Below are 71,577 nucleotides of genomic sequence, written 5' to 3'. Positions count from 1 at the left end.
AGCACTTACAGTTGACCAGGGCAGAAATTTGACAAACTGACTTGTTGGAAAGGTGGCATCCTATGACGGTGCCACGTTGAAAGTCACTGAGCTCTTCAATAAGGCCATTCTACTGCTAATGTTTGTCTATGGCGATTGCATGGCTGTGTGCTTGATTTTATACCTGTCAGCAAGGGGTGTGGCTGAAATAGCAGAATCCACTAACTTGAAGGGGTGTCCACATTCTTTTAGTGTATTTCACAGCGATTTAGATGGTACAATGATTCTCTTGCTTGTTTGTCACATAAACTGAAATTAAGCGCACTATTAGAATTTTAGCCACCAGGGAATGGCAGAGCGATTTCTGCATATTGAACCTTTAATAATAAGGTAACACCAGAGAGGCAGAGTGGGATGAGCCTGGGTGTTACAATCTAAGATGATTATCTACGATGGTTGACTCTTGGCACATACAGTATGTAGTTTTGCATTGTAAAAAATGATGGTTTTGTCTTCCAGATCCTTCGTCAGTTTGAGGCTCTGATGGGCGGGCCAATCACTGGTGCCGGTCGTGATGCAGCAGCAGCCAATGGTGTTCCTCCCTCCTCCTCGGACCAGCCCCCCACTCCCAAAAGTCCCGCACTTCTACTGCCAACACGCCCAGGTGACATCACTGTCTTTAACCATCACAGAGGGAGAGACCCTGAGACTGAGCACTCACCACAACCCCCTCCCCTGCCTGACCTGGGCTGGGCCCAAAGGGGTACACCTGAGAGGTTACTAAATCTCGACCTTGATGATGAGGAGAGAGGGTCTGCTAGTCAGGATGAAGAGTTTGTGGACAGTCAGACTGGGTTCAGGACTGGTGAGACCCAGCTCACCTCAGATGTTACAGTTAAAGACCCAGAGCTCCAGACAGAGAGGGACCCCATCCGAGTCACGGACCCCCAGATCGAGCAGCCCTGTGGGGGTAGACTCTCTTTGTTCAGTGGCATGGAGCTGGTGACCAGAGGGAGGTCTGTGTGTCCATCAACCCTTACAGAGAGGAACGGAGACCTGCAGCCTCAGGCGGAAAAGAGAGACAGGAGGGAGCGTCTGATCCTTGAAACGGAGAGCTTTACCCCTACAAACACACCGCTACTCTGTCTCGATGACATCAGCGATACAACGCCTACATACGACCTCACGCCCACCAGCAGCCAATCAGCCTCAGCCTTCTCTTTCCTTAACCTCTGACCTTCAACACAAAACAGTAATGGTTAGGATAATACTGGCACCATACAGTGAGGGAAAAAAGTATTTGATCCCCTGCTGATTTTGTACGTTTGCCCACTGACAAAGAAATGATCAGTCTATAATTTTAATGGTAGGTTTATTTGAACAGTGAGAGACAAAATAACAACAACAAAATCCAGAAAAACGCATGTCAAAAATGTTATAAATTGATTTGCATTTTAATGAGGGAAATAAGTATTTGACCCCCTCTCAATCAGAAAGATTTCTGGCTCCCAGGTGTCTTTTATACAGGTAACGAGCTGAGATTAGGAGCACACTCTTAAAGGGAGTGCTCCTAATCTCAGCTTGTTACCTGTATAAAAGATACCTGTCCACAGAAGCAATCAATCAATCAGATTCCAAACTCTCCACCATGGCCAAGACCAAAGAGCTCTCCAAGGATGTCAGGGACAAGACTGTAGACCTACACAAGGCTGGAATGGGCTACAAGACCATCGCCAAGCAACTTGGTGAGAAGGTGACAACAGTTGGTGCGATTATTCGCAAATGGAAGAAACACAAAATAACTGTCAAATCTCCCTCGGCCTGGGGCTCCATGCAAGATCTCACCTTGTGGAGTTGCAATGATCATGAGAACGGTGAGGAATCAGCCCAGAACTACACGGGAGGATCTTGTCAATGATTTCAAGGCAGCTGGGACCATAGTCACCAAGAAAACAATTGGTAACACACTACGCCGTGAAGGACTGAAATCCTGCAGCGCCCGCAAGGTCCCCCTGCTCAAGAAAGCACATATACAGGCCCGTCTGAAGTTTGCCAATGAACATCTGAATGATTCAGAGGAGAACTGGGTGAAAGTGTTGTGGTCAGATGAGACCAAAATCGAGCTCTTTGGCATCAACTCAACTCGCCGTGTTTGGAGGAGGAGGAATGCTGCCTATGACCCCAAGAACACCATCCCCACCGTCAAACATGGAGGTGGAAACATTATGCTTTGGGGGTGTTTTTCTGCTAAGGGGACAGGACAACTTCACCGCATCAAAGGCACGATGAACGGGGCCAAATCTTGGGTGAGAATCTCCTTCCCTCAGCCAGGGCATTGAAAATGGGTCGTGGATGGGTATTCTAGCATGACAATGACCCAAAACACACGGCCAAGGCAACAAAGGAGTGGCTCAAGAAGAAGCACATTAAGGTCCTGGAGTGGCCTAGCCAGTCTCCAGACCTTAATCCCATAGAAAATCTGTGGAGGGAGCTGAAGGTTCGAGTTGCCAAACGTCAGCCCCGAAACCTTAATGACTTGGAGAAGATCTGCAAAGAGGAGTGGGACAAAATCCCTCCTGAGATGTGTGCAAACCTGGTGGCCAACTACAAGAAACGTCTGACCTCTGTGATTGCCAATAAGGGTTTTGCCACCAAGTACTAAGTCATGTTTTGCAGAGGGGTCAAATACTTATTTCCCTCATTAAAATACAAATCAATTTATAACATTTTTTACATGCGTTTTTCTGGATTTTTGTTGTTGTTGTTCTGTCTGTCACTGTTCAAATAAACCAACCATTAAAATTATAGACTGATCATGTCTTTGTCAGTGGGCAAACGTACAAAATCAGCAGGGGATCAAATACTTTTTTCCCTCACTGTATGTATCTCTGCTCTAAAACCATGACTATACAGTTTGTCAGGTGTGCCCAGTCCTGAAGGTATGCAGTGTTCGCTGTGATCTGTGAGTCATAGTATTAACTTCATTTCCACAATAATCCCCAGAGGTAAAACCTCTACATGGTATGCCTGGAGAATGTTCAGTTTGCAGAGTTATGTTTAACAAAGGTGAGGTAATTTTCATGAGCTAGTTCGGGTTATTAAGAGTTAACAGTTACTTGATTTTATGTTAGAGTAATCCCACTGGGCACACACTGATTGAATTAACATTGTTTCCACGTCATTTCAATGAAATGACGTTGAGCCAACGTGGAATAGATGTTGAATTGACGTCTGTTCCCAGCGGGATGTGTTGTCCGCTCTGGCACTAGGTACCATTCTTACTACCTTAAATATTAACATTGAGTGTTATTTCACAAGTGTGTTTTATTTCTCCTGTTTATTCACATTCAATAGGAATGGGACTGGTTGTAGATTGCATGTAGTATTTGCCAAAACCTCAGTGAAATATAACAAAGTAATGAATGAACGAGTAGTTCTCCCCCTCTATGTCCTCTAAACCATGCCTGTCTGCCGGTCAGAACGCTACAGTATATGATGGTTTGAAAGCATATTGGGACATTCAGTGGTGATACTGTGTATTTCAACTAAAGCCATGCAGTTGCACCACTGTGTGTGACTATAATAAAACCTGCTGTAGTAGGAAGGCCTTGTATGGTGGGGCATTACATTAGCTGCACCCCGCCCTTCAGGCGTTAAATAAATGGATCTGATTCACTGGCATTCCTCCCTTGTCAGAAATGTGTTATCTGTTCAGTTTTTTTGGGTCTCTGGATATGCCACTAGGGCTGCGTTTACACAGGCAGCCCAATTATGATATTTTTTCACTAATTGGTCTTTTGACCAATCACGTCAGCTCTGAAAAAGAGCTGATGTGATTGGTCAAAAGAACAATTTGAGGAAAAGAGATCAGATTTGGGCTGCCTGTATAAACGCAGCCTAATATTCTCAACTCCCTGTGGGACCATGGGACTTGCTTACTCTCAGAACTGCAATGTTTTGAATCAAATGTTCCCCTCTCCAGTGTGGGCTGACTAATCTACCAGCTCACGTTTGTTGCGTGTGTTTTAAATTTGATTGAAAACATTGGGTGCAGGGAGAAGTCAGGTAATCTAGTGGGTCTGTCAGTCAGCAGGGAGTTGTCTCATATGTGGTTCAGATTTGCTATGTGCCCGGAGGGGGCCCGAGTTAGGACAAAAAAACATTCCTACACTACAAGAATAACAGGTATGTCACTATGGAAAAGGATCCTTGGGACATCTGCCCCCTTTATTCTATGTACCCAACGCACTAGAAGACCAGTTCTTAAAGCCTTTAGCCGTATCCTTATTCTAGTCCTCCTCTGTTCCTCTGGTGATGTAGAGGCTAACCCAGGCCCTGCAGCCCTCAGTATCACTCCTACTCCCCAGGCGCTATCATTTGCTGACTTCTGTAATCGCAAAAGTATTGGTTTCTTGCACGTAAATATCAGAAGTCTACTTCCTAAGTTTGAGTTATTCACTGCGTTAGCACACTCCGCCAACCCTGATGTTCTAGCAGTGTCTGAATCCTGGCTCAGGAAGGCCACCAAAAATTCTGAAATTTCCATCCCCAACTATAACATTTTCCGTCTAGATAGAACTGCCAAAGGGGGTGGAGTTGCAATCTACTGCCCAAACAGTTTGAGCTTCTACTTCTAAAAATCCACCTTTCCAGAAATAAGTCTCTCACTGTTGCCGCTTGCTACAGACCCCCCTCAGCCCCCAGCTGTGCCCTGGACACCATATGTGAATTGATTGCCCCCCATTTATCCTCAGAGTTCGTACTGCTTGGTGACCTAAATTGGGATATGCTTAATACCCCGGCCATCCTACAATCCAAACTAGATGCCCTCAACCTCACGCAAATTATCAACGAACCTACCAGGTACAACCCTAAATCCGTAAACATGGGTACCCTCATAGATATCATCCTGACTAACACACCCTCTAAATACACCTCAGCTGTCTTCAACCAGGATCTCAGCGATCACTGCCTTATTGCCTGCGTCCGTAACGGGTCCGCAGTCAAACGACCACCCCTCATCACTGTCAAACGCTCCCTAAAACACTTTAGCGAGCAGGCCTTCCTAATTGACCTGGCCCAGGTATCCTGGATGGATATAGATCTCATTCCGTCAGTAGAGGATGCCTGGTTGTTCCTTAAAAGTAATTTCCTCTCAATCTTAAATAAACATGGCCCATTCAAAAAATACAGAACTAAGAACCGCTATAGCCCCTGGTTCTCCTCAGACTTGACTGCCATTGACCAGCACAAAAACATCCTGTGGCGTACTGCATTAGCATCAAATAGCCCCCACGATATGCAACTTTTCAGGGAAGTTAGGAACCAATATACACAAGCAGTCAGGAAAGCAAAGGCTAACTTTTTCAAAAAGAAATTTGCATCCTGTAGCACTAACTCCAAAAAGTTTTGGGACACTGTAAAGTCCATGGAGAATAAGAGCACTTCCTCCCAGTTGCCCACTGCACTGAGGCTAGGAAACACTATCACCACCGATAAATCTACAATAATCGAGAATTTCAACAAGCATTTTGCTACGGCTGGCCATGCTTTCCATCTGGCTACCACTACCCCGGCCACCAACTCTGCACCCTCCGCTGCAACTTGCCCATGCTCCCCCCGCTTCTCCTTCACACAAATTCAGACAGCTGATGTTTTGAAAGCGCTGCAAAATCTGGACCCCTACAAACCAGCTGGGCTAGACAATCTGGACCCTTTCTTTCTAAAACTAGCCGCCGAAATTGTCGCAACCCCTATTACTAGTCTGTTCAACCTCTCTTTCTTATCGTCTGAGATCCCCAGAGATTGGAAAGCTGCCGCGGTCATCCCCCTCTTCAAAGGGGGTGACACTCTAGATCCAAACTGCTACAGACCTATATCCATCCTGCCCTGCCTTTCGAAAGTATTTGAAAGCCAAGTTAACAAACAGATCACCGACCATTTCGAATACCACCGTACCTTCTCCGCTATGCAATCCGGTTTCCGAGCTGGTCATGGGTGCACTTCAGCCACGCTCAAGGTCCTAAACGATATTATAACCGCGATTGATAATAGACAGTACTGTGCAGCCGTCTTCATCGACCTGGCCAAGGCTTTCGACTCTGTCATATAGCCTTGGTTAGCCTTGGTTTCTCAAATGACTGCCTCGCCTGGTTCACCAACTACTTCTCAGAGTTCAGTGTGTCAAATCGGAGGGCCTGTTGTCTGGACCTATGGCAGTCTCTATAGGGGTGCCACAGGGTTCAATTCTTGGGCCAACACTTTTCTCCGTGTATATCAATGATGTCGCTCTTGCTGCTGGTGACTCTCAGATCCACCTCTACGCAGACGACACCATTTTGTATACATCTGGCCCTTCATTGGACACTGTTAACAAACCTCCAAACGAGCTTCAATGCCATACAACACTCATTCAGTAGCCTCCAACTGCTCTTAAACACTAGTAAAACTAAATGCATGCTTTTCAATCGAACGCTGCTGGCACCCGCCCACCCGACTAGAATCACCACTCTCGACGGGTCTGACCTAGAGTATGTGGACAACTACAAATACCTAGGTGTCTGGTTAGACTGTAAACTCTCCTTCCAGACTCACATAAAGAATCTCCAATCCAAAGTTAAATCTAGAATCGGCTTCCTATTTCGCAACAAAGCCTCCTTCACTCATGCTGCCAAACATGCCCTCGTAAAACTGACTATCCTACCGATCCTTGACTTCGGCGATGTCATTTACAAAATAGCCTCCAACACTCTACTCAGCAAATTGGATGTAGTCTATCACAGTGCCATCCGTTTTGTCTCCAAAGCCCCATACACTACCCACCACTGTGACCTGTACGCTCTTGTTGGCTGGTCCTCACTACATGTTCGTCGTCAAACCCACTGGCTCCAGGCCATTTATAAATCACTGCTAGGCAAATCCCCGCCTTATCTTAGCTCATTGGTCACCATAGCAGCACCCACCCGTAGTCTGCGCTCCAGCAGGTATATCTCACTGGTCATTCCCAAAGCCAACACCTCCTTTGGCCGCCATTCCTTCCAGTTCTCTGCTGCCAATGACTGGAACGAATTGCAAAAATCTCTGAAGCTGGAGACTCTTATCTCCCTCACTAACTTTAAGCATCAGTTGTCAGAGCACCTTACCGATCACTGCACCTGTACACAGCCCATCTGAATGTAGCCCACCCAACTACCTCATCCCTATATTGTTATTTATTTTGCTCTTTTGCACCCCAGTATCTCTATTTGCACATAATCTCTTGCACATCTAGCATTCCAGTGTTAATACTATTGTAATTATTTTGCACTATAGCCTATTTATTGCCTTACCTCTATAACTTGCTACATTTGCACACACTGTATATATATTTTCTGTTGTATTTTTGACTTTATGTTTTTTACCCCATATGTAACTCTGTGTTGTTTTTATCGCACTGCTTTGCTTTATCTTGGCCAGGTCGCAGTTGTAAATGAGAACCTGTTCTCAACTGTCTTACCTGGTTAAATAAAGGTTAAATAAAAAAATAATAATAATAAAACATCCCAACTCTGACGTCACCCCATTGAAGTTGACATTTAAAAAGTTTAGGGTAGGTATGTCCCAAGGATCCTGTATAGCACTAACCATGTCACTATAGGGAAGGGGGGTTAAACTCCATGACACCTGTGATATCGCACCATTTCAGATGCAGATATTCTTTGCCGATGGACCGACCTGTCAGAGTTGTCTTTATCTAGGTACTCAGACCCCGCTGGGCAGTGATTTAGTCAAGTCACTAAACCTCGAGTCCCAAGTCCCATCATTCGAGTCCAACTCCAAGTCCTTTATACTTGAGTCCCAAGTCTCTTGGCAGTGCTAAAAGCTGCGGTCCAACAATCTTTGAAGCAATATTTTGTCAGGTAGAAGGCTAAGTAAGGCTAGACTGCTGGTACAGTAGCTATGTAACTTTGCTGTTGTAGCTAGCATGTTGAATCATGCAAGGGAGAGAGACTGACAAAGTAATCACTGGTCGAGTCAGAGTTGAGTCACGAGTTAGGAAAATCGTGACTTAAGTCCAAGTCAAAATGCCTCAGTTTAAAAGAGTATTTCCATAAGGGAAAAAATTACTTTAGTAAAATGTTATATTTATCCACTCATCTTAGATACATGCCATAGTAGTTTTTATAGGGAGCAAACCAACTGAAATAAGACAGGGTAAATATCCATCAAGTCAAATTTATTGTAACCTCAAAGGGCAGAATACCACAACAGATGTTCTCAAAAGGCAACCATTAAGAGTATTCAGAGGTTGTTGATTATGCGCTTCACAAGTCCTTAGTGTCACTCAGCCATAGCTATGGAAACACAATTTCCCCAGAATAACACTAGTGCTTTCGCCCCAAAAAAGGCTGGGAGTGGGACCCAGTCCTGATGAAAAAACAGCAAGACTGGACTTCACTGTAAACACAGCAGGTTGTGGTTCTAGAGGGGGATGGAGACGATGGTGGGTAGCTCCCCAACAGGTGGAGGGTTGTACTTCTCCACCCTCATCAGTCGACGTAGGATGTCGTCTCTGTCCTTTGGCCAGGTGTAGACTAGAGTGTTCTGGAGCCAGGCAGGAACATGGCACTGAGACAGAGACAGAAGCCCTGTTTATACCTGGTTCTAACATGCAGCCTTTGTCCTGATCATGTCCACATTCTGATTGTGCCCACATTTTTAGATAGGTGTAGACGATTAAAAGAAGCATTGTGATCTGATTGTGATCTTCCTGCCCACCTCTGGAGGTAGTCAGGCACGCATTGTGTCTGGATATCGTACAAGTGTAAACGGAGCTGGACAGTGAAACCATTTCAATCATTATTTCCCGCCCTCTAAAACCATTGACAGGTGACACCATTGACTTGTGGCATCAATAGGTGTCTTAAAATAAATACATATTCATTTGAAAGAATATCTGTCATATACTTTGCATACAGGGAGGGACCAGAAAATCTGGTCACAATGCAGACACAGTTTAATACCACATCTGAAAACGTGGGCACAATCGTTCTGCTGAGGGGAGGACGGCTCATAAAAATGGCTGGAATGGAGTGAATGGAATAGTATCAAACACATGGAAACCATGGAAACCATGTGTTTGATACCATTTATTCCATTCCAGCCATTACTATGAGCCCGTCCTCCCCAATGAAGGTGCCACCAACCTAAAGTGGTGTTAGCGCAAGGTATAAACAGGCTAGAGGGAGAGGCTGCTAGAAATTCAGTAAATAAAAGCTATTCTCTTTCAGTTTCCTAGTGAAGTGTTTTAGTGCTTAAAAAAACATATATTAACTACTTTTTCCTACATTTTTTTTCTTCTTCATTTAAAAAAACGTGCCACATAAATCCCATACCCTTTTAGCTCCTGGAAACAGTATGGGAATGAATCTGAAGTTCTGGCATCCATTCTGAATGAACTCATTCTGGAGCTGTAACATAGTCACAGTTTCATATCACTTTCTAGAAGTGAAGCATTTAATAGATGAAAACATTATTTTTGATAGATTATTAGGTTTCTATTTGGAGTGCCATAAGCTCACCTGCTTATGGATATAGACTGTGTGTAACATCCTCTCGTCTTTCTCCATGTAGATATTAGCCCCCGTTACGGTCTCATGATACTTGGGACTGATAACAATGATGATAAGGTAATATTTCTGAGAAGATGGAGATAGAAAGCCTCAGCCCAGGCCACTTCATGTTGACACATGCTAACTTGACTTCATTTGTGACGTAACATAGCGTTGATAAAAAAAGGTTAAGAAGCATTTCTACCATCTTGTCAAAGTCGTCCGAGGTTGAATCAGCCATTTTACCTCGTTGATGTATTTTTCCATGAAGTCAATGGCGCTGATGCTTCTGAGCTGTTGCTCAAATACATCCACCTGAAAACATACAGGAAGAGAAACATCACTAATATACTACTTGACATCAGTAAAAGTCAAGCGAAATTCTTTAATTCTGAACTCTTAAAAAGGAAATGAGGATATAAAAGGAAACTTACACTGGTGTCAAAGCCGTTGTGTCGCAGCAGGGAAACAAAGTTCATGGTCTCTTTAAAATGGTTGTCGCTGTCTCTCTCATAGGTGACAAACACCTTTCCTAAAAGAAACAAATAATATGTTACTCAATAGCACTGTCTGCTGTTAAATAGCACACAGCATGGACCAATGGAAACAAGTGAGTAATCACTCCTATTTGTATAATATCACAAACATTTTACATTTTTGTAATTTAGCAGATGCTCTTATCCACAGTGACTTAGTCACATTCATCTTAAGATAGCTAGGTGAGACAACCACATATCACAGTTACCGTAATTTTCGGACTATAAGACGCACCTTTTTCCCCATTTTTCGACCCTGCGGCTTATATAACGGTGCGGCTAATCTATGGATTTTTACAGCTAACGGCCACTAGAATACCTCCTAAATCTATGGATTTTACAGGTTACAGTCCACCAACTTTAACTCTATGGGCTCTATGACCGATCCGCGCCCCCCACCTTTAAGCGGCGGGCTCCAGCAGGAAAAGCTGGAGGCCGGAAAAGAGTGAGACAGGTAGCGCGCAAAAGTAAAAGTGGAACCGAGAGTGGTACGAGAGACAGAACGAGAGACAGAACGAGAGCAAGACAGACAGACATTACGAGAGCGAGACAGTTTGTCTCTTTCCCGACAATCCCCTCTGTGCACGAACCCTTACATATGGTAATTAAACATTAAAACACCTGCGGCTTATAGTCCAGTGCGGCTTATATATGTACACATCATTCAATATCATTCAATTTAGCTGCTGCGGCTTATACTCCGGTGCGCCTTATAGTGCGGAAAATACGGTAGTTCATTCGTCTTAAGATAGCTACAGTGAGGGAAAAAAGTATTTGATCCCCTGCTGATTTTGTACGTTTGCCCACTGACAAAGAAATGATCAGTCTATAATTTAAATGGTAGGTTTATTTGAACAGTGAGAGACAGAATAACAACAAAGAAATCCAGAAAAACACATGTCAAAAATGTTATAAATTGAATTGCATTTTAATGAGGGAAATAAGTATTTGCCCCCCTCTCAATCAGAAACATTTCTGGCTCCCAAAGACACCTGTCCATAGAACCAATCAATCAATCAGATTCCAAACTCTCCACCATGGCCAAGACCAAAGAGCTCTCCAAGGATGTCAGGGACAAGATTGTAGACCTACACAAGGCTGGAATGGGCTACAAGACCATCGCCAAGCAGCTTGGTGAGAAGGTGACAACAGTTGGTGCGATTATTCGCAAATGGAAGAAACACAAAATAACTGTCAATCTCCCTCGGCCTGGGGCTCCATGCAAGATCTCACCTTGTGGAGTTGCAATGATCATGAGAACGGTGAGGAATCAGCCCAAAACTACACGGGAGGATCTTGTCAATGATCTCAAGGCAGCTGGGACCATAGTCACCAAGAAAACAATTGGTAACACACTATGCCGTGAAGGACTGAAATCCTGCAGCGCCGGCAAGGTCCCCCTGCTCAAGAAAGCACATATACAGGGCCGTCTGAAGTTTGCCAATGAACATCTGAATGATTCAGAGGAGAACTGGGTGAAAGTGTTGTGGTCAGATGAGACCAAAATCGAGCTCTTTGGCATCAACTCAACTCGCCGTGTTTGGAGGAGGAGGAATGCTGCCTATGACCCCAAGAACACCATCCCCACCGTCAAACATGGAGGTGGAAACATTATGCTTTGGGGGTGTTTTTCTGCTAAGGGGACAGGACAACTTCACCGCATCAAAGGGACGATGAACGGGGCCAAATCTTGGGTGAGAACCTCCTTCCCTCAGCCAGGGCATTGAAAATGGGTCGTGGATGGGTATTCTAGCATGACAATGACCCAAAACACACGGCCAAGGCAACAAAGGAGTGGCTCAAGAAGAAGCACATTAAGGTCCTGGAGTGGCCTAGCCAGTCTCCAGACCTTAATCCCATAGAAAATCTGTGGAGGGAGCTGAAGGTTCGAGTTGCCAAACGTCAGCCCCGAAACCTTAATGACTTGGAGAAGATCTGCAAAGAGGAGTGGGACAAAATCCCTCCTGAGATGTATGCAAACCTGGTGGCCAACTACAAGAAATGTCTGACCTCTGTAATTGCCAACAAGGGTTTTGCCACCAAGTACTAAGTCATGTTTTGCAGAGGGGTCAAATACTTATTTCCCCTCATTAAAATGGAAATCAATGTATATATATTTTTTACATGCGTTTTACTGGATTTTTTTGTTGTTGTTCTGTCTCTCACTGTTCAAATAAACCTACCATTAAAATTATAGACTGATCATGTCTTTGTCAGTGGGCAAACGTACAACATCAGCAGGGGATCAAATACTTTTTTCCCTCACTGTAGGTGAGACAACCAGATATCACAGTTAATTCATTCATCTTAAGATAGCTAGGTGGGACAACCACATATCACAGTTAGTTCATTCATCTTAAGATAGCTAGGTGAGACAACCACATATCACAGTTAGTTCATTCATCTTAAGATAGCTAGGTGAGACAACCACATATCACATTCATATTAAGTAAAACTTTTCCTTAATGTCCCCTGTAGCTCAGTTGGTAGAGCATGGCGCTTGCAACGCCAGGGTTGTGGGTTCGTTTCCCACGGGGAGCCAGTATGAAAATGTATGCACTCACTAACTGTAAGTCGCTCTGGATAAGAGCGTCTGCTAAATGACTAAAATGTCAATGTTAATAAAGCAACTGTCTGCAAAGTCAGTGTTAGTAGAAAAATACAACAGATTCCATGTTGATACTATTGGCAGTTTTGGTCTACCTCCAACTACCATACTCTGATCCAACTGCCATACTCTGGGATCCCGAGTGGCGCAGCGGTCTAAGGCACTGCATCTCAGTGCTTGAGGCGTCACTACAGACCCCCTGGTTCGATTCCAGGCTGTATCACAACCGGCCGTGATTGGGAGTCCCATAGGGCGGTGCACAATTGGCCCAGGTTTGGCCGGTGTAGGCAGTCATTGTAAATAAGAATTTGTTCTTAATTGACTTGCCTAGTTAAATACAAAAGTAAAATAAAAACAGCACTTACTTTGCTCCAATGACAGCTGTGTACTACTCCCAGGTCTGTCACTCTGTCTGTGTTGGGGGACAAAGCTCTCACTGTGATGGGAGAGACAAATCATGGTGCCAGTCAAGAACTTAACTTACAATGTACAGCTAGCACAAAGTGTAATTCAATTCAAAATACTTTATTTATCCCTCAAGGGGAAATTGTGCAGGCAGTTATTGGCCTTTTAGATGTTTGAGTTCCCACTGTCTGTTTGGTAGCTTAGAACCCTTGTCTATTGGTCTGTACTAACCCATTACCTATGATGTGTGTCCACCAGTGGAGGCTGGTGAGAGGAGATATAGGAGAACGGTCTTATTGTAATGGATGGAATGGAGTCAAATGTGTGGTTTCCATATGTTTGATGTGTTTGATACCGCTCCATTAATTCCATTCCATTCATTACAATGAGCATGTCCTCCTACAGCTCCTCCCACCAGCCTCCTCTGGTGTCCACCTTATAGCTAATGCTGTGTTATGGCCTGTACTGTTTGTGCACGACTTCAGTGGCATGCAGAGTCCGGAACCGAAAACACATTATTATTAGCACATGCCTGTTCCAATGGAAAAAAAGAGTATGTCGCATGTAATTGGCATAATTAGCTTGTCAGAACTATTCTCTGTCAAAATAATTTACGGTATGCATTCCTCATATCATCCTCTTCAAATGGGCTTGATATTGTCACAGATGCCATCGTTTACACTATTAGACAGTTTTTAAAATGTAAAATCAGGGAAGTAAAACATTGAGCGGAAATTGTAACATCAGAGATGAAGGTGGGTTACAATTTAGTCATTTAGCAGACGCTCTTATCCAGAGCGACTTACAGTTAGTGAGTGCATACATTTTTCATAGGTTAGTTAGACAACTCACCTTTGAGTGGTGGCAGCTGCATCTTGATGTCTGCAGTGGTCTGGACCTGATATGACAGACAGACAGACACATACATACAGTACCAGTCAAAAGTTTTAGAACACCTACTCATTCCAGGGTTTCTCTTTATTTTTACTATTTTCTACATTGTAGAATAATAGTGAAGAAATCAAAACTATGAAATAACACATATGGAATCATGTGGTAACCAAAAACATGTTAAACAAATTTAAATATATTTTATATTTGAGACTCTTCAAATAGCCACCCGTTGCCTTGATGACAGCTTTGCACACTCTTGGCATTCTCTCAACCAGCTTCATGAGGTAGTCACCTGGAATGCATTTAAATTAACAGGTGTGTTCATTTGTGGAATTTCCTTCCTTCTTAATGCGTTTGAGCCAATCAGTTGTGTTGTGACAAGGTAGGAGGGGGTATTCAGAAGATAGCCCTATTTGGTAAAAGACCAAGTCTGTATTATGGCAAGAACAGCTCAAATAAGCAAAGAGAAACGACAGTCCATCATTCCTTTAAGACATGAAGGTCAGTCAATACGGAACATTTCAAGAACTTTGAAAGTTTCTTCAAGTGCAGTCGCAAAAACCATCAAGCGCTATGATGAAACTGGCTCTCGTGAAGACTGACACAGGAATGGAAGACCCAGAGTTACCTCTGCTGCAGAGGATAAGTTCATTAGTGTTATCAGCCTCAGAAATTGCAGCCCAAATAAATGCTTCACAGAGTTCAAGAAACAGACACATCTCAACATCAACTGTTCAGAGGGGACTGTGTGAATCAGGCCTTCATGGTCGAAATGCTGCAAAGAAACCAGTACTATAGGACACCAATAAGAAGAAGAGACTTGCTTGGGCCAAGAAACGACTTGCAATGGACATTAGACCAGTGGAAATCTGTCCTTCGGTCTGATGAGTCCAAATTTGAGATTTTTGGTTCCAACCGCCGTGTCTTTGTGAGACGCAGAGTAGGTGAACGGATTATCTCCGCATGTGTGGTTCCCACCGTTAAGCATGGAGGAGGTGGTGTGATGGTGCTTTGTTGGTGACATTGTCTGTGATTTATTTAGAATTCAAGGCACACTTAACCAGCATGGCTACCACAGCATTCTGCAGCGATACGCCATCCCATCTGGTTTGCGCTTAGTGGGACTATCATTTCTTTTTCAACAGGACAATGACCCAACACACCTCCAGGCTGTGTAAGGGCTTTTTGACCAAGAAGGAGAGTGATGGAGTGCTGCATCAGATGACCTGGCCTCCACATTCACCCGACCTCAACCCAATTTTTTATTTTTATTTTATTTTATTAGGATCCCCATTAGCTGTTGCAAAAGCAGCAGCTACTCTTCCTGGGGTCCACACAAAACATGAAACATGACATAACACAGAACATTATTAGACAAGTACAGAACTACATCAATAAAAATACATACACAAACTATCTAGGTCAAATAGGGGAGAGGTGTTGTGCCGTGAGGTGTTGCTTTATCTGTTTTTTGAAACCAGGTTTTCTGTTCATTTGAGCAATATGAGATGGAACAGAGTTCCATGCAATAATGTCTATATAATATCGTACGCTTTCTTGAATTGTTCTGGATTTGGGGACTGTGAAATATCTGGTGGTGTAAGTTTGTGTGTCAGAGCTGTGTGTAAGTTGACTATGCAAACAATTTGGTATATTCAACATGTTTCCAAGAGAGACTGGCATGCATAGTATTTATATCAGCCCTCCGATTACAGTTATTGGCTCTTTCCAGAACAGCTACCTTGTCCTTGAACCTCAGGAACTTGACCACTATCAGCCTGGGCCTGTCACATGGGCCGGTGGTGGGTTTTCCAGTCCTGTGGGCGCGCTCCACCTCAATCTTCTGGTGGTCCATCTTCAATTTCTCAGAGATAATTTCCCTCACTTTGTCCTCAGACTCCGTCCAGGTCTCATATGGGGATTCTGCAATTCCGTCCACAACCATGTTGAGGGACAACCGTCATTGTTATCATGGATTCACACAGAGAACTGATGTCCTCTCTCAATGACTTCTTCTGTTTCACCTCATCGAGCTGACCCTGGGAGAACTGCAAACTGTTCTTCAGGTCCTGGACCTCTCTGGTCAGGTCGTCCATTATTTTATTAGTTGAATCCACCAGTATTTGGACACAACACTTGAAGCTATTTTCTTCTTGTTGTAACAACTGCTTGTAGAACTATTTTTGTTCGTTTAAAAGATCCTTCACCTGTGATAGACACCACTGTCCTCAACAGTACTCCCGCCGGCTTTGGTCTTTGTCATGGTAGCTAGCAACGTAGGTTACGCTGTTACTCCTCGCAATTCCAGACAGGGCAGGTCACAGGGAAGATTGAACACAACAAACAGCTGCGTTCAAGCCCTCAAGAATCCCTGCTAGCTTGATAGGCAGCTACCTAGCAGCTAGGCTAGATCCAAACTAAAAAGTTAGCTAGCTACTAAGAAACTTTCCAATACACTTTCAAAACACAAAACTTTTCAAAACAACAAACCAAGGTCTCCTTCATTCAACAGGACGCGGAACCCTCTTCCGTGAAAAACAGAGGAGCTCAGACACTGAGATGGTTTGGGATGAGTTGGACTGCAGAGTGAAGGAAAAGCAGCCAACAAGTGCTCAGCATATGTGGGAACTCCTTCAAGACTGTTGGAAAAGCATTCCAGTTGAAGCTGATTGAGAGAATGCCAAGAGTGTGCAAAGCTGTCATCAAGGCAAAGGGTGGCTACTTTGAAGAATCTCAAATATAGGATATATTTGATTTGTTTAACACTTTTTTGGTTACTACATGATTCCATATGTGTTATTTCATAGTTGAGGTCATCACTATTATTCTACAATGTAGAAAATAGTAAAAATAAAGAAAAACCCTTGAATGAGTAGGTGTGTCCAAACTTTTGACTGGTACTGTATATTAACATAAATACAGAAAGAGTATAATTTTGATTGTCACTAGCTAGGTTTCCATCCAATTGAAGACAGATTTCATGGGAATATTCTCAAATCTATATAAAAACAATAACAGCATTTTCCCACCAGAGATGTGTTTCCATCAAATTGACTTGTTGCGGATAAAAGGCTGTGCGTGATGATGTAGTGCACATAAAAATAACCGTTGCAGTTAAATTCCCATGTACCAAATAAAAAATACAAGTGAAATGGGTTTCCATCGCATTTTCAACTCTACTGATGGTTTTGTCACAAAAACATTGCGTTATATATCGAATGTGCGCACTCTGGTTTTGGCGCTAATGCCAATAACTTGCAGATACAGTGCAGGATAGCCTACATGATGAGATTTTTATGGACAAAAGAGCGAGATTGTTATTTGTCAAACGGCAGCCAAGCATCAATGATCATGTCACCAGAAAAATATTTAATGGAAAGGAGCATCAAGCTCATCACCTTGAACTTTCACCACCCTGTGAAGTTCATCATAACTTATTTAATCTGTAGCGACATGTCAACGCGTGACTCCAAGTTTACTTCGATATGATGGCCATTATATCAATATTTGCGCATAAGGCATCTCCATCCCCATTTCTCACAAAAAAACGTTTAACTGACTCAAAAAGATCCCACCTTGTCTAGCGTATTTTGTTTTGTTGACATTTGGAAAGTTTACTGTCAAATTTGCTGTTTCCATCAGACCTGTCGTCACATGTTTCTTCTGACACTTTACTGGCATAAAAAAGGTTGGATGGAAACCTGTTTATAAACAGAATATGTTGCTGCATGCACTGTGGATGATTTAACACTCTTTAGGGTGTGGGATGACAAAGTACATACAAAATGTAAGTGCCTCTGAGGAATAGGCCTAGGAATAGGCCACATATGGCCTGGGATGTGTGTGACATACACTGACCGTACAAAACATTAAGAACACCTGCTCTTTCCATGTCATAGACGGACCAGGTGAATCCAGGTGAAAGCTATGATCCCTTATTGATGTCACTTGTTAAATCCACTTCAATCAGTGTAGATCAGGGTTCTTCAATTCCGGTCCTGGAGGGCCGAAACACTTCTGTTTTTTATTTCTACCTGGTAGTTAATTGCACTCACCTGGTGTCACAGGTCTGAATTAGCCCCTGATTAGGAGGAGAGGATGAAAAACAGAGGTATTTCGGCCCTCCAGGACCGGAATTGAAGAACCCTGGTGTAGATGAAGGGGAGGAGACAGGTTAAAGGATTTTTAAGCCTAGAGACAATTGAGACAAAAGACAAAAGTGCCTTTGAACGGGGTATGGTAGTAGGTGCCAGGCACATTGGTTTGAGTGTGTCAAGAACTGCAACGCTGCTGGGGTTTTTCACGCTCAACAGTTTCCTGTGTGTATCAAGAATGGTCCACCACCCAAAGGACATCCAGCCAACTTGACACAATTGTGGGACGTATTGGAGTCAACATGGGCCAGCATCCCTGTGGAATGCTTTCGACACCTTGCAGAGTCCGACGAATTGAGGCTGTTCTGAGGGCGAAAGGGGGGTGCAACTCAATATTAGGAAGGTGATCTTAATGTTTTGTCCGCTCAGTGTATAAGTGCATGTGTAACTCCCCTTGAGGGATTCACAAAGTACACACATACTGTGCCAACTTGCCTTGGTCATAGTCAGTGCCTCTCACCTGGTTAATACATATATATACACCTACATGACTGGAACAGGAACTCACCATAGTAGGGTGGACGGTACCTTGGCCTTGGAACGAGCTGTAGGACAGGGCCCATTCCGAGCCCCTGTGCAGGGCACTGTGCACAGCAGACCGGGCCCTGGGTAGGGTAGGGGTACGGGGGAAGGAAAGGGTAGCGGAGGACAGCCTCTGGTGGGCAGGAGAGCAGAGAGTATGGCTGCTCCAGGCTACTGATGCTTGGGCTGTATCGCCCAGGGAGTGGGTGGTGGGATTTACCCTGGCGATGATAGCCATCCTCTACTGGGCAACTGGCAAAGTCTGCACAGTGCGGGTATGGGTAGGATGGCAGGCTGTCTGGGTATGTCCCTCCAGTGCTTCCGTCGCTGCTGTTGGCAAAGCTGGATTTCAGCCAGGCGTACCTCTGGTGGTCCAGGGCACTCAGACACATCTCTTCCTGTCCGGGGTAGGGTGTCTGGGGGCTGTAGCCAGTACATAATCCCTGGGGTGGCCAGTTTGGGCTGGAGCTTGATGGTGCTTCTTCTTGGCTGCCGTGTGGCTCTCTATTGGCCATCCTGCTCTGGCTGAGGACTTCTGGGTAATTGAGTTGACTATGGGGTGTTAAGTGTAGGGCACTAGATATGGATATGTCACTCATTGTCTCGTCATTCTCTTCACACTGCTGACTGTGGCTGTCCAGCAGGGGAGGGAGTCTACAGAGAGTGAAGAGACAAGTCACCCAACAGTGAATAATCTAGAACAGGGATGAGACACTTTGATTTGGGTGGGGGCCACAAAAGATCTGAACTCATCATGAGGGGCCGAAGTGGTTCACAGGTCTATGTTCCCACATTAATACAGAGCCGACCCTAAGTTAAATGTTTGGATTAAATTGATTGAGTCAATACTTATGATTTAGGCTTGCCATAATAAAAGGGGTTAAATATACTGAACAAAAATGTTCCACTTTTGGAAGGCAGAGAGTTTTGTGATCTTCATCATCAACCAAGTAACTGCCACACATAACTATTCAAAGCCTTTGTTTGCACTGTAATTAATAGAGGCCATTTTGCTACAGTAAGCAAAGTGTCGTGCGAGCCTGTGAGGCGATTACCTTGGAGATGCACTCTGCAGAGAGGGTAACATCACTGATTATTCCTGGAACACCAAAGGATTTCACAAACCTGTCATTAAAAATATTACTGAGGTACAGTTGAAGTCGGAAGTTTACATACACCTTAGCTAAATACATTTAAACTCAGTTTCACAATTCCTGACATTTAATCCTAGTAAAAATTACCTGTCTTAGGTCAGTTAGGATCACCACTTTATTTTAAGAATGTGAAATGTCAGAATAATAGTGGAGAAAATGATTTATTTCAGCTTTTATTTCTTTCGTCACATTCCCAGTGGGTCAGAAGATTACATACACTCAATTAGTATTTGGTAGCATTGCCTTTAAATTGTTTAACTTGGGTCAAACGTCTCAGGTAGCCTTCCACAAGCTTCCCACAATACGTTGGGTGAATTTTGGCCCATTCCTCCTGACAGAGCTGGTATAACTGAGTCAGGTTTGTAGGCCTCCTTGCTCGCACACGCTTTTTCAGTTCTGCCCACAAAATGTCTATAGGATTGAGGTCAGGGCTTTATGATGGCCACTCCAATACCTTGACTTTGTTGTCCTTAAGCCATTTTGCCACAACTTTGGAAGTATGCTTGGGGTCATTGTCCATTTGGAAGACCCATTTGCGACCAAGCTTTAACTTCCTGACTGATATCTTGAGATGTTGCTTCAATATATGCACATAATTTTCCTTCCTCATGATGCCATTTATTTTGTGAAGTGCACCAGTCCCTCCTGCAGCAAAGCACCGCCACAGCATGATGCTTCCACCCCCGTGCTTCACGGTTGGGATGGTGTTCTTCGGCTTGCATAATTTTTTTATTTATTTATTTATTTCACCTTTATTTAACCAGGTAAACCAGTTGAGAACAGGTTCTCATTTACAACTGCGACCTGGCCAAGATAAAGCAAAGCAGTGCAATAAAAACAACCCAGAGTTACATATGGGGTAAAAAAAACATAAAGTCAAAAATACAACAGAAAATATATATACAGTGTGTGCAAATGTAGCAAGTTATGGAGGTAAGGCAATAAATAGGCTATAGTGCAGAATAATTACAATAGTATTAACACTGGAATGCTAGATGTGCAAGAGAGTATGTGCAAATAGAGATACTGGGGTGCAAAAGAGCAAAATAAATAACAATATAGGGATGAGGTAGTTGGGTGGGCTAATTTCAGATGGGCTGTGTACAGGTGCAGTGATCGGTAAGGTGCTCTGACAACTGATGCTTAAAGTTATTGAGGGAGATAAGAGTCTCCAGCTTCAGAGATTTTTGCAATTCGTTCCAGTCATTGGCAGCAGAGAACTGGAAGGAATGGCGGCCAAAGGAGGTGTTGGCTTTGGGAATGACCAGTGAGATATACCTGCTGGAGCGCAGACTACGGGTGGTGCTGCTATGGTGAGCAATGAGCTAAGATAAGGCGGGGATTTGCCTAGCAGTGATTTATAGATGGCCTGGAGCCAGTGGGTTTGACGAAGAACATGTAGTGAGGACCAGCCAACAAGAGCGTACAGGTCACAGTGGTGGGTAGTGTATGGGGCTTTGGAGACAAAACGGATGGCACTGTGATAGACTACATCCAATTTGCTGAGTAGAGTGTTGGAGGCTATTTTGTAAATGACATCGCTGAAGTCAAGGATCGGTAGGATAGTCAGTTTTACGAGGGCATGTTTGGCAGCATGAGTGAAGGAGGCTTTGTTGCGAAATAGGAAGCCGATTCTAGATTTAACTTTGGATTGGAGATTCTTTATGTGAGTCTGGAAGTTAAGTTTACAGTCTAACCAGACACCTAGGTATTTGTAGTTGTCCACATACTCTAGGTCAGACCCGTCGAGAGTGGTGATTCTAGTCGGGTGGGCGTGTGCCAGCAGCGTTCGATTGAAAAGCATGCATTTAGTTTTACTAGTGTTTAAGAGCAGTTGGAGGCTACTGAAGGATTGTTGTATGGCATTGAAGCTCGTTTGGAGGTTTGTTAACACAGTGTCCAATGAAGGGCCAGATGTATACAAAATGGTGTCGTCTGCGTAGAGGTGGATCTGAGAGTCACCAGCAGCAAGAGCGACATCATTGATATACACGGAGAAAAGTGTCGGCCCAAGAATTGAACCCTGTGGCACCCCCATAGAGACTGCCATAGGTCCAGACAACAGGCCCTCCGATTTGACACACTGAACTCTATCTGAGAAGTAGTTGGTGAACCAGGCGAGGCAGTCATTTGAGAAACCAAGGCTATTTAGTCTGCCAATAAGAATGCGGTGGTTGACAGAGTCGAAAGCCTTGGCCAGGTCGATGAAGACGGCTGCACAGTACTGTCTATTATCAATCGCGGTTATAATATCGTTTATGACCTTGAGCGTGGCTGAAGTGCACCCGTGACCAGCTCGGAAACCGGATTGGCCATAATGATGGTCATTATGGCCAAACAGTTCTATTTTTGTTTCATCAGACCAGAGGACATTTCTCAAAAAGGACAATCTTTGTCCCTATGTGCAGTTGCAAACCGTAGTCTGACTTTTCTATGGCGGTTTTGGAGCAGTGGCTTCTTCCTTTCTGAGTGGCATTTCAGGTTATGTCGATATAGGACTCGTTTTACTGTGGATATAGATACTTTTGTACCTGTTTCCTCCAGCATCTTCACAAGGTCCTTTGCTGTTGTTCTGGGATTGATTTGCACTTTTTGCACCAAAGTACGTTCATCTCTAGGAGACAGAACGCGTCTCCTTCCTGAGCGGTATGACGGCTGCATGGTCCCATGGTGTTTATAGTTGCGTACTATTGTTTGTACAGATGAATGTGGTACCTTCAGGCGTTTGGAAATTGCTCCCAAGGATGAACCAGACTTGTGGAGGTCTACAATTATCTGAGGTCTTGGCTGATTTCTTTTGATTTTCCCATGATGTCAAGCAAAGAGGCACTGAGTTTGAAGGTAGGCCTTGAAATACATCCACAGGTACACCTCCAATTGACTCAAATGATGTCAATTTGTTAGATTAATTTGGATTTTAAGAATAATTACTAAAGGGTTTCACCCCAAACACAGTATAAATGTTAGAATTATCATGTAGTGTCAACCCACTAACAGAGGGGGCGGTACTAACCATTCAAGGGGGAAGGCGGAAACTGTTTAGAAAAGTCACCTAAAGGTGGGAGGAGTCAAGTCCAGGAGGTATAAAATCGTCTGTTTGTGTCATTTGCAGGAGAGCTCTCGCCATGAATAAAAATACAGATAAGACTTGTGAGTTGTGGACCTTGAATCATTGATGATTAAAACCAGAGCCTTACAACCTCTGGTAATGATTCAAGCTTAGGGTGAATTAGAGATAGAAATTCACATGACACAATTAGCCTATCAGAAGCTTCTAAAGCCATGACATCATTTTCTGGAATTTCCAAGCTGTTTAAAGGCATAGTCAACTTAGTGTATGTAAAATTCTGACCCACTGAAATTGTAATACAGTGAATTATAAGTGAAATAATCTGTCTGTAAACAATTGTTGGAAACATTACTTGTGTCATGCACAAAGTAGATGTCCTAACCGACTTGCCAAAACTATAGTTTGTTAACAATACATTTGTGGAGTGGTTGAAAAACGAGTTTTAATGACTCCAACCTAAGTGTATGTAAACTTCCGACTTCAACTGTACATATGAGACACCAGCGCAAGAGTAACAGGTCAAACCACAAACAGACTAAAAACAAAAGTGTCTAGGCAACAGGTTTCACAATGCCTGCTTGAATATGCAGAACAATATCTTCAGGCTACTGGTGTATCTGGTAAGGTACACAAAGACGTACTTTTCACATCTAGCTTTGTAGCTCAGGAAGAAGAATAGTTAAGAAAGAAAGTTCAAGTGTGAAGTGAATTCTACCTAGGAATATGCTTAGGATTGACTATGAGTATGAATGTTGCATAAATATGATTTGTTTTCTCTGATGTATTAACTTTGACTATATCAGCCTAAAACTGACACAACAAAGGCAATGTAAAGGAGAAAAACAACAAGATGGACTGCAGTCAAAGAAAGCGAACTTACCTTAGGAAGGGTTCAAGGTAGGAAGGAGAGATTGTGACGCTGTCATGAAAAATGCACGTTTAGTTCTCTTTTTACTTCCAAATATTTACCAAACTCTACATAACAATTTACATTCCTACCCGGATGAAATCAGTAGCGGCGAGGCTGATTCGACTTTTGAAGTTTCAACGAGGGCACTGTCCCTTTAGAGACTCTGGAGTAATTTACACACTAACAGCCCCGTCTGAGCTACAGAGGTAGACCTTCCTATCTTCCAAGCCCCGCCCATCCCGGGTGGGATGTCAAATAAGATTGTGAAAACTATTTGAAATACAAAACAACACACAAGCAACATTGTAGTGTCACGATCGTCGAAGGAGGAGGACCAAGGCGCAGCGTTGAAGGCAAACATACTCTTTTTATTAATAGTGATAACACAAAACAAAACAACAAACGATACGTGCAGTCCTACGGTACAAACCAAAAGGAACAAGATCCCACCACTACTGTGGGAAAACAGCCTGTCTAAATGTGGTTCCCAATCAGAGACAACCAGCAACAGCTGACACTCGTTGCCTCTGATTGAGAACCACTCTGGCCAACATAGAAATTCTACAACTAGAATCTACAACACAGAACACCAACACATATAATCTACACACCCTGGCTCAAATCAAATTTTTTATTGGTCACATGCGCCGAATACAACAGGTGTAGACATTACAGTGAAATGCTTACTTACAGCCCTTAACCAACAGTGCATTTATTTTAAACAAAAAAGTAAGAATAAAACAACAACAAAAAAGTGTTGAGAAAAAAAGAGCAGAAGTAAAAAATAAAGTGACAGTAGGGAGGCTATATATACAATAGAATAAAGTGACAGTAGGGAGGCTATATATACAGGGGGGTACCGTTGCATAGTCAATGTGCGGGGGCACCGGCCAGTTGAGGCAATATGTACATGTGGGTAGAGTTAAAGTGACTATGCATAAATACTTAACAGAGTAGCAGCAGCGTAAAAAGGATGGGGTGGGGGGGCAGTGCAAATAGTCCGGGTAGCCATGATTAGCTGTTCAGGAGTCTTATGGCTTGGGGGTAGAAGCTGTTGAGAAGTCTTTTGGACCTAGACTTGGCACTCCGGTACCGCTTGCCGTGCGGTAGCAGAGAGAACAGTCTATGACTAGGGTGACTGGAGTCTTTGACAATTTTGAGGGCCTTCCTCTGACACCGCCTGGTATAGAGGTCCTGGATGGCAGGGAGCTTTGCCCCAGTGATGTACTGGGCCGTACGCACTACCCTCTGTAGTGCCTTGCGGTCAGAGGCCAAGCAGTTGCCATACCAGGCGGTGATGCAACCAGTCAGGATGCTCTCGATGGTGCAGCTGTAGAATTTTTTGAGGATCTGAGGACCCATGCCAAATCTTTTTAGTCTCCTGAGGGGGAATAGGCTTTGTCGTGCCCTCTTCACGACTGTCTTGGTGTGTTTGGACCATGATAGTTCGTTGGTGATGTGGACACCAAGGAACTTGAAGCTCTCAACCTGTTCCACTACAGCCCCGTCGATGAGAATGGGGGCGTGCTCAGTCCTCTTTTTTTTCCTGTAGTCCACAATCATCTCCTTTGTCTTGGTCACGTTGAGGGAGAGGTTGTTGTCCTGGCACCACACGGCCAGATCTCTGACCTCCTCCCTATAGGCTGTCTCATCGTTGTCGGTGATCAGGCCTACCACTGTTGACTCAACATATAGAGTCCCCAGAGCCAGGGTGTGACAGTACCCCCCCCCAAAGGCGCGGACTGCGGTTCCGGCTCCGGGCATGACCACCACCCCTCAACAATCCCCCCGTAGCGCCCCTGGTCCGGTCTAGCCCCGCTGGCTGGACTTGAACTGGACGTCGGTGGAGCGGATTGCTTGGGCTCCGATGTGGAGCTGATGACCGGTACCTGACACGGTACCGGTGACCCAGGCACAGGTTGTGCCGGACTGACGACGCACACCACAGGCTTGGTGCGTGGAGCAGGAACGGGCCGGACCGGGCTGACGACGCACACCCCTGGCTTGGTGCGTGGACCAGGAACAGGCCGGACCGGGCTGACGACGCGCACCCCTGGCTTGGTGAGTGGAGCAGGAACAGGCCGGACCGGGCTGACGATGCGCACCCCTGGCTTGGTGCGGGGAGCAGGAACGGGCCATACCGGGCTGACGCCGCGCACCGTAGGCTTGGTGCGTGGAGCAGGAATGGGCCGGACCGGGCTGACGACGCGCACCGTAGGCTTGGTGCGAGGGGCAGGAACAGGCCGGGCTGGGCTGGGCTGGCGACGCGCACCGTAGGCTTGGTGCGTGGAGCAGGAATGGGCCGGACCGGGCTGACGACGCGCACCGTAGGCTTGGTGCGAGGGGCAGGAACAGGCCGGGCCGGGCTGGCGACGCGCACCGTAGGCTTGGTGCGAGGGGCAGGAACAGGCCGGGCCGGGCTGGCGACGCGCACCGTAGGCTTGGTGCGAGGGGAAGGAACAGGCCGGGACGGGCTGGCGACGCGCACCGTAGGCTTGGTGCGAGGGGCAGGAACAGGCCGGGCCGGGCTGTGGAGACGGATTGGAGGCCTGGAGTGAAGAGCTGACACAACCCGTCCTGGCTGAATGCCTACCTTCACACACTCTGTGTGAGGCATCAGCACAGGACATACAGGGCTGTGTACACGTACTGGCATAACAGCACGTGACACTGGTGCAGGATATCCGGGACCGAGGAGGGGCACTGGAGGCCACGAGCGCTGAGCCGGCACACTCCGTCCTGGCTGCATGCCCACCTTCGCACGACACGTGCGGGGTGCTCGCACAGGACGTACCGGATTATGCCAGACCACTCGTGGCACAGTACGCAGCTCCGCATACCCCGGAACCTGCCCAGTCTCACGCTGCCATGCCTGAGTACGAGGAGTTGGCTCTGCTCTACATCCAGGCTCCGCCAACCTGCCTTCCGGCCCCCCAAACCCGGTGGCCTCCTCTCCTAATCCCCAAACTCGACCTGTAGCTGCCTACAGCAGCCCCGTCGTCCATGCAGTGTGCCCCCCCCCCTAAAAATTTATTGGGGGTGCCTCTCGCCTGTCCGACCACGGCCCGGTTGGCGCCGCTTCTCCTCTCCTGCCTGGGTCTCCCCCTTCATAGCCCTCCGGTACCGGACGGCCTCCTCCTCCGTAATCTGCCCCCAACCGAGGAGGACATCCACTAGAGTTACCTCCTGCGTGTGCTCCTGGACACGCTGCTTGGTCCTGTTGTGGTGGGATCTTCTGTCACGATCGTCGAAGGAGGAGGACCAAGGCGCAGCGTTGAAGGCAAACATACTATTTTTATTAATAGTGATAACACGAACAAAACAACAAACGATACGTGCAGTCCTACGGTACAAACCAAAAGGAACAAGATCCCACCACTACTGTGGGAAAACAGCCTGTCTAAATGTGGTTCCCAATCAGAGACAACCAGCAACAGCTGACACTCGTTGCCTCTGATTGAGAACCACTCTGGCCAACATAGAAATTCAACAACTAGAATCTACAACACAGAACACGAACACATAGAATCTACACACCCTGGCTCAACATATAGAGTCCCCAGAGCCAGGGTGTGACATGTAGGAGCTATTTATCATGTTTTGTGTTCTATTTATTTAATTCCCTATATTTGCAATGAATACAAACAATGTAGAGTTCAGTTTATATGTCTATAGACATACATATAAGATATTGAGGTGTACACAGCCCATTTAAAATCAAAGAACCCTTTACTTTTCTGGTAATAGCCTACAAACAGTCATTTTAAGTGTTACACCAAGAACCTGGGTGTTACATATTCGTATTAGCCATTATCCACCATAAAGCCATTGATGTATGCTACAATATCTGACAGTAATTTATAGATATGGAAGGGGGATTATCTTTGTCTTGAGCATGGTTCCACTGCATGTGCCTTTGCTAAATTGCGTTTGTAGCTGGCTTAATGAATGTTTTTTTAATTAGTCTGAATGTACAATCACATCTTTTTCAGTGCAGCAGAGGAGGCCTCTGACTCAGCACACATGCTACAAATGGACTTTACTGCAGGGTACATTCAGCACTCTGCCATGGCTTGGATGGGCAGTCGGGGAAAAGGTGTGTTTCTATGACTAAGTGGTTTTATGTAACATTGACAAACTTGAAAGATGCACTATGAAGAAATCGCTCTGCCATTTCCTGATTGCTAAAATTGTAAAAGTTCGCCTAATTTCAGTTTATGTTACCAAACAAGCAATAAGGAAATGTAAAGAATTATTGTAACATCTAAACCGCTGTGAAATGTATTTTCAATAACCAAAAATATTGTATTTTCAACCTTTTGAAGCTGGTGTAAAAAAAACGAAAGTAAAAGACGCAAAAACTAAACTTAAGAACCGGAAGCATAGAAATAGTGCACATACAACCGATCTACCGCTTCATAGACTTGCTTTCAATGATAATGAAAGATCTGTAACTCATGTTTATGTGCATTTGGTCAGGCCGCCCAAAAAGTTACATATTGCAGCTATTACAGTGATGTTGAACTGTAAAGATCTTTGACTGAAGCTCATTGTGGCATTATACTCAGCTCATTACATAATGAGACTTGTTGTAAGCGCTCTAACGCTGGTTGCAACCTGGACTCAGTGGTAGACGTAACACAGTAAACGAATTTCCGGGACAGTCAATGTAGTATGTAATGTTATGTTTGGTATGGTACATTCACTATATATACAAAAGTATGTGGATACCCCTTCAAATTAGTGGATTTGGCTATTTCAGCCACACCCGTTGCTGAAAGGTGTATAAAATTGAGCACACAGCTATGCAATCTCCATAGACAAACGTTGACAGTAGAATGGCGTTACTGAAGAGCTCAGTAACTTTCAACGTGGCACCTTTCAAACGAGTCAGTTCGTCAAATTCTTCCCTGCTAGAGAAGTCCCGGTCAACTGTAAGTGATGTTGTTGTGAAGTGGAAACATCTAGGAGCAACAACGGCTCAGCAGCGAAGTGGTAGGCCACACAAGCTCACAGAACGGGACCGCCGAGTGCTGAAGCACTTAGCGCTGTCCTCGGTTGCAACACTCACTACCAAGTTCCAAACTGCCTCTGGAAACAACGTCAGCACAATAACTGTCTTCTGGAACTTCATGAAATGGGTTTCCATGGCCAAGCAGCCGCACACAAGCCTAAGATCACCATGCGCAATGCCAAGCGTCGGCTGGAGTGGTGTAAAGCTCACCGCCATTGGACTCTGGAGCAGTGGAAACGCGTTCTCTGGAATGATGAATCACGCTTCACCATCTGGCAGTCCGACGGACTAATCTGGGTTTGGCGGATGCCAGGAGACCTGTACCTGCCCGAATGCATAGTGCCAACTGTAAAGTTTGGTGGAGGAGGAATAATGGTCTGGGGCTGTTTTTCATGGTTCGGGTAGGCCCCTTAGTTCCAGTGAAGGGAAAAATGCTACAGCATACAATGACATTCTAGAGGATTCTGTGCTTCCAACTTTGTGGCAACAGTTTGGGGAAGGCCCTTTCCTGTTTCAGCATGAAAATGTCCCTGTACACAAAACAAGGTCCATACAGAAATGGTTTGTCAAGACAGAGCCCTGACCTCAACCCCATCGGACATCTTTGGGATGAATTGGAACGCCGACTGTGAGCCAGGCCAAATCGCCCAACATCAGTGCCCGTCCTCACTAATGCTCTTGTGGCTGAATTGAAGCAAGTCCCCGCAGCAATGTTCTAACATCTAGTGGAACGTTTCCCAGAAGAGTGTAGGTTGTTATAGCAGCGAAGGGGGGACCAACTCCATATTAATCCCCATGATTTTGGAATGAGATGTTCAAAGAGAAGGTGTCCACATACTTTTGGTCATGTAGTGTTTATACAGTGCATTGGGAAAGTATTCAGACCCCTTGACTTTTTCCACATTTTGTTACATTACAGCCTTATTCTAAAATGGCCCAAATAAAAATAAAATCATCATCAATCTGCACACAATACCCCATAATGATGAAGTGAAAACAGGTTTATAGACATTTTTACAAATGTATATATATATATATATATATATATATATATATATACCTTATTACATAAGTATTCAGACCCTTTGCTATGAGACTCGAAATTGAGCTCTGGTGCATCCTGTTTCCATTGATCATCCTTGAGATGATTTTACAACTTGATTGCAGTCCAAGTCCACCTGTGGTCAATTCAATTGATTAGACATGATTTGGAAAGGCACACACCTGTCTATATAAGTTCCCACAGTTGACAGTGCATGTCAGAGCAAAAACCAAGCCATGAGGTCGAAGGAATTGCCCGTAGAGCTCCGAGACAGGATTGTGTCAAGGCACAGATCTGGGGAAAGGTACCAAATAATGTCTGCAGTATTGAAGGTCACCAAGAACACGGTGGCCTCCATCATTCTTCAATGGAAGAAGTTTGGAACCACCAAGACTCTTCCTAGAGCTGGCCGCCCGGCCAAACTGAGCAATTGAGGGAGAAGGGCCTTGGTCAGGGAGGTGACCAAGAACCCAATAGTCACTCTGACCGAGCTCCACAGTTCCTCTGTGGAGATGGGAGAACCTTCCAGAAGGACAACCATCTCTGAAGCACTCCACCAATCAGGCCTTTTATGGTAGAGTGGCCAGACAGAAGCCACTCCTCAGTAAAAGGCACATGACAGCCCGCTTGGAGTTTTCCTAAAGGACTCTCAGACCATGAGAAACAAGATTCTCTGGTCTGATGAAACCAAGATTGAACTCTTTGGCCTGAATGCCAAGCGTCACGTCTGGGGGAAACCTGGCACCATCCCTACGGTGAAGCATGGTGGTGGCAGCATCATGCTGTGGGGATGTTTTTCAGCGGCAGGGACTGGGAGACTAGTCAGGATCGAGGGATAGATTAACGGAGCCAAGTACAGAGAGATCCTTGATGAAAACCTGCTCCAGAGCGCTCAGACTGGGGTGAAGGTTCACCTTCCAACAGGACAACGACCCTAAGCACACAGCCAAGACAACGCAGGAGGGGCTTCGGGACAAGTCTCTGAATGTCCTTGAGTGGCCCAGCCAGAGCCCGGACTTGAACCTGATCTCTGGAGAGACCTGAAAATAACTGTGCAGCGACGCTCCCAATCCAACCTGACAGAGCTTGAGAGGATCTGCAGAGAAGAATTGGAGAAACTCCCCAAATACAGGTGTGCCAAGCTTGTAGTGTCATACCCAAGAAGACTTGAGGCTGTAATCGCTGCCAAAGGTGCTACAACAAAGTACTGAGTAAAGGGTCTGAATACTTGTGATATGTGATATTTATAAAACCCAGTTTTTGCTTCGTCTTTATGGGGTATTGTGTGTTTTGAGGGGAAAAAACTATTTAATCCATTTTCGAATAAGGCTGTAACGTAATAAAATGTGGAAAAAGTCAAGGGGTCTGAATACTTTCCGAATGCACTATATATATATATATATATATATATATATATATATATATATATACATATATATACACACACACACACATATATTATATTTTCACCAGCTGAGCTTTGAGCCCTAATGTCAGTATACCAAACTGTATCACAGATCACTAATTGGCTGCTTTGTGACCGTTTTCGATGCCACATCCAAAGCCAACCCCACCCGTGGTACAGAGCTTCCTGTCTTCCTGTCTGTGCTCATCTCTCCACGAAGGTGATGCTGCTAATTGTTTACCTGCACATCCTTTGTCATGAACATTGGTAGATACCAAGTGTTCTTAGGGCCAACCTGGTCTCAGAGCATTTTATATTATTCTGTATGTAAATCCGAGACACTCCACTTAGGATGATATGTTACGTTTCGTATGGTATGTATTAATTTGTGGATGTCCATCACCCATTTCATATGATATGTTACGAATTTGCAAAATATCCAATATGTTACAAATTTGCAAAAACATTGAATATGTTACGAATTTTCAAAATGTATGATGTTATGATTCCAATTTGTTGTGGGTAATGTTAGCTAAGTGGATAACATTAGCCAGCTGGCTAACGTTTGCAATGCTAGGGGTTAGGGGTTAGGGATAAGGTTATGAGTTAGGTTAAAGGGTTACGGTTAAGGTTAGGGAAAGGGAAAGGGTTAGCTAAAAGGATTAAGGTTAGGTTTAGGGTTAGCTAACAACATGCTAAGTAGTTGCAAAGTAGCTCAAAAAAACTTGTCCGTGATGAGATTAGAACACGCAACCTTTGGGTTACTAGACGTTCGGGTTATACGCCCGACTAACCTCCCTCCATTAGTTTTTGCCTTAAGTAACCTGTCTTATGTAACCATACCAAACTGTAACAAATCATACTAATTTGAGTATCCCGGATTTACATTTATTATGTTACATCTAGTCTATGAGACCAGGGCAGGCAGACTTAATCATTGTGCATGGTGGCAATGATAAAATGGCAACAATTTAAATGCTTATATTGTCCTGTTAGACATCTGTTTCCTTGTCAACTCTACTCACCTCCTTTTCCATCATTCCATCAACTTTCCTCTCCTCCTTTCAGTGTCTAGTAAATCACGGCAGGCGGTTCTTGATCTTTCCATTGGTGGTGTCAGAGTATTCATAACCCTCCCACTGTGCGGTCGTCACTAGTTACCACAGCCACAAAGTCATAAAGCCCGCCTATTTCTACAATTTCTCTTCTTAAGAAGAGTGATTTTCAACCTAACCTTACCTACACTGGTAACCTTATGCCGAACCCTAACGTTAAATTAAGACTAAAAGCCCATTTTTGTTTTCATTAATTTTTACGATATAGCACAGCCACAAAGAGCGTCTGCTGAAATGTAGATAGCCAATTTTGACTTTGTGGCTGTGCTAGAGCGACTTACAGTTAGTGAATGCATACATGTTTTTTTTCATACTGGCCCCCCGTGGGAAACGAACCCACATCCCTGCCGGCCAAACCCTCCCCTAACTTGGACGACGCTGGACCAATTGTGCGCCGCCCATGGGTCTCCCGGTCGCGGCCGGCTGCGACAGAGCCTGGACTCGAACCAGGATCTCTAGTGGCACAGCTAGCACTGCGATGCAGTGCCTTAGACCACTGCACCACTCGTAGGTGGGGTAGAAAACCCCATTGTGCCTGTTTGTATAAGAAACGACCTATCCTGTCACCTGTGACCCCAGTAGAGCCTTTAGTACTGGTGTTTGATGGATCTGAACCATATGTGTGAAGCCTTTCCCTCATTTATTTAATACTATCGTTTTTCTAAGGATACACTCTAAAAAGAAAAGGTTCCTGGAGTATCCTTTAGGGGTACTTCAAATTGAAACTGTAGGCCAACCCCTATAAGTTCTTTGAAGAACCCTTTAAAAGGTTATTCAAATAACCCCTTTTAATGGATCCTCAAAGAACCTTTTGAAGAACCTTTTGGGGTTCATTTTTGAACTACCCCCCCTCCCCTCCCCTGTTATATGCATAACAATTACAACAACAATAATAATAATAATAATAATAATAATAATAATAATAATATGCCATTTAGCAGACGCTTTTATCCAAAGCGACTTACAGTCATGTGTGCATACATTTTTACGTATGCACCATATATATTTACAATAACACCATATTTGAGTTGTCAGTGTTTATTATGATTTTAGTGGCAAAGCAGAATTTAAAAATCCAAAGGTAAACTCCCAGCAGAGCCCAAGTGCAATGGGTATATCCTCTGGCGTGTTGATGTTAATGTGTTGATGTTCTCCGTATCCATAGCCAGAATGATTTTGCAGTGGTTTTTGTGGTAAATGTGAATGAAAAAAACTGTTTTGATAATGCTTTTCATACGCATACCTTGTCCATAATGTAGAGGCCTATGGGATATTCAATGAAGAGGTAAGGGAGGAGGATGGTTCATGTGATCTGCATAACATACCAATACCAATTGACATACCTTTGTATGCCTCCTTGTCTGTATACCTGCAGACACAGACACAAAAGAGGGCAGTTCAGTCATCTGCACCCAATACAGCTAGCCTTCAACATATTCTTATAGCCTACATATTCTTACCTCTTTGTTGATTGATATAATATGCCATTTAGCAGACGCTTTTATCCAAAGCGACTTACAGTCATGTGCGCATACATTTTTACGTATGGGTGGTCCTGGGGATCGAACCCACTACCCTGGCGTTACAAGCGCCATGCTCTACCAATTGAGCTACAGAGGACCACAGAGGATATCCATGGAATGTTGTAAATTTTCTGTTTTAGAAAGATTAGCACAAATATGAAAAGATAGATTGTATCATCATAAAACAATATACATTTAGAACACACAAGGGACAAACCTTACCTTAAATTGAGACCTTTACATTTTTCAGTTAAGTGCCTGCACCTGCTGTCCTTTCAAATTCAAATCAAAATGTTTCAGTTGGGCAGTTAGGTTCCTGCAAGAACCCTCACCAACTAAGGTTCTTCGATTAACCCCATCTCCTATGGGGTTCTTGGAAGAACCCTTTGGGGGCAATCTTCAGTGCCAAGAACCTTAAGGTTCTTCTAAGAACTTCGAGGATCTTAGAAGAACCCTGGTTGAACCCCTAATTTTTAGTGTATGGAATATTGAACATTGTTATAGCTCATCTATTTCAATTGATATGTCAATGATCATACAGTACCAGTTAGATACACAACTCAAAAATGACTTGTCCATCATACAGAACCTACCTATACAGACTGTAGTTATGTCAACATACTACAACCAAATCCAACCGCGCCATACGTCTGACAGTAATCTTCTTAACTCGCTGTCATTTCAGCACCATTAAATGCAGTAAGGCTGACTGGAAGCAGGGATACTTTTAGCGTTAACCCAGACTCTTCATGTGGTTTTACCATCGCCTAAGTTTATTTACTTTTCATTATTTTATTTTGTATGGAATGAGAACGTTTTGAAACAATATATATCCTTTAATCCGAGTAATTTACCGTTTTCACGGCGTGTTTTATGCACCGGATTTGAAATGCATAATAATTGGTTAGGCGCCACCCGTTATTAAGTTTAACGACCAAAATACTGCCCTGGTATGTTATCTCTGTTGAGATTGTTGTGTTTTTACGCACTGGGACTGGGCTATGGGAAGCTTGTGCGTGGACAGGATGACAACCCGGATCCTGGAACCCGGTTCCTATGCCGAGCCATCGCCGTTGGCGCCGACACTTGTTTGGGCCCCGTAGTTCCGGAACCAAACCCGGCGGCTCAGGAGGAAGTGTTGGGGAACACAGTCATGCAGCTCCGGGAAACGGTTCTCCAACAGAAAGAGACGATAGTCAACCAACTTGGGACCATAAACGAGCTGACCACCAAGCTCTCCATCTGCGAGTCAGCCTCTGAGGAAGGGAAGTATGATAGTGGTGGATCTTGGAGTAAAGACAAAAATAATCAGAACACAATGGGAGATGTACCCAGAGATCCCAATGATACAATCGACAACCTCGGGAAGACCATGCAGAGTCTGAAGGACCGACTGGAGAACCTAGAGGTAAGGCGCGGGACAGTAACCATAAATTACTCTTTGGGTCCTAAATCATGGAAAGGGAGTGCTGAAAATTATCGTTATCAGTGTGACTTAAATACATCTGAAATAGGCCTAATGTTGTTTTAAATTGTCTGCTTATTACGTCATTGAATCCAAAGTGGACGCCTGTTGCTGTGGTCAACTTTAAGTGGCCATTAATTTTGCTCCTATTTTGGCCTGCAGCCTATATGATTCTATTTTTGCAACAATGTGGAGGCGTACCCTAAATGGATTAGCCTTCTATCTCCTTTATCCTCCAGTGATTCAGTTCCCTATGTCACGCTACTCAACAAATGTCATATCACCTCTTAATAGTAACAGCTCATTCAAATGACCAAGGATATGATGTGTTTCTATAGATATTTAGCTCTCTTACAGAGCTATGTTTCATTCCAGATCAAAATACAATTTCAGTAAATCCAATCCTAGCTTGTATAAGTGTAGTACCATCTGTTAGCTTAAAGAGCTTCCCGGACCACAGGTAATCCACGTTAGGCCATGCAGTAAAAGTACATTAGGAACCAAATGCATGACGGTATCAAGCTCAACCACACAGTAGAAGGTGTTTAAGCTCATTATGCATTAACAGGCTTAGGAAACTGGTGAGACAATTGGAGAGATCCAATGTTCTCCATGAGTTACAATAAAGGGGCCAGAGTTTTCCCTAGTCAGGTCATGTGGCCAGGAAAACAACTCCTGGGCCTTCTGATAACATACTAGCCTACACACAGTGTGGGGGATTTCCACTCAGCCAATGATCTTTGAAAATTACACACATTAAAAGGTGACAAATAAAAGAGACAGGAAGCAGCACATCTCAGACATCAATACAAATTGACCTCTGACGTCTATCAACCTCCACAGACTGTCTGCGTTAACCTCCACTAATTGTATGTGACCATCTTGTATTGTCTCCACTTATTTAATTGTCTTGTGACGTCTCCATCTTGTCCCCGCAGCAGCAGCAGAGAGCCAACACGTCGGGAGCGTTGTTCCCCAGCGAGCTGAGAGACCTGCTGCAGCGCAGGCTGGGAGACCTGGAGAAACAGCTGCTCAGTAAGGTCAACAACCTAGAGGAAGAGAAGTATCTGCTCTACAACGAGACCACAGCCCACAGGCAGAAGACAGAGAGCGCCCTCAACTCCCTGCTGACCAGGATCAATGAGCTGGAGAAAGGTTAATCACTGCAAAAGGAAAGATATGACAGAGACACACAAGGACACATACAGACATACTCACGCACGCACAAAAGTATGTCTGTGTACACAATCAGATGACAGTAGTACACACCTGCATCACAAACAGGGAGACTCACACATTGTAAACACAATGAGTCATTCATTCATTCAATCTACTATCAACTATCCCACTAACTGACCCAATCACTGCCGCTCACTTACTGTACCCCACTGCAGTAAATGACTGAGGCTTTAGATCAAATCTGACAAACATTGGCTTATCATTTTGTTCTCGTACTGTGTATAAGTATAGAGGTGACTTCATAGACAACTCTCCCATTGTTCTCTCTGTAGGTGGCGGTGGGTTCAAGTCCCCCGAGCAGTTTAAGCTTGTCCTCCCTCTGCGTACTAACTACCTGTATGGCCGCATGGCCAAGAGCCTTCCTGAGATGTACTCATTCACGCTGTGCATGTGGCTGCGGTCCAGCGCCGGCCCTGGCATAGGCACCCCGTTCTCCTACGGGGTGCCAGGACAGGCCAATGAGATTGTGCTCATCGAGTGGGGCAACAACCCCATAGAGCTGCTCATCAATGACAAGGTAAGGGCACTCTAAATTACTCAAGGATTCATAGTGATTCTTAGTATTGCTGATCTTTGAGGGAGAGCCTATCGTTATTGACAGGAGTCTTGGTTCTTGGTTTTAAATTAGATCTTTAATGAGGTTGCTGATTTGTAGTTTTATACCAGCTTTACCAAATCCTAACCTTCCTCCCTCTAATGTGTATTTCTCCTTTCTGTTTGTAAGCATCTGTACCTACCTTACACTCCTCTCCTATGTTACCTGTCCAGGTGGCTCAGCTGCCTCTGTCGGTGGGTGACGGGAGGTGGCAACACATCTGTATCACCTGGACCACCAGGGATGGTCTGTGGGAAGCTTACCAGGATGGTCAGAAGCTGGGGGCAGGGGACAACCTGGCCCCCTGGCACCGCATCAAACCTGGAGGAGCCATCATACTGGGGCAGGAACAGGTGAAGCTGCTGACTAGCACCCCCTATCTGTAGGATACACAATTACATTTAAAGTAAATGAACATTGTTTAGAGAAAGTACAGTAGAGACCAGTTATTAGGTTGAGTGAGTCAGGCTCATCCTGGTGGTCCACAGCGAATAGGAGGATGATGTTATTGTTGTTGTTTTTAACGAGGCCTGTCGTTTATGGCCTCAACAGGACATGGTGGGCGGGCGCTTTGACGCCACACAGGCCTTTGTGGGTGAGCTGAGCCAGGTTAACATCTGGGACAAGGTCCTGAAGCCAGCCGACATCCTCACCATGGCCAACTGTTCCTCCTACACCCCCGGGAACGTGGTGTCCTGGCTGGACAGTGATGTGGAGGTGTTTGGAGGAGGAGCAGCCAAACTGCCTCTAGAGATATGCCAGGACCGGCTGTCTGAGACTGAGTCTTAGGATGAATGTCTGTCTGTGACGTGTTGAGAGTCATGTTCTGGATCTTGACGCCTACTGTACGTGCTACGTGTAATGCTTTTAATGTGTTTTGTTTGGCTGTCTGTGTAAGGAAAGGCTGATTCCAGATGATTCTACTACACACAGATCCAGTTCTACACGCACACACACTGGCAAACACAGACTTAATGACACTGGATTTGGCATGTGAGGCTGGCTTAGGCTTGCGTGTGGCATGGGCAGTGTAAGGTACACATATTAGCCGTCCCAAGAATCACGTACAGTAACCTACGTCCCAGGACTGACAAACAGTAGCCTACGTCCCAGGACTCACGTACAATAGCCTACGTCCCAGGACTCATGTACAGTAGCCTACGTCCCAGGACTCACATACAGTAACCTACGTTCCAGGACTCACGTACAGTAACCTACGTTCCAGGACTCACGTACAGTAACATACGTCCCAGGACTCACGTACAGTAACCTACGTCCCAGGACTCACGTACAGTAACCTACGTTCCAGGACTCACGTACAGTAACCTACGTCCCAGGACTCACGTACAGTAACCTACGTCCCAGGACTCACGTACAGTAACCTACGTCCCAGGACTCACGTACAGTAACCTACGTTCCAGGACTCACGTACAGTAACCTACGTCCCAGGACTCACGTACAGTAACCTACGTTCCAGGACTCACGTACAGTAACCTACGTCCCAGGACTCACGTACAGTAACCTACGTCCCAGGACTCACGTACAGTAACCTACGTCCCAGGACTCACGTACAGTAACCTACGTCCCAGGACTCACGTACAGTAACATACGTCCCAGGACTCACGTACAGTAACCTACGTCCCAGGACTCACGTACAGTAACCTACGTTCCAGGACTCACGTACAGTAACCTACGTCCCAGGACTCACGTACAGTAACCTACGTCCCAGGACTCACGTACAGTAACCTACGTTCCAGGACTCACGTACAGTAACCTACGTCCCAGGACTCACGTACAGTAACCTACGTTCCAGGACTCACGTACAGTAACCTACGTCCCAGGACTCACGTACAGTAACCTACGTCCCAGGACTCACGTACAGTAACCTACGTCCCAGGACTCACGTACAGTAACCTACGTCCCAGGACTCACGTACAGTAACCTACGTCCCAGGACTCACGTACAGTAACCTACGTTCCAGGACTCACGTACAGTAACCTACGTTCCAGGACTCACGTACAGTAACCTACGTTCCAGGACTCACGTACAGTAACCTACGTCCCAGGACTCACGTACAGTAACCTACGTCCCAGGACTCACGTACAGTAACCTACGTCCCAGGACTCACGTACAGTAACCTACGTCCCAGGACTCACGTACAGTAACCTACGTCCCAGGACTCACGTACAGTAACCTACGTCCCAGGACTCACGTACAGTAACCTACGTCCCAGGACTCACGTACAGTAACATACGTTCCAGGACTCACGTACAGTAACCTACGTTCCAGGACTCACGTACAGTAACCTACGTCCTAGGACTCACGTACAGTAACCTACGTCCTAGGACTCACGTACAGTAACCTACGTCCCAGGACTCACGTACAGTAACCTACGTCCTAGGACTCACGTACAGTAACCTACGTCCCAGGACTCAAGTACAGTAACCTACGTCCCAGGACTCACATACAGTAACCTACGTCCCAGGACTCACATACAGTAACCAATGTCCCAGGACTCACGTACACTAACCTACGTCCCAGGACTCACGTACAGTAACCTACGTCCCAGGACTCACATACAGTAACCTACGTCCCAGGACTCACACACAGTGGGGAAAAAAAGTATTTAGTCAGCCACCAATTGTGCAAGTTCTCCCACTTAAAAAGATGAGAGAGGCCTGTAATTTTCATCATAGGTACACGTCAACTATGACAGACAAATTGAGGAAAAAAGTTCCAGGAAATCACATTGTAGGATTTTTAATGAATTTATTTGCAAATTATGGTGGAAAATAAGTATTTGGTCACCTACAAACAAGCAAGATTTCTGGCTCTCACAGACCTGTAACTTCTTCTTTAAGAGGCTCCTCTTTCCTCCACTCGTTACCTGTATTAATGGCACCTGTTTGAACTTGTTATCAGTATAAAAGACACCTGTCCACAACCTCAAACAGTCACACTCCAAACTCCACTATGGCCAAGACCAAAGAGCTGTCAAAGGACACCAGAAACAAAATTGTAGACCTGCACCAGGCTGGGAAGACTGAATCTGCAATAGGTAAGCAGCTTGGTTTGAATAAATCAACTGTGGGAGCAATTATTAGGAAATGGAAGACATACAAGACCACTGATAATCTCCCTCGATCTGGGGCTCCACGCAAGATCTCACCCCGTGGGGTCAAAATGATCACAAGAACGGTGAACAAAAATCCCAGAACCACATGGGGGGACCTAGTGAATGACCTGCAGAGAGCTGGAACCAAAGTAACAAAGCCTACCATCAGTAACACACTACGCCGCCAGGGACTCAAATCCTGCAGTGCCAGACGTGTCCCCCTGCTTAAGCCAGTACATGTCCAGGCCCGTTTGAAGTTTGCTAGAGTGCATTTGGATGATCCAGAAGAGGATTGGGAGAATGTCATATGGTCAGATGAAACCAAAATATAACGTTTTGGTAAAAACTCAACTCGTCGTGTTTGGAGGACAAAGAATGCTGAGTTGCATCCAAAGAACACCATACCTACTGTGAAGCATGGGGGTGGAAACATCATGCTTTGGGGCTGTTTTTCTGCAAACGGACCAGGACGACTGATCCGTGTAAAGGAAAGTATGAATGGGGCCATGTATCGTGAGATTTTGAGTGAAAACCTCCTTCCATCAGCAAGGGCATTGAAGATGAAACGTGGCTGGGTCTTTCAGCATGACAATGATCCCAAACACACCGCCCGGGCAACGAAGGAGTGGCTTCGTAAGAAGCATTTCAAGGTCCTGGAGTGGCCTAGCCAGTCTCCAGATCTCAACCCCATAGAAAATCTTTGGAGGGAGTTGAAAGTCCGTGTTGCCCAGCGACAGCCCCAAAACATCACTGCTCTAGAGGAGATCTGCATGGAGGAATGGGCCAAAATACCAGCAACAGTGTGTGAAAACCTTGTGAAGACTTACAGAAAACGTTTGACCTGTGTCATTGCCAACAAAGGGTATATAACAAAGTATTGAGAAACCTTTGTTATTGACCAAATACTTATTTTCCACCATAATTTGCAAATAAATTCATAAAAAATCCTACAATGTGATTTTCTGGAGAAAAAAAATCTCATTTTGTCTGTCATAGTTGACGTGTACCTATGATGAAAATTACAGGCCTCTCTCATCTTTTTAAGTGGGAGAACTTGCACAATTGGTGGCTGACTAAATACTTTTTTCCCCCACTGTACAGTAACCTACGTCTCCTGATGAAAGTCATTAAAGCCTTCTCCACCTTGACTGGAGATAGCCTGAGCAGATTTAGGGGAATATCCAATCAAACATGGAAGCAAGGTGACTGCTATGGTGAAGGTTTTCAATAACCTATAGCAGAGATGATGACGGACTAGTTTTGATCTTTGAGTTAGTGTTTGTTACCACTCCATAGTTACGTGTGGAAATCGGTGTTCTTGTACTTGTGGCATCATGTCTGTTGTACTATAATGTTGATAAGGTTTTATTATCCATTATTACCCATACTGTTTTCAATACCCCAAGTCCACCTCAATGCCTGCAGCAGTTTATATTGTTGTCTCACAAAACTGTTCTGTAATTATCCTCTTGTTCTTAGGGACACGTTGGTTTGTTTTGGTCTACAATGTCTGTGCAGTGGTAGTTTAAGAACAAAGAAAGTGTCATTTATATTGGAGCATTGTTACCGTTAAATGTGTACATATAATTTTTCAAGCAGCTAAGAACAATTCATTATGTACGATATGAACAATACGTTCACGTGTATGAGGGTCTCTTTCCATGAAAACAATGTTGGGTGTGTGAAGTTATTTCATTGAGATACTGTATGTTGATTTTGCTCAAGAGACAATGTTTACTTTTCATGTGGCCTTTTGAGGATGTTGTGCCAGATGCGCTTTACGATGCTAACCATTGCCAAATTAACAAGTATGTGGAAAATTAAAAGGACAAATAAAACACTATTGAAAAGCAGTCTACTGTTTATATAGTGGTTACATTGCATAGACCAGTAGCTTTAACCAACAACGGGACAAGGCCTACGTGGCATTAGTAATGCTTAATTAAGACATGAGCAGCTCAAAGGTGGCGTCATTTAGGGACACTCCTACCTACCGACTCCTACAGACTAGTGTGAAAACATCTCCCTGACTCTCTCTATAGGAAAACAAATGGAATGTGGTATGTTTTAAATAGAAGTGGGCCAGGGTCAGTGTCCACTCAGTCTTCGCTGTATTCACGTTCTTGCAATGCAGTCGTGTGAAACTTATAAAAATCCTTCAATTTTTATTCTGTTCTACCAGAGGCTGTTTAGTTGAAGGCCAGTTTCTGGGTCAGGGTAACTAACATTACAAAAGTACAACTGAAGTTATTCGAATGATCTTGTAATTTGAGCTGCTCATGTCTTAATTAAGCATTACTAATGCCACGTAGGCCTTGTCCCGTTGTTGGTTAAAGCTACTGGTCTATGCAATGTAACCACTATATAAACAGTAGACTGCTTGTAAAGAAACAACAGCCACAGATGTCGATTACCTAACAAATACACTGAGTGTATAAAACATTAAGAACACCTGCTCGTTCCATGACAGATTGACCAGGTGAAGGCTATGATCCCTTATTGATGTCATTGTTAAATCCACTTCAAATCAGTGTAGATGAAGGGGAGGAGACAGGTTAAAGAAGGATTGCTAAGCCTTGAGACATGGATTGTGTATGTGTGCCATTCAGAGGGTGAATGGTCAAGACAAAATATTTAAGTGCCTTTGAACGGGGTATGGTAGTAGGTGCCAGGCTCACCGGTTTTTGTCAAGAACTGCAACGCTGCTGGGTTTTTCACAATCAACAGTTTCCTGTGTATCAAGAATGGGAGAGAAACAAACAAACAAAAACATTTCCATTGGAACATTCTGTAATGTTCTGAACAATGGAGAATGTGGCCTGTTATTGTCACAGAAAAATGACTTATGTGCGAGTGAGTGTAATCATGGTCCCTTCACATGTTTTGTGGTGGGAGGATGAGCAGTCGATGCTTGCTGCAGCTGATGGAACTGAAACGTTAAACAAAACAAACTGGTACACCGGCAGTTTCACAGAAACCTGCCTACATGGATACACAAGTACAAACCCCAACTTTAGCCTTTATTCTGCAAAGCACCTCATCTTATCAGTGCAAGAAACTTGGCAGTGTGGCTTGAAATCCTCCGTCTGGACAACCTGTAGGCCAAGGCGACAATCATAGAAGGTAACCACAGTGACTAATCAACACCAACTCACACTCAGCATGATGAGTATTGGCCTGGACAAGAATATAACAGGCAGGATAAAGTGCTTCTCTTTATTAATTAGGATACAGCACTTTAGACACTCATACAGATGTCCTTCTGTAGTAGATAGCACCAGTGGCGATGTTAATGTCCAACAAGAAGTCACTCCTGTAAGGAGACCAACACAGAGTAGTACACGCCTCAGTAAAGTGCTGGAGTACATACATACTGCATATAGTAGTACCACAGTGGACAGGCCATTGGATATGTAGGTGTGCTTCATGTAAGATGTACAGCACAGGGACAATGGGATGGATTGGGCCCAGAGCCCAAAGGATGTATATCCTAATCTGCCACGACATGGATGCCAATAGGATGAAGTTGCTCCTAGACACAAATCTGGGGAAAGTTGATTCTAGATTTGAGCCTACGGGCAACTTCTACCTGGACCGACCCTGCCCAGTTGGGGCTTGTTCCAGTGGGGTAACGGGGGTCAGGAGTGAAGGGTCAGGGGTGAGTTGAGGTCACGTAGATCCTGGTTGACCTCTGGTCTGGAGACTGCTAAAGTGGGCCTCCCTCAGAACACTGTTGATGTGGTCATAGGGGGTGCTGCCGCCATTGAGACTCAACGAGGAAATTGAAGGGTCTTCTGGCGAGGGACTGAGGAGACCCTGGGAAGTGCAGTTCTTCTGGCTCTGTGTACATGTGCTGGTGCTGGCTCCTCCCCCTGCCCTCTCAGGACTACTGATACCACTACTGCTGTCACTGCTGGACGACTGGAGCACAGACAGAAGAAAACAGGAAGGACTTACAGAAAATACTTGTTGCACAAACCGTCACAAGTGTGTGTGTGTGTGTGTCCTGTCACCTCAGAGTCCCAGACGTCTTGGCCCAGCTTGGACACCAGGGCGTGACCCTCCTGCCCCCCTCCTGACCTTTTGGCCTGGGGGTTCAGCTGGTCCCCCTCATTGTCTCCACCACGCCGACGCTTCCTAGACAGACAGACAGACAGACAGACAGACAGGAGAGTAAACGTGAGAGAGTAAACGTGAGAGTAAACGTGAGAGAGTAAACGTGAGAGTAAACGTGAGAGAGTAAACGTGAGAGTAAACGTGAGAGTAAACGTGAGAGTAAACATGAGAGAGTAAACGTGAGAGAGTAAACGTGAGAGAGTAAACGTGAGAGAGTAAACGTGAGAGAGTGACCGGATCAGAGACAGAGAGGAAGTTTGTGTCTGTTGTCCTGTGTGGCTCAGTCAGTAGAGCATGGTGCTTGCAACACCAAGGACTGTGAGTTCGATTCCCGCTGGGGCCACACATACATAACATGTATACTGTAAGTCGCTTTGGATAAAGGAGTCTACTAAATGGTATATATTGTTAGGCCAGTATTGAGAAAGTGGGTGTACAGTGCATTCGGAAGGTATTCAGACCCCTTCACTTTTTCCACATTTTGTTACATTACAGCCTTATTCTAAAAAAATATATATATTTTTATAATCATTAGCAATCTACCCACAATACCCCATAATGACAAAGCGAAAAACAGTTTTTTTTTCCTAGAGCTGGCCGCCCGGCCAAACTGAGCAATCGGGGGAGAAGGGCCTTGGTCAGGGAGGTGACCAACAACCAGATGGTCACTCTGACAGAGCTCCAGAGTTCCTCTGTGGAGATGGGAGAACCTTCCAGAAGGACAATCATCTCTGCAGCACTCCACCAAATCAGGCCTTTATGGTAGAGTGGCCAGACGGAAGCCACTCCTCAGTAAAAGCCACATGACAGCCCGCTTGGAGTTTGCCATTAGGCACCTAAAGGACTCACAGTCCATGAGAAACAAGATTCTCTGGTCTGATGAAACCAAGATTGAACTCTTTGGCCTGAATGCCAAGTGTCACATCTGGAGGAAACCTGCCACCATCCCTACAGTATCATGCTGTAGGGATGTTTTTCAGCGGCAGGGACTGGGAGACTAGTCAGGATCGAGGGAAAGATGAACGGAGCAAAGTACAGAGAGATCCTTGATGAAAACTTGCTCCAGAGTGCTCAGGACCTCAGACTGGGGCGAAGGTTCACCTTCCAACAGGACAACGACCCTAAGCACACAGCCAAGACAATGCAGGAGTGGCTTCGGGACAAGTCTCTGAATGTCCTTGAGTGGCCCAGCCAGAGCCTGGACTTGAACTCGATCTCTGGAGAGACCTGAAAATAGCTGTGCAGCGACGCTCCCCATCCAACCTGACAGAGCTTGAGAGGATCTGCAGAGAAGAATGGGAGAAACTCCCCAAATACAGGTGTGCCATGCTTGTAGCGTCATACCCAAGAAGACTCAAGGCTGTAATCGCTGCCAAAGGTGCTTCAACAAAGTACTGAGTAAAGGGTCTGAATACTTATGTAAATGTGATATTTCCATTTTTTAATTTTTAATAAATTAGCAAAAATATCTAAAAATCTGTTTTTGCTTGTCATTGTGGGGTATTGTGTGTAGATTGATGAGGGGGAAAAACATTTTAATCAATTTTAGAATAAGGCTGTAACATAAGAACATTTGGAAAAAGTCAAGGGGTCTGAATACTTTCCGAATGCACTGTATGTGTGAGAGAGAGAACACCAAGTACCCAAAATAGAGAGAGGCTATCTCAGGCACAGCCTTATAGTTACAGGAGCAGACATGTGCTCAAATTATCAGCCATGGGTATGACAACTTATCTGGGAAGAAAACAACCATGTGAAATATTGTTCAAGTTAAACTGATATGCTGAGAGATCAATTAGCCTACTTGAGAGACATAAACAAATGTAACACTGGCCACTGAGGTCGATGGTAATTCAATAACTATACTATGCAACAAAGATAAATGATATAAAGAATGATAGTAAAAAGCTTTGGAGCACCTTCAATGAAATTTTGGGCAAAAAGGCAACTCCGCTCCATCATTCATTGAATCAGATGGCTCATTCATCACAAAATACACTGATATTGCCAACTACTTCAATTATTTTTTCATTGGCAAGATTAGCAAACTTAGGCATGACATGCCAGCAACAAACGCCGATCCTACACATCCAAGTATAACTGACCAAAATATGAAAGACAAGCATTGTAATTTGAAAAGGTGAAAAAAGTATTGTTGTCTAGCAACAATGACTAGCCACCTTGGTCTGACAACTTGGATGGAAAATTACTGAGGATAATAGCGGACGATATTGCCACTCCTATTTGAAATATCTTAAATCTAAGCCTACAAGAAAGTGTGCCCTCAGGCCTGGAGGGTAGCAAAAGTAATTCCGCTATCCAAGAGAAATTGATGATAAAAAGATTGTGGGAGCTGTTTTGTTACGACTTCAGTGCAGCTTTTGACATTATCGGTCAGTCTGCTGCTGGAAAAACGTATGTGATATGGCTTTACACCACCCTGCTATATTATGGATAAAGAGTAACCTATCTTCACAATCCAAATCCAGAACAGACTATGGGAGGCGCACAGTACTACATAGTACTCTATTCCACATCAGGTAACTGATGCAAGTAGTAGAATCTGATTTATTTATTTTTATATATAGACCTAATGGAACAGCGGGGACTGTGAAGAGACACACATGCTAACACACGCACACATGGATTTTGTATTGTAGAGTAGTGGCCTGAGGGCACACACTTAATGGGGATCCTTAATAAATAGAAATACAAATGAGGTATTTTTGTAAGAAAAACACTCACCTGTTTTCTGTCAACATTTGGGAGACGATTGTCAGTGGGTTGTTTTGGTTACAAAGAAGAAGTTGGCCCTCTGAGCACGTTTGGATGTAAAGGAAACGACTCCTCTCCCTCAGATTTTGGTCGAGCAAAAAATCTATTTTCGGACGTACAGCAGCGTTTTCCCCGAATTTATCGCACGAGCAGTCAGGGCATTCTGATCTCATCTGATTGCTAGCTTGTTGAATAGCCTCTCTGGTTAGCAAGGAAACAACCCTTGACTGGTTAGTCTTTAGCATGTAGCATTAACTGTCACTTTCCTAGTATGTATGCAGATTGTCAGTAAACAAGTTTACTTCTCGGTTAACGTCTCTTCGTCTCTCTCTGCTACCGTTTGCCGTTGTAAACTAGCTAGCTATAAACTACTTTAGCTAGCTAATCAGCTAGCATAGCAAGCTGGCTAAACTTAAACGAAACAAGCGAGAGATTTCTCCAATACGTCAATTTAACTCGAGTGTTGATAGTATTTGAGAGCAGTCAAACTATTATTCGGTCTTGGTGAGATGACAGATCAGAAAGAATACAGTACAACGAATCCGAACAAGCTAGCGAGTGTTCTGCTGCTAGCAAAAAGACCCAGCTGAAAGTGTTTACATGACGTTTGATGACGTAACGATCAAATAACCGGAAACCGACCGAATGCGCATCTGCAAACTCTACAGTAGGCTACATTTTGCATATATGAGGCAGTTACACTGTTAACTTGTCGCAGGTAAACAACCTTTTACTTATAGAAATATTTATATTTTCTATGAAATTCCATTATTGAGATGTAAGTTGTGTTTTATAACTTTATATGGGAACAGAATGTGCCTGGATTGTGTGGCCCCTAGTGATATACACTGTAATACTATCTACCTGGGTAGGTAAGGAATGGCTGTGTTACTGGTGGTTGCATGAGGAGGCATTTAGAAGTTATTTTTTATTCCTCCACCAGGTAGGGAATTATAGGGACTATTCTAAATCCCTAACTGGCACTTCATGTGTAAACTTGTCCCTCACCTTAAAGACAACAGACAAAAAGCAAATATTAAATATATTTTAGGAAAGTCAGGCTTTTAGTTTATTTTGCCTCAGCCCCAGCCATAAACTTTGTCTAACCTGTGTAAATGCAGTCTTAGTCTCACCTGTCCCTGTGCCATAGAAGGCTCTGGAAGATGCCCTAAAGTACAGATATTAAACTCTAACCAATGCCAGTAGGAGGGAGCTACAGTGTCTAGGCCTTTTGGGCAACTTCATCATACTCTTACCTCACCTTATGTCACACTTGTGTCCTCTCCTCACCTCCACCTGGCTGCTCCACAGATGCAGGTGATCCAGCACCCTGCGGAGACACTTCGCACCGCCCTGGTGTCCAGCCGCTGTGACCTGACTGATCGCTACCGTAAGTACAGCCGAGAAGAGCGGAGGCTCCTGGAGGAGGGTCTCCACCCAGGGGATGGGTCCTTGTTCCAGCCCATCACTGTGCACTCTGACTCGGACTGGATCCCCTCGCACCAAGAGGAGCCGCAGGACTTCCAGAGTTTCTATAGCAACCCCTACAGCAGCATGCCCATCAAGGGTCACAGTACTATCTACATTCAGATCATCGGTCGGTGGGTCCACACTCTCTCTGTCTAAGCCGTCTCTCAAGCCCTATGGCCTATTAATACCTTTTAAAGAGATACAGTTTCCCTGCAGTAGCAAAATCCTCTGAAAATAACAGTGAATCATTCAGGATGCCATTAGCTGGTGAGCCATGGACAACAAACACATTTGTGTGTGATTGAGCTGACCACTACTGTTGAGCCACACACAGCAGCTACTGTAAGTAATCAGAGTTAAGGGAGAAGCTAAGTGGATTTAACTAAAGCTAAAGGTCATGAGAGATAGAATATTTGAACTGCCACAGTTAAAGGCAGTGCAGCAACCAATACAGAACATGCATAACTTGAACCTCTTGCACAGACATGCATGCACCTAGTTTGCCACTCTGTGCTCAAGAACAAGAACCACAAATAGGGCATAATAATATAATAATATAATATAATAGGGCATAATAATATAATATAATAGGGCATAATAATATAATAATATAATAGGGCATAATAATATAATATAATAGGGCATAATCATATAATAATATAAAATAATAGGCCTTAATAATATAATAATGTAATATAATAGGGCATAATAATATAATAATATAATATAATAGGGTATAATAATATAATCATATAATAGGGCATAATAATATAATAATATAATAGGGCATAATAATATAATATAATAGGGCATAATAAGATAATATAATAGGGCATAATAATATAATATAATAGGGCATAATAATATAATAGGGCATAAAAATATATTAATATAATATAATAGGGCATAATAATATTATAATATAATATAATAGGGCATAATAATATAATATAATAGGGCATAATAATATAATAATATAATATAATAGGACATAATAATATAATATAATATTAGGGCATAATCATATAATCATATAATATAATAGGGCATAATAATATAATAATATAATAGGGCATAATAATATAATATAATAGGGCATAATAATATAATAGGGCATAATAATATTATAATATAATATAATAGGGCATAATAATATAATATAATATTAGGGCATAATAATATAATCATATAATATAATAGGGCATAATAATATAATAATATAATAGGGCATAATAATATAATATAATAGGGCATAATAAGATAATATAATAGGGCATAATAATATAATATAATAGGGCATAATAATATAATAGGGCATAATAATATTATAATATAATATAATAGGGCATAATAATATAATATAATATTAGGGCATAATAATATAATATAATGGGGCATAATAATATTATAATATAATATACAGTGGCTTGCGAAAGTATTCACCCCCCTTGGCATTTTTCCTATTTTGTTGCCTTACAACCTGGAATTAAAATGGATTTTTGGGGGGTTTGTATCATTTGATTTACACAACATGCCTACAACTTTGAAGATGCAAAATATTTTTTCTTGTGAAACAAACAAGAAATAAGACAAAAAAACGGAAAACTTGAGCTTGCATAACTATTCACTCCCCCAAAGTCAATACTTTGTAGAGCCACCTTTTGCAGCCATTACAACTGCACGTCTCTTGGGGTATGTCTCTATAAGCTTGGCACATCTAGCCACTGGGATTTTTGACCATTCTTCAAGGCAAAACTGCTCCAGCTCCTTCAAGTTGGATGGGTTCCGCTGGTGTACAGCAATCTTTAAGTCATACCACAGATTCTCAATTGGATTGAGGTCTGGGCTTTGACTAGGCCATTCCAAGACATTTAAATGTTTCCCCTTAAACGACTTGAGTGTTGCTTTAGCAGTATGCTTAGATTCATTGTCCTGCTGGAAGGTGAACCTCCGTCCCAGTCTCAAATCTCTGGAAGACTGAAACAGGTTTCCCTCAAGAATTTCCTTGTATTTAGCGCCATCCATCATTCCTTCAATTCTGACCAGTTTCCCAGTCCCTGCCGATGAAAAACATCCCCACAGAATGATGCTGCCACCACCATGCTTCACTGTGGGGATGGTGTTCTCGGGGTGATGAGAGGTGTTGGGTTTGCGCCAGACATAGCGTTTTCCTTGATGGCCAAAAAGCTCAATTTTAGTCTCATCTGACCAGAGTACCTTCTTCCATATGTTTGGGGAGTCTCCCACATGCCTTTTGGCGAACACCAAACGTGTTTGCTTATTTTTTTTCTTTAAGCACTGGCTTTCTTATGGCCACTCTTCCGTAAAGCCCAGCTCTGTGGAGTGTACGGCTTAAAGTGGTCCTATGGACAGATACTGTGGAGCTTTGCAGCTCCTTCAGGGTTATCTTTTGTCTCTTTGTTGTCTCTCTGATTGATGCCCTCCTTGCCTGGTTTGGTGGGTGGCCCTCTCTTGGCAGGTTTGTTGTGGTGCCATATTCTTTCCATTTTTTAATAATGGATTTAATGGTGCTCCGTGGGATGTTCAAAGTTTCTGATATTTTTTTATAACCCAACCCTGATCTGTACATCTCCACAACTTTGTCCCTGACCTGTTTGGAGAGCACCTTGGTCTTCATGGTGCCACTTGCTTGGCGGTGCCCCTTGCTTAGTGGTGTTGCAGACTCTGGACAGATTTAAATATACTGAGATCATGTGACAGATCATGTGACACTTAGATTGCACACAGGTGGACTTTATTTAAATAATTATGTGATTTCTGAAGGTAATTGGTTGCACCAGATCTTATTTAGGGGCTTCATAGCAAAGGGGGTGAATACATATGCACGCACCACTTTTCCGTTAATTTTTTGAAACAAGTTATTTTTTTCATTTCACTTCAACAATTTTGACTATTTTGTGTATGTCCATTACATTAAATCCAAATAAAAATCAATTTAAATTACAGGTTGTAATGCAACAAAATAGGAAAAACGCCAAGGGGGTTGAATACTTTTGCAAGGCACTGTAATAGGGCACCATACCAGTGCATTTCCTCGTTTTTCTTTCCTTCTGAGCCAGGTGCAAAAACCACAGAAACAGCATTCAGGGCTACAGTACAAACACCAGAATGTTCCATTGAAACCAATTGTTGGTGTGCCACAAAGCTATGTGGGAGAGGTGCTCCACCTAAATAAGGTCAAACATTGAGTGGTACTATTCAGCTATCCATCTCTCTGTGTCTTGTTTCCCAGGCTCCTTTGGGGAGGCAGAGGCTGAGACAGGCCAGTACGTGGAGTGGATAAGGGACTACTGCCAGGCCTTCTATTATGGGCTGGTGGTTAAGCTATTGCCTCCGGTGACCGTTGCTGCCACAGGCTGTGCGTTCAGGGTCAACAGCAGTTCACGCAATCTACAGATCCACGCAGGTGAGAGAAACCAGCTCACGACACCGGGTCAAGGACCAGGGTTCCCCTTTGTGGGGGGTTTGTCAGGTGTAATGAGGCCCTCAAATGGCCAATGTGGGTAAAAAAAAAGAATAAATAAATGAAAGGTGGTTGTCATAATTTCTTTCAGGGGATTTGGTTCCTTAAGAAGAGGAAACCTAAAGATGCCTTCTGCATCTTGGGCATCACCATGATAGATCTCTACCCCAAAGACTCCTGGAACTTTGTGTTTGGACAGGCCTCCCTCACTGAAGGTGATATTTAATGTTAAAAATGAACGCACACACTTTAATGTAGTTGTATTCCTATAATATGGGATTATCCCATTGCTTGCACTGTACCAGATTTGTAAAGAAAGTTGTTATCTGTAATACTTCCTTAAATGTAATCCTGGAGACCCCCTGGCAAACACCATGCCAGGGGGTCTCCAGGATTACATTTAAGGAAGTATTACAGATAACAACTTTCTTTACAAATCTGGTGCTTTCCTTTAACTTGTTCTGACTCTAACTCTAACATACCAGTAGGTGGTGCTTTACATGCTGACTACACCGGGCACGCACGTGTGTCCGCATGCGCCATTACGCACATGTTGATTTTGTCCATCCAGACGCGATATTGTTTTTCAAATATCTGAACCAATATATTTATATGGTGACAGGTCAAAACACATGAAAAATGTATGGACATTTAGCTAGCTTGCTTGCTATTGCTAGCTACTTTGTCCTGGGATATAAACATTGGGTTGTTATTTTAACTGAAATGCACAAGGTCCTTTTTTTCTGGATCTTTGTAGAATTTTCACCCATACTGAGTCAACAAAATCCTGTGTTCTATACTCCGACAATTAATCCACAAATAAAAGGGGAAACCTAGTTAGTTTCTAGTAATCTCTTCTTCTTCTTCTTCTTCTTCTTCTTCATCTTCTTTAGACTTTATATGGTGGTTGGCAACCAACTTTAAGGTGCATTAGCACCACCAACTGGACTGGAGTGTGGACCTCCGTTCATCTTTCAATCACCCATGTGGGTATGTGCTCCTAAAAACCAATGAGGAGATGGGAGAGGCGGGACTTGCAGCGCGTCATGCGTCAAAAATAGAACCAATAACTATTTTAGCGCCTGGCTACGCAGACACTCATTGACGCGCGCAAGCAGTTTGGATGAAATTATTGAATAGCATGAATGTGTACATTTATTTTGCAACGCTCGCGCACGCAATGCGGGCGGTGTGGTCATCATGTTACTCAAACAAAAATTATACATTGACTGAACATTTTCTTCCTGCAGGAATGGGAGTGTTCAGCTTTTACCAGGTACGATGACAACCTCTACAGCAGGAGTTACGCGGGGCGGCTAAAGAAAGGCATCAGGCCTTGTCAGAGGGACTACTCTGTGTTTGAGGGCTACTACACCCCTCCTATCACCAGCACCTTACTGCTCAGGTCCTGCAAGGTACATGCTACAGCCCAGAGTTATTGAATGGTGTCAGTTTCAGTATCAATCCCTATCGTCCTATTGGGTGGCATATTGAACATAAGTCTGATATTTGGCCCTGTCTAGAAATGGATTGTTATTGGTTCAGTCTTATCCCCCACATTTATGCCTACCTGTGTTTGGCTCCAGATGGTCACCCATGAGATAGGGCACGTATTCGGGGTGAAGCACTGCCAGTGGATGCAGTGTGTCATGCAGGGCTCCAACCACCTGGAGGAGTCAGGCCCTGTGTAGCTCAGTTGGTAGAGCATGGCGCTTGCAACACCAGGGTTGTGGGTTCGATTCCCACGGGGGGCCAGTATGAAAATGTATGCACTCACTAACTGTAAGTCGCTCTGGATAAGAGCGTCTGCTAAATGACTAAAATGTAAAATGAGTCAGACCGCTGGCCCCTGGACCTTTGCCCGGTCTGCCTCCGCAAGCTGCAGTCTGCCACCGGATTCAAAATGGCTGACAGATACAAGGTAAGCACATAATTTGCATCGACATTCATTCACTGTATTCTGTAGCCTGGTTGCCAGTCTATATCCCATACTACAGTATAATGGGGTGACTCTGGAGTGCCTATATCTCTTGTCTCTCTCAGACCTTGCTGCGATGGTTAGAGGGAGCAGCTAGTCCTGGACAGCCCACTGTCCTAAACCCACTCTGGCCTTCCAGACCTCCAGACAGTGGCTCAGGAGGTGTCTGGAGATTCTGGAGGAAGTGATATTCTAGAATCTCCAGATTTACCTCTAGATTCTAGAATGGTCACACTCAGGAAATGGATATGATTTATGAATATACACTAGGATGAGATGAAGATCCTAGAATGGACATTTCTATTCAAAGCACTTTAATGACTTTACACATTATTGTGATATTTCTTTTTTATTAGTACCAAAATATCTTAGGATTCTCACAAGTGATTGCATTGTCTAAAAAATGTAACGTGAAGATTAAAAAGTAATTGAATACAACAGTGTCATGATGTGTTGTTCTTCACAGCTGACTTCATAAATCTAAAAACGGGCCTCTACATATTCTTTGTATCCTCTCTTACAATACCATGAGCCAAAACAGTGTTTTCATGTTCATGGAAGCTTTAATAACATTGTTGTCCCAGTTTACAACTAATCTTGCAGTGTTCATTTCACCCCTTACATCCAGGATGTTCAGTTCGCCCTTTCCTTTGTTCAGTGTGAGTCACTGGAGGTATGAAACCTCTTCAGACTCCCGAAACCAGATCTGAAATCACAGGGTAGATAGTCCTTATCCATCCGTGTGCAGTCTAGATCTTTATTCACACATTTGTCTGATCTATCTCTATCACCACTAGTTTAATCGAGACTTCAGTTCAGACTGTCTGATTTATCTCTATCACCACTAGTTTAATCGAGACTTCAGTTCAGACTGTCTGATTTATCTCAATCAGCACTAGTTTAACCAAGACTTCAGTTCAGACTCTGATTTACCCCAATCAGCACTAGTTTAACCGAGACTTCAGTTCAGACTCTTATGGGGTTTCCTTCTGACCTGTGTGATGTCTTTTCAAGTAGAGATTGTCATCGGTTGGCCTTTTTCTGTAACGTTTTCTCATCCAAATCAAGGTCAACTTCTAGGAAGTCCTGAGGACTGACTCTGTCCTGGGCCTCCTTCCCCTCTCGCTGAGGTACAGGGTTTCCCGGCCCCACCTGCAGGGGTTCTGGGAGGTTCTGAGCCCCCCTCCTGCTGCACAACCTGGTCTCAGAGCACTTCATATTATTCTGTAAGTAAAAACCCTAACCCATTTAGATAACCCTTCACCTAACCTTAACCCTTTTAGCTAACCCTAACCTTAACCCTTTAACCTAACTCCTAAACTTAACCTTAACCTTAACCCCTAGCCTAGCTAACGTTAGCGAGCTAGCTAACGATAGCCACCTGGCCAACTAGCTAGAATGCGTAACATATCATACGTTTAGCAAATTCATAACATATTGTACGTTTTGCAATTTTGTAGCATATTGTACGTTTTGCTAATTCGTAACATAATAATACGAATTGTAATTCTTAACATATTATATGAAATGGGTGATGGACACCCACAAATTAATACATACCATTCAAAATGTAACATATCATAGTAAATGGATTGTCTCTGATTTACATACAGAATAATACGAAATGCTCTGAGGCCTGGTTGTGCTGCAGCAGGGCAGGCCTCTCTTGGCTGGTCGTACCAGACCCAGGAACACAGCCCCCAGACCCATACCCACTGCACAGGAGTAGAACGCTGAGCCGTAGTTCTGAGTCAGGTCCACAAGAACACCTGAGAGAACACAATAGAAAATTCTATAAGTTAAACAAACTCATTTATTAAAATGATGCACAAATGAAGCAAGTTTGTGTTATTTTCCTTTGATGATAATGGTGGGACATATCAGAGAGAGAGAGCAAAAGAGACAGAGGGCTGTGAAAAAGATGTGATCTGTATGCATCTCTTACCTCCCAGAGGTGGTCCCGCCAGCCCAGCGAAGCTCTGTATAAACACATAGACCCCCACGGCCGACGGCATCCTCTCTATGCCCACCACATCCTCCTCTGCCAGCATGGGTATATGTGTCGACGACACGGTGCCTATAAAAAACCCATAGAACCCACAACACACCACCAGGCCCCAGAACTCCCACACCAGGGTAAAGGCCACCAGTACCAGGCACAGCAGAACTACACATCCCAGCAGCACCAGGGGCTTCTTGCCTCTGAACAGCTTCCTGCCTAGCACCCAACCAATGGAGAGGCGGCCGAAGATCTCGGTAAAGGCCATGGCGGAGAGCATGTAGGCGGCGCGGTCACGCTTCACGCCACGGTTCACACTCAGCTCGATGATGTAGAGCTGAGGGGCAAAGAAACCCAATGTGGCAAAAAGGCCGAAGAGAGCGTAGCAGATGAAGCTGCCTTCTCTCAGCATGGAGAAGTCAAGGAGTTTCTGGGGGGATACTGTCTGTGTCTGTTCCTCATCCTTCTCCTCCGTCTCCTCGTCCTTCTCCATCTCCTTCTCCTTGCTTCCTAAGCACCGCTGTGAAGACGCCTCCTCCTCCTCCTCCTCCTCTTTCCCCTCGTTCCCCTTCAACTCCTCCCCTGCCTTACTGCCGTCCTCCAGGACCTGGTCCTCAGACTCTCCAGAGCTCAGGGAGTAACAATGAGCCAGCTTGTTATCCCTCTGCGGTGTGTAAGACCCATCCTTAGCATATGAACTGACCTTAGTGTACAACCTGTCCTTACTGTAGTACTCCTGTGTGTTCAGAGTATCCAGAGCCTTCAGCTCTTTGTCAGCCAGTCCATCTGTTTCTGTCTCCGTGGCTGGTCCAGGTCTGATGATGATGGGTCTTAGCAGAACTCCACAGATGATGATGATGCCTTGTAGAGCTCCAATCACCACCAGGGTGTAACGCCAGCCGATACGGTCCCTCAGAGCAGAGAAGGCTGAGGAGCAGAGAGGAGAACAGAGAGGAGAGCATTTGAAATACAAGACTATAGTGGTCAGGGTTTGCAATCCAACCTAAAATTAAATGCAGGTTAATGTGAAAAGAAAAAGCAATTGAGAGAAGTAAGATTAAGATAATGGGAAGGTTGCTAAACTGAAACATTAGCAGTTTTTTTTAAAGATAAACTTTGCTAGCTAGTAAGCAGAGTGTTCTAGTCCCCTTGTGACCTTTTACCTGGGGCGAGGGCGAACACAGAGAAGGACTCTCCTGTGGAGGCGACAGCTGTGACCAGGGAGCGTCGGTGGGAGAAGTACTGGGACAGGAGGGTGATGGTGGGCAGGAAGGTCAGACAGTATCCCAGACCTGTGGAGGGGAGAGGACACACGCACACACACTGGTGACAACACTGGTGGCACTGTGAGAGTGATGGTCAATCGTGTGTGTGTGTGTTTGTTTCTAATACCTGCAACAAGTCCAATGGTGATGTACATCTCGTTGATGGATTTGGTGAAGCCACTGGCGATGGTTCCTATGGAGACGAGGAGTCCACCAATCATAACAACTGTCTGGAACCCAAACCGGTTGGTCATCACAGAAGCGAGAGGAGCTGAGAGGGGATAGGTACCTCTGGTTAGCACACTATAGCGCATCTGACCTTTTGTAGCTGAGAGTGATATCAAAGTGTTGTCACCTTTAAAAGCATTTATTTTGAGCTCCTGAGCCTTTCGTTCTAGCCCAGCACTGATTCAGCTGATCACAAATCTGATTATTTGAATCGATGCTGGGCCAGTAACAAAAGTCTGCACACCCTGCAGCTCTACAAAAACACCACAGCACTAGACCTTGATGCTGCCCCTAGTCTCACCAGTGAAGGCCATGACGAAGACACAGATGGAGATGATCCAAGAGACTCGGCTGTTGCTCTCCCCGAACTCCCCCATCAGGTCCTGGAGGAAGATGCCCAAGCTCTTGATGACTCCGTAGGTGAACATTTCCACCAGGAAGAAGGAGACCGCCACCACCCAGCCCCAGCCACCATCTGGGGGAGCCGTGTAGACGTTAGGCCCCATGTAGCGCTTCACTCTGGACCCCCACACTGTCATGGATGGAGCATGGGATGCTGTAGGGAAGGTGGGCAATAAATAACTTTTAGAAAAGGTATCGAAGTTCATAGAAAAGTAAAGTCAATTATGCTTGTGATTGGAACATAGGCGAAATTGGCAGGGTGGATATGCCCCACCCAATATTCAGAACAGGTCAATTTAAAATCAATAAAAATCTTTTGGATGCACTGCACCTCCTCCGCTCAGCTGCACTGTCGACAGCCGCACTGTCTATACGCCCCTCTCCCACTAATTTCAGTATGCTGCTCAGCAGCCTTAGCCAAGCCAGCACTTGCCACACAGTCAGGCCGGCCTCATTCCACTTCAGATACACATGTATCTTCTGGAATGGAATGCGCCCCTCTGGTGGGGTGCCCCTTCCTCTCCCCTCCTTGAAAGACTAGCTTTTGCAAAAAACCCTTCTACCTCTTTTCGCAGCTTGACTCCACTGAGCAACAAGCACATCGCAAACACAAAGTTCCGAATCAGAAAGTAAGATTAGGTTAAGGTAGATTATCGATGTGTGATTTCTTGTTGTAAAGAAACGAAAGTTTTAGGATTACTTGATCCTATCCCAGGTATTCCTTAAAGAGGTGGGGTTTCAAATGTCTCCGGAAGGTGGTGAGTGACTCCGCTGTCCTGGCGTCGTGAGGGAGCTTGTTCCACCATTGGGGTGCCAGGGCAGCGAACAGTTTTGACTGGGCTGAGCGGGAACTATGCTTCCGCAGAGGTAGGGGAGCCAGCAGGCCAGAGGTGGATGAACGCAGTGCCCTCGTTTGGGTGTAGGGACTGATCAGAGCCTGAAGGTACGGAAGTGCCGTTCCCCTCACAGCTCCGTAGGCAAGCACCATGGTCTTGTAGCAGATGCGAGCTTCAACTGGAAGCCAGTGGAGTGTGCGGAGGAGCGGGGTGACGTGAGAGAACTTGGGAAGGTTGAACACCAGACGGGCTGCGGCATTCTGGATGACTTGTAGGGGTTTAATGGCACAGGCAGGGAGCCCAGCCAACAGCGAGTTGCAGTAATCCAGACGGGAGATGACAAGTGCCTGGATTAGGACCTGTGCCGCTTCCTGTGTAAGGCAGGGTCGTACTCTCCGAATGTTGTAGAGCATGAACCTACAGGATCGGGTCACCGCCTTGATGTTAGCGGAGAACGACAGGGTGTTGTCCAGGGTCACGCCAAGGCTCTTCGCACTCTGGGAGGAGGACACAACGGAGTTGTCAACCGTGATGGCGAGATCATGGAACAGGCAGTCCTTCCCCGGGAGGACGAGCAGCTCCGTCTTGCCAAGGTTCAGCTTGAGGTGGTGATCCGTCATCCATACTGATATATCTGCCAGACATACAGAGATGCGATTCGCCACCTGGTTATCAGAAGGGGGAAAGGAGAAGATTAGTTGTGTGTCGTCAGCGTAGCAATGATAGGAGAGGCCATGTGAGGATATGACAGAGCCAAGTGACTTGGTGTATAGCGAGAATAGGAGAGGGCCTAGAACTGAGCCCTGGGGGACACCAGTGGTGAGAGCACGTGGTGCGGAGACAGCTTCTCGCCACGCCACTTGGTAGGAGCGACCGGTCAGGTAGGACGCAATCCAAGAGTGAGCCGCGCCGGAGATGCCCAGCTCGGAGAGGGTGGAGAGGAGGATCTGATGGTTCACAGTATCAAAGGCAGCAGACAGGTCTAGAAGGACAAGAGCAGAGGAGAGAGAGTTAGCTTTAGCAGTGACACAGCAGTGACACAGAGAAGAGCAGTCTCAGTTGAATGACCAGTCTTGAAACCTGACTGGTTTGGATCAAGAAGGTCATTCTGAGAGAGATAGCAAGAGAGTTGGCTAAAGACGGCACACTCAATAGTTTTGGAGAGAAAACAAAGAAGGGATACTGGTCTGTAGTTGTTGACATCAGAGGGATCGAGTGTTGGTTTTTTGAGAAGGGGTGCAACTAATTGAGATGCAGTGCACTCCGCACCAGTGTTCATACCTCCCTGAATTGAGTTGCCTTCGTACAGCGCACCCCAGCCTCGGGGGGGATGTGTATTGGAAGAGTAAGAGAAGATGATACTCACGACTTGCTGGTGTGGGAGCACAGCGTAATGACTCAATCATGATTTATGACATTTTTTTGGATGTCTGACCATTTGTGGGCTATCACAAGGGTCAAACACACCTTATCTGTGTCTTTCTCCGGGGAGGGACGTTCCTACAGAACCCTGGGAGCAGAGACACCGTTGGAGGCGTGAAAACAGATGAATTTATTTTATTATTATTTATTTTTAGTCATTTAGCAGACGCTCTTATCCAGAGCGACTTACAGGAGCAATTAGGGTTAAGTGCCTTGCTCAAGGGCACATCAACAGATTTTTCACCTAGTCGGCTCGGGGATTAGAACCAGCGACCTTTCGGTTACTGGCACAATGCTCTTACCCACTAAGCTACCTGCCGCCCAAACATGAAAACGTGAAATCGATTAAATGAATGTTACTGTGTGAATTACATTTTCATGTTTGGATTGTTTCAAAAGTTCATAAAGAGCTATGAATTTTGATATGTTTTATTGCACTGTAAGTGCTATGGATTTATTGTTACAGGGAAAATGTGTTATTCTGTTCGTCAGACTGTGGATAGTTCAAAGAGGAGTAACACAGGGGTGCGCTCCTATCATTTAAATTGAGTTGATTAGAATCTGTGTGTGCTTTCCTGTCTTTTGTTTTCACTAGCAAAGAAATGCAAAGAAATGTTAATTCAGGTTGGGGGTGAGTTTCTGCTTGAATTTGGTTAAAAGGGCAGTGAATTTGTTCATACTTTGAGAACTTGCTACCAAGCTCCTGTTTTTTCTCTAAGAGATTATTCTGAACTGAAGACACATGTAACCACGTTAAGTCTTAGCCTATTGATGGTAGTCATTTACTCTAAGTAGTCTGTAATAGATCATGTATTTCATGTACACTGTAATTATTTGAGTGTTAATTATTTCGTGACTAATAAATTCCATTAGTTGAATTGAATAAATCCATTCCTTGTTTTACAGAGTAATTATTTGACTATACGTTTATAATTTAGTAGGTCTATTGCTAGTTGTTATATACACTATGCATAGCACATGCTTGGGTTCCACCTTGACATCTCTGATCTGCGTGCCTCAATAAATTAATGATAGAACATTGGTTGCCAGGATTAGCTATTTGTATGTAGTCTCTTAATAATTGTATAATGGTGCAAGTTAGACACATTCAATAGTCATAGTGAGAGGTGATGTAAGGCTGTACCCTGACTAGATTCCTCCAGAGACGTACAGGGCCTGTTGCATTTATTCACATAATAATGGAGTCAGATTGATAAATTTAGTTTATTATTATATTCAACATAATTTCTACATAATGGTTGGATAATTTCCACACCACTACAGATGTGTCTGTCGTGATCACCTTGCGAGACACAATTCAGCCCATGGAGCCCCCTGACAATAGCAGATGGCCCCACCACTGGGCCCTGGCCGGTAGGCCTGACAGGGACACCCGAAACGACTGGCTTAGGCTGCGAGATGCACCCAGTTGAGTAGCTAGCGCTGGAAGGGCCGTATCAACAACGACTTCCATCCCAGAAGCCCCAGTAGGAATAGGCTCTAGCGAAAACCCAGACGAAATCTGTCTGAGCAGAGCCGTAACCCGGACACCCTCCATAGGGATAGAAAAGCGTGATATGCAAGTACGTCTAGCTCGAAACCCAGAAACGAAATGCGCTGAGAGACAGACAGCTCTTCTTCAGGTTTCTTATTAAGCCTAGAGACTGAATACGGGACAGTAGCATGGATGTGTGTAACACTGCTTGCCCCCTCGAGTCCGCCACCACCAGCCAATCGCTGTAATAGGCGGTGGCTCGTGAGGATTCTGAGTTTGTAGACTCTTGAGGTGCTAGCTGAGGCCACGTAAGTCTAGAATGAGGAGGCAGGAATAGTTAGTAGTAGATAGCTCACCTCGGCGAGTTAGCCAACCTGGCTAGCACGCTATGCAGCGCTCGTTTAGCTAGCCCGGTCTCGAAAATCCACATAGGACCCGATCACAGAGGTGATCCTTCATCAACAAGTATGAGAAGAGAGGCAAGCGGTGCTTGACCGAGGCAGACAGAAGAGGCAGGGGGTACCCACCGAACCTGGCCGCCGTCTCTCCTCGAGTAGCCTCCCGTAACTGGCGACAGAGTGCACAGGAGCTGGGTTGGCTTGGGCAGCCACCGCATACCCCATGCCCAGGAAGACAAGACATTTGCTTCGACCACCCAAAGTCGCCATTGGTAATCTCAAGCTTCCTCAAGAATGCTACACATCTTTCCAGGGAGTTTGTACACAATACGTGGCAATGCGCACATGGACTGATTCGAGCGAGGGCCGCCTGAGCGTGGTCCAAGCCGAGACAAACTACACATAGATTGTGAGTATCTTTCAGAGAAATGCTATAACCGCATGACTGGGGGCATAATCTCAACCCTGAACCCAGTTTAGCCATCGTCATCTCTGTCGTTTTCTTAGCCATCTTACTCATTGCACCAGCAAATTGAAGAATAACTAATTGTTTGTGATTAGAAAACTTATGAGAACAAGTACAACCTTCAGCACACAACATCCAGGGGGTGAGCACGCTCTACCACTATGGGACAGTTTAGTTGGTGCAATGTAAGACAGTCTCGTTTTCCAATTGTTTGTTTTAGTAGCGTGAATCGTTCCTGTTCACACTGAGGTGAAGAGCGGAATACAGTGGGGGAAAAAAGTATTTAGTCAGCCACCAATTGTGCAAGTTCTCCCACTTAAAAAGATGAGAGAGGCCTGTAATTTTCATCATAGGTACACGTCAACTATGACAGACAAATTGAGGAAAAAAAATCCTGAAAATCACATTGTAGGATTTTTAATGAATTTATTTGCAAATTATGGTGGAAAATAAGTATTTGGTCACCTACAAACAAGCAAGATTTCTGGCTCTCACAGACCTGTAACTTCTTCTTTAAGAGGCTCCTCTGTCCTCCACTCGTTACCTGTATTAATGGCACCTGTTTGAACTTGTTATCAGTATAAAAGACACCTGTCCACAACCTCAAACAGTCACACTCCAAACTCCACTATGGCCAAGACCAAAGAGCTGTCAAAGGACACCAGAAAGAAAATTGTAGACCTGCACCAGGCTGGGAAGACTGAATCTACAATAGGTAAGCAGCTTGGTTTGAATAAATCAACTGTGGGAGCAATTATTAGGAAATGGAAGACATACAAGACCACTGATAATCTCCCTCGATCTGGGGCTCCACGCAAGATCTCACCCCGTGGGGTCAAAATGATCACAAGAACGGTGAGCAAAAATCCCAGAACCACACGGTGGGACCTAGTGAATGACCTGCAGAGAGCTGGGACCAAAGTAACAAAGCCTACCATCAGTAACACACTACGACGCCAGGGACTCAAATCCTGCCGTGCAAGACGTGTCCCCCTGCTTAAGCCAGTACATGTCCAGGCCCGTCTGAAGTTTGCTAGAGTGCATTTGGATGATCCAGAAGAGGATTGGGAGAATGTCATGTGGTCAGAAGAAACCAAAATAGAACTTTTTGGTAAAAACTCAACTCGTCGTGTTTGGAGGACAAAGAATGCTGAGTTGCATCCAAAGAACACCATACCTACTGTGAAGCATGGGGGCGGAAACATCATGCTTTGGGGCTGTTTTTCTGCAAAGGGACCAGGACGACTGATCCGTGTAAAGGAAAGAATGAATGGGGCCATGTATCGTGAGATTTTGAGTGAAAACCTCCTTCCATCAGCAAGGGCATTGAAGATGAAACGTGGCTGGGTCTTTCAGCATGACAATGATCCCAAACACACTGCCCGGGCAACGAAGGAGTGGCTTCGTAAGAAGCATTTCAAGGTCCTGGAGTGGCCTAGCCAGTCTCCAGATCTCAACCCCATAGAAAATCTTTGGAGGGAGTTGAAAGTCCGTGTTGCCCAGCGACAGCCCCAAAACATCACTGCTCTAGAGGAGATCTGCATGGAGGAATGGGCCAAAATACCAGCAACAGTGTGTGAAAACCTTGTGAAGACTTACAGAAAACATTTGACCTGTGTCATTGCCAACAAAAGGTATATAACAAAGTATTGAGAAACTTTTGTTATTGACCAAATACTTATTTTCCACCATAATTTGCAAATAAATTCATTAAAAATCCTACAATGTGATTTTCTGGATTTTCTTTTCTAATTTTGTCTGTCATAGTTGACGTGTACCTATTATGAAAATTACAGGCCTCTCTCATCTTTTTAAGTGGGAGAACTTGCACAATTGGTGGCTGACTAAATACTTTTTTCCCCCACTGTAACTGAAGGACTGAATCCGAGTCTCCCGCTTATCACCTGTGGAAGGCGGGGCTTCCAGCGAGGCGCGGATTTCATTGGCCTTGTCAGGCGTGATTGTAGATCCTTCAACCGAAGTCGCGAGAATGCGACTCCGCATAGTATGTTGTACCGAAGTTGACTGAAAGGGATCAGAATCTCTCAGCAGCCATATGCAGCAGTGCACACTCTTCATTCATTGATGTGCATCCAGTCTCTGTAAGCCACCTCCAGAGCCCAGCTACTGTCTGCCTCCATCAAAGTCCAGTCTAGTCTCCATCAAATTCCAGTCCAGTCTGGTCAGCCACCTTCAGAGCTCAGCCACTGTTTGCCTCCTAGACAGGTCAAGTCCATTCTGTCAGCCACCTTCAGAGCCCAGCCAATGTCTGCCTTCTTCCAAGTTTAGTCCAGACTTTCAAATTCCAGTCTGTCAACCACCTTCAGAGCCCAGCCACTGTCTGCCTCCTAGAAAGGTTAAGTCCAGTCTCTGTCAGCCACCTTCAGAGCCCAGTCACTGCCTGCGTTCCAAGTTTAGTCCAGTCCAGCTACTGGCAGCCATCTTCAGAGTCCAGCTACCGTCTGCCTCCTAGAAAAGTCCAGTCTCTGTCAGCAACCTCCTAATTTACTTTTTCAATATAGACTCTCCCCTGACAGCTGTTTGTTAGACTGACTGTCAGGACTAAATATACTGGAAGGTATCTTTTAGCTCAGCCCTGTATGTATTCCACCTGTAAACTAGGAAAACTACAAAACTGAATAGTAAATGTATGATCAACTTAGTAGATGATATCCTATGTAAATATGAATGTGCATCATTATACTCAGTCTTCCTCTTTTGTGTCTTCTTAATATTTGCCTTGAAATAATTTCATTACTGATGGTGACTTATCCTTCCACTTATAGTGGTTTCAAAAATACCCCTCAAGAGAGACCATAAAGTCATGTCAAACTGTAGAATTGCAGGAACATTTGTATATGTAAATATTTATGTGCATCATTATTATAAAACTCAGTCTTCATCTGTGTCTTCTTAATATAAATAAATATGCATGTCTGCATCATTATAATACAACTCAGTCTTCATATTTTGTCTTCTTAATATTTGTCTTGAAATATCTTCATTAATGATGGTGATGACTTTCCACTTATCCTTCCACTTATACTGTGTTTAAAAAAATACCCCTCCATATACCCCTCAAGAGAGGCATGATAAGTCATGTAAAACTGTGTAGAATTGCAGGAAATGCGTTTTAAAATGTCCAAATAAAATTTGGGGACAACCCCCGGACCCACGTCTGAAAATTCTACACCACAATTTCCCCCTTGGATTGGAAAGATAATTAATACATAGTTAATAATGCAAATGTTATTAGTAAGCTATGGTATAAGGTTAATATATTGTACAAGTTGGACATATACAGTGCCTTCAGAAAGTATTTATATCCCTTGACTTATTCCTAATTTTGTTGTGTTACAGCCTGAATTCAAAATGGATGAAATATATATATTTTTTTTACCTTATTCAAAAATTTATTAAATAAATGCTTTTTTTAATCAACGATCTACACACAATACCCCATAATGACAAAGTGAAAACATGTTTTTAGACATTTTAGCAAATGTATTGCAAATAAAATACAGAAATATCTCATTTACATAAGTATTCACACCTCTGAGTCTATACTTTGTAGAAGCACCTTTGGCAGTAATACAAGTCTTTAAGAGCTTTCCACACCTGGATTGTGCAACATTTGCCCATTATAATTTTCTAAATTCTTCAAGCTCTGTCAAATTGGTTGTTGATCATTGCTAGACAACCATTTTCAGGTCTTTCCATTGATTTTCAAGTAGATTGAAGTCAAAACTGTAACTCGGCCACTCAGGAACATTCACTGTTTTCTTGGCAAGCAATTCCAGTGTAGATTTGGCATTGTGTTTTAGGTTATTGTCCTGCTGAAAGGTGAATTCATCTCCCAGTGTCTGGTGGAAAGCAGACCGAACCACGTTTTACTCTAGGATTTTGCCTGTGCTTAGCTCCATTCCATTTATTTTTTATCCTGAAAAACTCCCCAGTCCTTAACGATTACAAGCATACCCATAACATGATGCAGCCACCCACCACTATGCTTGAAAATATGGAGAGTGGTACTCAGTAATGTGTTGTATTGGATTTGCCCCAAACATAACACTTTGTATTCAGGACAAAAAGTTAATTGCTTTGCCACATTCTTTGCAGTATTCCTTTAGTGCCTTGTTGCAAACAAGATGCATGCTTTTGAATATTTGTATTCTGTACAGGCTTCTTTCTTTTCACTCTGTTAATTAGTTTAGCATTGTGGAGTAACTACAATGTTGTTGAACCATCCTGTTTTCTCCTATCACAGCCATTAAACTCTGTAACTGTTTTAAATTCACCATTGGCCTCACCATTGGTTTCCTTTCTCGCTGGCAATTGAGTTAGGAAGGATGCCTGTATTTTTGTAGTGACTGGGTGAATTGATACACCATCCAAAGTGTAATTAATAACGTCACCACGCTCAAAGGGATATTCAATCTCTGCTTTTTATTTTTACCCATCTACCAATATTGGAGGCATTTGAAAAGTTCCTTGGTCTTTGTGGTTGAATCTGTGTTTGACATTCACTGCTTGACTGAGGGACCTTACAGATACAGTGCATTCAGAAAGTATTCATAACCCTTGACTTTTTCCACATTTTGTTAAGTTACAGCCTTATTCTAAAATGGATTAAATAAAAAATGTTCCTCATCAATCTACACACAATACCCCATAACGACAAAGCAAAAAATGGGTTTTAGAAATGTTAGCAAATGTATTAAAAATAAAAACAGAAATACCTTATTTACATAAGTATTCAGACCCTTTGCTATGAGACTCTAAATTGAGCTCAGGTGCATCCTGTTTCCATTGATCATCCTTGAGATGTTTCTACAACTTGATTGGAGTCCACCTTTGGTAAATTAAATTGATTGGACATGATTTGGAAAGGCACACACCTGTCTATATAAGGTCCCACAGTTGACAGTGCAAGTCAGAGCAAAAACCAAGCCATGATGTTGAAGGAATTGTCCGTAAAGTTCAAAGACAGGATTGTGTCGAAGCACAGATCTGGAGAAAGGTACCAAAACATTTCTGCAGCATTGAAGGTCCCCAAGAACACAGTGGCCTCCATCATTCTTAAATGGAAGAAGTTTGGAACCACCAAGACTCTTCCTAGAGCTGGTCGTCCGGCCAAACTGAGCAATTGGGGGAGAAGGTCCTTGGTCAGGGAGGTGACCAAGAACCCGAGCTCTAGAGTTCCTCTGTGGAGATGGGAGAACCTTCCAGAAGGACAACCATCTATGCAGCACTCCACCAATCAGGCCTTTACGGTATAGTGGCCAGACGGAAGCCACTCCTCAGTAAAAGGCACATGACAGCCAGCTTGGAGTTTGCCAAGAGGCACCTAAAGCACTCTGACCATGAGAAACAAGATTCTCTGGTCTGATGAAACCAAGATTGAACTCTTTGGCCTGAATGCCAAGTGTCACGTCTGGAGGAAACCTGGCACCATTCCTAAAGTGAAGCATGGTGGTGGCAGCATCATGCTGTGGGGATGTGTTTAAGTGGCAGGGACTGGGAGACTAGTCAGGATCGAAGGAAAGATGAACGGAGCCAAGTACAGAGAGATCCTTGATGAAAACCTGCTCCAGGGTGCTCAGACTGGGGCAAAGGTTCACCTTCCAACAGGACAACAACCCTAAGCACACAGCCAAGACAACGCAGGAGTGGCTTCGGGACAAGTCTCTGAATGTCCTTGAGTGGCCCAGCCAGAGCCCGGATTTGAACCGATCGAACATCTCTGGAGAGACCTGAAAATATCTGTGCAGCGACGATCCCCATCCAACCTGACAGAGTTTGAGAGGATCTGCAGAGAAGAATGGGAGAAACTCCCCAAATACAGATGTGCCAAGCTTGTAGCGTCATACCCAAGGAGACTCTGCCAAAGGTGCTTCAACAAAGTACTGAGTAAAGGGTCTGAATACTTATGTAAATGTGATATTTCCGTTTTTTATTTTCAATACATTTGCAAAAATGTCAAAAAACCTGTTTTTGCTTTGTCATTATGGGGTATTGTGTGTAGATTGATGAGGAAAAAAACAATTTAAGCCATTTCAGAATAAGGCTGTAACGTATCAAAATGTGGAAAAAGTCAAGGGGTCAGAATACTTTCCGAATGCACTGTAATTGTATGTGTTGGGTACAGAGATTAGTTAGTCATTAAAAAATAATGTTAAACTCTATTATTGCACACAGAGTGAGTCCATGTAACTTATTACATGACTTGTTAAGAAAATGTGTACTCCTGAACTTATTTAGGCTTACCATAACAAAGGGGTTGAATACTTATTGACTTAAGACATTTCAGCTTTTCATTTTTAATTAATTTGTAAACATTTTGAAAAAAGATAATTCCACTTTGACATTATAGGGTATTGTCTGTAGGCCAGTGACAAAAAAAATCTAAATTGAATGAATTTTAAATTCAGGCTGTAACACAACAAAACGTGGAAAAAGTAAAGGGGTGTGAATACTTTCTGAAGGCTGATTTGTGAAGAGCAAAAAAAATATCTGCAGTTTACATGTGACTTTCTGAGTTAGTCCCTCGCCACTGTAACCCTCTTTGGTAACTCTGAGCATAATGTAGGAACGCTCATTGTTGGCGTGAACGTGCACGTAAAGCGGTAATTCAATCACTGATTTACAGGTACTAGTGATGAGTGCTTTTCTGAGGTTGGTTCGGTTTTGGTTCGATTATTAAAAATAAACACGGTTTTCAATTTCGGTTTCTATTCTCTTTTTAAACATTAAATGCATTAAAAGTAATAATTGTAGAGCTTTTCCGAAGCCCAAAATAGTGAACGTTCATTAAATTGACAAAACATTGAAAACATTCCGTTGTCTCTTTCAGTTGCACATTGGGTAGACGTCAATAGAAAAATAGGAAATTACTATGAAATGAAATATTTAAGTTGTGTATATTACTTAGCTTTTATTTGAAGACTTTATTATTTTTCATTCCTTAAAAGTCATCATCTCATATCTGCTCAGGAAGTAGCAGCCAAACAGCCAGACAACGTTCTCTCTGATCCCAAGACTGTACTGTCTTAAGTCATCCTATTTCGCTAGGCTAGCCTGCAGAGCTGTCTGATTAAATCATTTTACTAGTTCTTCAAAATAGATAAGGCATACTTTCACGATCTGTCTCTATTCATCTCTCTCTTCCTTGTGTTGTGTTCATTCCTCTCTCATGCTGTCTGTGTGTCTATGCGGTCGGTCTTTATCTTACCTAATTTAGTAAGAGTAAAAGTGTATCCATCTATGTCCGAGCCGTGAAAGGCGCAATGGATTATGGTTATTGTAGTTAATTACAACTTTTCTGCGCTAAACTAGGCTGAATATTTGCTTAATGAAAACTTCAACTCCCTTCAGCCCAGCGTCCCATTCTCTCGTGAATGATTTGATTTCTCTCTGGATAAAGGGCGCTTTAGGCTCACAAATAACGGCACTAAATGGAATTGAAGTACCCGTAATTGAACCGACCTCGGTCAATTAGATGTGTAATAACCCTGCCCCCCAAAAACGAAATGTCGGTTAATCGCTCAGCACTAAAAGTTACCTGTGGATTATATCGCAAAATGTCAATATAAAGTATCGTTCTCAATTTCATATGTTAGTAACATAGTTGTAACTTGCAAACTATTCTCGTTTCAGGCAATGTTATGATGAAAGTGTTGCTACTTATTGTTGCTGCTTATATCGGGAACAATTTGGCTTCGTAGGACACGCTGCCTGCTATATCAACGCAACGTTTCCTTTGTATCAAGGACCCTAATCAATGCTACAGAGCTATTTTGCACAACGTCAAAACACAACCATAACGCATAAACCTGTCTCACTCACCGCCTTTATTGTCGCTCCTCATATCCAGTTAGCCTTTTCTCAATGAATGAATAAGCAATGCCATCCCCTGATGTCATTGGTGAATAGGCTATGGCATTGGCAACTCATACAACCCAACTGTCTTAACCAATTCTGCAGTGCTGACTTGTCTGTCTCTGTCTTTTAACCAAAAGTGTGTGTGTGCATAGATCTCTGTGGGTTGACCCACAACCCATCAGACAAAGATGGTCAAAGGAAAGAGAACAGCAGATACTAGTATTGGCTTGATTTAGCCTAAATTATAAAACCAATACTGTACTTGTCTTAGCCCATGACGTCACGTTCTCCTACATTCTAGGGCAGGGATGGGCAAATTGGATGGGGTAGAGGCTACACAAGTTTTTTGGGGGAAATTGATCCGCGGGACTACAAAAAGGGCCCTGTTCTAGGGCCGTTTAGAGTCTTCAGATATTTCGCACCTAACCAATTTGGCTATAAACTGTTAGCTATAAGCTGCCCAAGTATTTGAATCAGCAATTAATGTTAGACCACTATGAAAATTATAACTACATTATAACTAGGCTACATGGGTGATTATCGGGACTCTTGAAAAACCTTGTATAGCTCACTCATTTGGAACTGTCCAAGGAAGTAATATACTAGACAGAACTGTAGGCTCCTAGCCTTATTCCTCACCTTTAGTGGATTGATCTCGAAGAACCACAGGTGAAAGCAAATCCCCCGGGTCGGTCTCTGCCATATTGCTTCTACTTATCCTATATTTTGATGAATTAAGGAGAGGAGAGATGAGGAGAAGAAAGCCACTTTAGGGGACTCCGTTTCCAATGATGACTTGGTTTAAATCGACCACAACTTGAATTTAAAGGTAGCACAGTTCGTGAATGACCGCATTGAACTACCCATAGTACGGGTCTCAATCATGCTGTTGGCAACGTAGATTGTAGATAACTGTAGATATATTCTTTGCCAGCTCACTTGTTGCTCCTTTTCAATCAATACTTCTAAGTCAGATACAGAATGTTTACTTCAATTAGCATTGCGTAACTCTTACCTGTTTTTCAAT

The 71,577-nt window shown here is 44.0% G+C and overlaps 6 protein-coding genes across 13 annotated transcripts in view; 3 read left to right on the top strand and 3 right to left on the bottom strand.

Annotated features, from left to right (window-relative positions):
* The window catches only part of LOC311128680 (AP-4 complex accessory subunit Tepsin-like), a 7,088-nt gene extending 5,746 nt beyond the window's left edge, over positions 1 to 1,342 (top strand). For both annotated transcript variants that reach the window (XM_084160886.1, XM_084160885.1), the window contains exon 13: positions 499 to 1,342. In XM_084160886.1, coding sequence (XP_084017012.1) covers positions 499 to 1,215 — 717 coding nt within the window. In that variant the 3' untranslated portion in view covers positions 1,216 to 1,342. The remainder of the gene's footprint in view (positions 1 to 498) is intronic.
* A 6,835-nt stretch (positions 1,343 to 8,177) lies between these two features.
* LOC311129639 (uncharacterized protein) lies at positions 8,178 to 24,067 on the bottom strand. 7 transcript variants are annotated; one of them, XM_084161991.1, is made up of 11 exons: positions 23,912 to 24,067; positions 23,793 to 23,831; positions 19,744 to 19,813; positions 18,675 to 19,342; positions 13,971 to 14,016; positions 13,079 to 13,149; positions 10,004 to 10,101; positions 9,816 to 9,884; positions 9,540 to 9,656; positions 9,354 to 9,428; positions 8,178 to 8,586 (listed from the first exon to the last, which is right to left on the bottom strand). In XM_084161991.1, the coding sequence occupies exons 3-11, from the start codon at positions 19,773 to 19,775 to the stop codon at positions 8,440 to 8,442; spliced, it is 1,323 nt and encodes a 440-aa protein (XP_084018117.1). In that variant the 5' UTR covers positions 19,776 to 19,813; positions 23,793 to 23,831; positions 23,912 to 24,067; the 3' UTR covers positions 8,178 to 8,439. The 7 variants fall into 7 exon arrangements, with proteins under 7 accessions (XP_084018117.1, XP_084018116.1, XP_084018115.1 ...); XM_084161990.1 differs by having other exon boundaries at positions 19,744 to 19,787; XM_084161989.1 differs by having other exon boundaries at positions 19,744 to 19,787; positions 23,793 to 24,067.
* A 10,806-nt stretch (positions 24,068 to 34,873) lies between these two features.
* Positions 34,874 to 38,009, top strand: LOC311139204 (neuronal pentraxin-2-like; the record flags this gene model as incomplete). The annotated part of the gene is made up of 5 exons (XM_084174106.1): positions 34,874 to 35,329; positions 36,325 to 36,541; positions 36,898 to 37,142; positions 37,394 to 37,573; positions 37,773 to 38,009. 5 exons carry the CDS (start codon positions 34,874 to 34,876, stop codon positions 38,007 to 38,009), a joined length of 1,335 nt encoding a protein of 444 aa, XP_084030232.1.
* Positions 38,010 to 43,537: 5,528 nt separating this feature from the next.
* Positions 43,538 to 47,855, bottom strand: LOC311127910 (protein VCF1-like). The gene is made up of 3 exons (XM_084159809.1): positions 47,197 to 47,855; positions 44,349 to 44,472; positions 43,538 to 44,256 (listed from the first exon to the last, which is right to left on the bottom strand). The coding sequence occupies exons 1-3, from the start codon at positions 47,469 to 47,471 to the stop codon at positions 44,005 to 44,007; spliced, it is 651 nt and encodes a 216-aa protein (XP_084015935.1). The 5' UTR covers positions 47,472 to 47,855; the 3' UTR covers positions 43,538 to 44,004.
* Positions 47,856 to 47,904: 49 nt separating this feature from the next.
* On the top strand, positions 47,905 to 54,490 carry amz2 (archaelysin family metallopeptidase 2). Its single transcript, XM_084158019.1, is given in 10 exon segments — positions 47,905 to 47,944; positions 48,538 to 48,823; positions 51,950 to 52,173; positions 52,272 to 52,395; positions 53,431 to 53,447; positions 53,449 to 53,595; positions 53,767 to 53,860; positions 54,019 to 54,101; positions 54,224 to 54,251; positions 54,254 to 54,490. Coding segments are annotated over 9 exon segments (1,104 nt in total). The 5' UTR covers positions 47,905 to 47,944; the 3' UTR covers positions 54,355 to 54,490.
* Positions 54,491 to 55,181: 691 nt separating this feature from the next.
* LOC311128407 (monocarboxylate transporter 7-like) lies at positions 55,182 to 71,253 on the bottom strand (the record flags this gene model as incomplete). The annotated part of the gene is made up of 7 exons (XM_084160529.1): positions 55,182 to 55,344; positions 55,780 to 55,927; positions 56,104 to 57,084; positions 57,321 to 57,449; positions 57,550 to 57,693; positions 57,952 to 58,206; positions 71,190 to 71,253. 7 exons carry the CDS (start codon positions 71,251 to 71,253, stop codon positions 55,182 to 55,184), a joined length of 1,884 nt encoding a protein of 627 aa, XP_084016655.1.
* Between the last annotated feature and the right edge of the window lie 324 nt (positions 71,254 to 71,577).

The sequence above is a fragment of the Coregonus lavaretus genome (genome assembly GCF_964263955.1).
Source record: "Coregonus lavaretus genome assembly, chromosome: 1".
Taxonomy (NCBI): Eukaryota; Metazoa; Chordata; class Actinopteri; order Salmoniformes; family Salmonidae; genus Coregonus; species Coregonus lavaretus.
The sequence above is the reverse complement of the archived record's forward strand: the minus strand, read 5'-3'. Positions and strand labels throughout refer to the sequence as shown.

Coding starts and splice junctions, on each gene's coding strand:
- LOC311127910 (XM_084159809.1), bottom strand. CDS start 47,471: ATGCTAAAGACTAACCAGTCAAGGGTTGTTTCCTTGCTAACCAGAGAG. Junction 44,473..47,196: donor CAAATGTTGACAGAAAACAG/GTGAGTGTTTTT, acceptor CTGTCTGTCTAG/GAAGCGTCGGCGTGGTGGAG. Junction 44,257..44,348: donor AAGACGTCTGGGACTCTGAG/GTGACAGGACAC, acceptor TCTGTGCTCCAG/TCGTCCAGCAGTGACAGCAG.
- LOC311129639 (XM_084161989.1), bottom strand. CDS start 19,775: ATGTTACCCTCTCTGCAGAGTGCATCTCCAAG. Junction 9,657..9,815: donor TGGAAAAATACATCAACGAG/GTAAAATGGCTG, acceptor CCATCTTCTCAG/AAATATTACCTTATCATCAT. Junction 9,429..9,539: donor CAGTCTATATCCATAAGCAG/GTGAGCTTATGG, acceptor ACTATGTTACAG/CTCCAGAATGAGTTCATTCA.